The sequence below is a fragment of the Calonectris borealis genome, chromosome 1 (assembly GCF_964195595.1).
Source record: "Calonectris borealis chromosome 1, bCalBor7.hap1.2, whole genome shotgun sequence".
NCBI classification, from domain to species: Eukaryota; Metazoa; Chordata; class Aves; order Procellariiformes; family Procellariidae; genus Calonectris; species Calonectris borealis.
The window spans coordinates 15,814,178-15,886,266 of record NC_134312.1 but is presented as its reverse complement, the minus strand read 5'-3'; the positions used below and the strand labels follow the sequence as shown (position 1 = coordinate 15,886,266).

General features: G+C 41.5%; 1 protein-coding gene across 6 annotated transcripts; it reads right to left on the bottom strand.

The window, feature by feature from the left end:
- Nucleotides 1–20,703: 20,703 nt before the first annotated feature.
- On the bottom strand, nt 20,704–58,164 carry PIK3CG (phosphatidylinositol-4,5-bisphosphate 3-kinase catalytic subunit gamma). 6 transcript variants are annotated; one of them, XM_075145283.1, is made up of 12 exons: nt 57,986–58,164; nt 49,671–51,686; nt 47,236–47,304; nt 45,342–45,407; nt 45,012–45,237; nt 41,018–41,121; nt 38,632–38,778; nt 36,680–36,770; nt 32,522–32,652; nt 29,860–29,971; nt 27,761–27,918; nt 20,704–22,737 (listed from the first exon to the last, which is right to left on the bottom strand). In XM_075145283.1, exons 2-12 carry the CDS (start codon nt 51,672–51,674, stop codon nt 22,456–22,458), a joined length of 3,390 nt encoding a protein of 1,129 aa, XP_075001384.1. In that variant the 5' UTR covers nt 51,675–51,686; nt 57,986–58,164; the 3' UTR covers nt 20,704–22,455. The 6 variants fall into 6 exon arrangements, with proteins under 6 accessions (XP_075001384.1, XP_075001422.1, XP_075001393.1 ...); XM_075145321.1 differs by having other exon boundaries at nt 27,761–27,822; XM_075145292.1 differs by lacking the exon at nt 57,986–58,164 and adding an exon at nt 55,683–57,568.
- Nucleotides 58,165–72,089: the final 13,925 nt, after the last annotated feature.

Here is a 72,089-nt window from a genome sequence, read left to right as displayed (position 1 = left end):
ATTTCATACGGTGTCCTACTCCATTTATAAAAATGGCATTGTACACTGGTAACGCAACCTGTTAAATGGCTAACAGAGACATTTCTCCAAGTAGTTGACAACAGAAAATCATCATCGGATGGAGAAGTTCCCCAGGAATTGACAGTAGGCTGCTTCTATTCAACACCTCCTGCAGTCACTTGGGAGTAAGTATAAATGTTGCTGATATAATTTCCAGATGACACAAAACCCAGTCAGAACGGTGATATCAGTGAGCTCAGGAAAGCGCAGAGCGGTCTGCATAACTTGTCCATTTAAATAAAATCTTTCTTTACACAGCTACATATTAAGTCATGGACTTCAAAAGAAAGAGTGCAAGGAGGACTTCATCTTGGAAAGCAGTGCTTCTAAAAGGGTTTAGGGATCAAAGTGGAGAAACAGCTTGACTTGAATTCCCAGTATAATTCTGTAGAGAAAGGGGCTAATGAGATTCTTGGCTGGTTCAAGAGGGAGACTGAAAACAGGAGTGGGGGATTTTCCCTTTGTAAAGCACTCTTGGAACCAGTAAAAGTGTATGGCCTACAGTTTTGGTGTTCATATGTTCAAAAGAATATGGAAGAATAGGGGATGTGCAGAAAAGAGACACAGGAATTATTCATAAACTGAAGGAAATGCCTTGAGGTGAAAAGACTGGGAGAGTTCACAGCCTTTATCTAAGCAGTTGCTCAGTAGAAGAGGCTTATATTGAATGATCTAAGTGATGAAGGATATCAGCCTAGATGATAGTCTAGTGGTTCCGTCTAGCCCCTTTAAGGCAAAAAATAGTATTGGTCTTGCTTATCAGAAATGGCTAAACATCATCTCTTGGGAAGTCAAGCTCTTTCATGTCTCTAGAGGAACACACAAGTATCCCAAAAGATGCAGTAGTTCTTAGAACTTACAAAATACGAAATAATAGTGAGAAACTCATAGTACAAATATGCTTTTAAAAACCTACAGTCACCACTTGGGTATTTTTTAAATGCAAAAGAGCTATAATGACTGGATAATTTTGCTTCTCATTTTCCTTGAGGGAGCTGGGGAATCTGATGATTTTTGAAAAATGAACTTTCTCTCTGCAAACCCTCTTCTCCTCGTACTAGTCCTGAGCTTAGATCTGAAATCTTCAGATCACCTGCTGTGTGGTAAAAACAGGGAGCAAAGGAGTAGAAATAGCGTTGGATGGAGAACAGCCCTACAATTCCATGCCTTGCATTGCTCATTAACTGCCAATGTTCCTTCAAACAAGTCTATTATGAGAATTATCTTAGGTTTCTTGGGAGGTAATTTCCGAAAGGAGGAGCTCAGAGCTGTGGAGTCTGTGATTCTAAGTGATGTCTTCTCCCAGGGAAGAGACAACTTTTTCAGTGGACATTAACTGTTAGGTTTTTGGTTTGTTGGGGTTTTTTTCCCCTGATAGATTTAACTGTTACTCATTTTCTTGAAGAAATTAATATTTATTCTTTACAGGAGGAATAAAGCATCTGCATAAGTATTGGTTAAAGAGACACATAAGCACCAGCTGAAATATTTTCCTGGGTTTGAACCTTAATGCAGTGGTAATGTTCCTGCAGACTTTCATCCTGGTGAAAACTGAGAATAGCATTAGTTAGTAAAACCACCATTCTGAGCAAAATGAAGGATGTGTGTCTTTCTCAATTTGGGTGTCTCTGCACACCTACACACAGCTTAGGTTCGGTAGGTAGCCATGCTGGGCTGTATGACAGACATTTTTGTGTGTTAAAGGCATCAGACAAGAGAGGTTCAGGTATTGCCCAGTCTGTGAGTGAAGATGTGTGCCTGCAGTTGGAAGAGCTACGTTTGAGAGACGAACCTTAATTCAAACCAGCAGACCTTAAAGGACAAATGCGGATGCTTCAGCGCTGTGCACTGGAGTGCCAAGTCTCCAGTTTGTCTCAGGATGGTTTGTTTATAAGAACTTGTAAATGTGGATTTGATTAAAAAATAATCTAAATGTAATGACCTTTACAAATTCTGGAACAGAAAGACTGTCTTTCTATCTCTTTCATATAAGTATATGTGTGTGCATGTATAAATAAATACACACGTATACATATATGTCTGTATATGACGTTACTGTTTCTATTTTGGCAGAACCTAAAGACCCCATCATATTAATCACTCTACGAATGCAATGTAAGTATCTTAACTTAGTTGACTTGCAGTAAGTTAAGACTGGCTATTTAATGTAGACCTATGGATCATCAGAAAATGTATGTGATTATTTTTTATACTTTTATAAGAAACAGAAATATTTACATTTTTAAAGTAAAATTCATAATTGCACCACCCTTTCAATATTCCAACTTTAGCCCCAAGAGTGGAATATAAACAGTGCCAGACATGCATTCCCATGAGCTTTTTATCGTTGTTTTCGGCACAATCTATTTTTATTCAATTCTATGGGAAATGCACACACTTTGTGCAGTTGCCAGATTGTGATTTCCCAATGCCCCCTATTTATTTCCAAGTGTGCTTTTTTCAGATTGAAGTACTTTTGCAACAGCACTTTTTCACGTTTTATCGTGTAAGTAATCCTTGCTCATACTGAACCCAATTGCTGAGGACAACAGGAGGAGCTGAAAGGGCGGCCATGTAAGTTACCGAAAGTCTCCCACACTGGTGGTAACAGTCAGTTCTTCTTCCTTTTTCAGGGTCTGCTGTTATTCACGCTCACTCCACCTAAAGGCTGCGTGGACATAGCTGTGTCTGGAGCCAACGGTGCAGAATCTTTGCTTTGTTCTGCTGAGTACAGAGTCCAGCGGTTGTTGGGGAGATGGTGATGTTTTGCTGAAAACCCTCTCTCTGGGCCTACATTGCAGGACAATTTGGAAGCTGCCCAAATTCATAGCAGATTAATCCGTAGGAACCATCCATGAGCTGGGGCTAGCCAGAATACATCAGGATTTACAACATCACAGTTGCATAAGGAGCTATGGAGAGGTTCAAGCTGATAATGCGTCTGTTGTACAGGAGAGCAGATTTGGCTGTGGAACCTGCCACAGAAGGACAACTTACCTAAATAAGGACATGGTCCTTAGTCAACATATCTACTCAAATTTGCATGGTACTTTTCAGGTCAACATAATTTTCTGCCCTATGATCACTTTCACTCAGTGGACTTTTTTCTCTTGTTTACCTTAAGGCTTTATTTGTGTGTTAAAATCAATCTGACAATGTCCTTACATCCATACAAACCATCCTTTTATATCATTATCATATGGCCCAGTCAAGGTCTCTTGTGCTCGGACACACAGTTGCAGTCCCAGCACGGTTCTTTACAATGTGCCTTAGACACGTCCAGACTGCATATAAATGGGCCACCACTGGAGAAGACCTCTCCCAAACTCCCGTGCAGTGTGCTGTTGTAAAAGACATTTTAATACTTGTCCCAACCCCAACTCATCTGCAGTACGTGCACCACAGAACCTGCACCATGACATCCTGCATAAATGCCCCACCCTTATCTCACAACATTATTCAGCAAAGCCTTCAAACAAATAGGGAAAGGAAGAAATGTGGTCTTGAGGATGGATATTTAGGTCAGTAGTCCTTCCTACTTCTTCTGCCTGCCTTAATTTATATCTGGTAGCTCAAATGTGAGCTTGTTCCTGGAGTTTTGGCCTATATAAATGTTATACCCTTCCCCCCCATAACACATACAGCAAAGACCTGGGGGCAGGGTACTCCTCTTGCCCTGTGGATTTCTCCATCATCCTTCTGCCATCTAGATGATGGCACAGCTGGGTCCCATAGGGACTTGGACCAAAGGCAGCTGGGTTCGGTAGCAGCTGGCAAGGCACATGGACTACCGAGATGCGGGAAGGCGAGGAGGTTCTCCGTGGGTCTGAGTTAATGACTACATCTCAAAACTGTGGTCCATTGCTGTAGCAGTCAGGAGGCAAGGTTGCAAGTAAAACACGCTTTTTCCGTAGCAAGTCTCCTCAACTGCTGTTGTTGTCTAGGCCTTTTAACTCACACAGGCACCAGGCAAAAAGCAGCCCTCTCAAGGCCTGACAACCTGAGTCTTCCAAAGCCATATAACTCATAAAGGAAAGAGGACAAATAATTTGAAATCTGGCACCTATGGGGAGCTAGATCTCCATGAAGTGGCATTGAAGTGGAGCCTCTCAAACTGGTGCAATGTCAAGATGACCCTCGCAGGCCAGCTCCTTTCACAGAATCCATTGCACCAAAAGTATCTTTCCCCAAAAAGCCAAGAACTCCCACCAAGAGAAGGTACACTGCTGTCCTTCCAGTCAGCCTTCAAAATAACTGTTTTCAAAGATGGTCTACCAAGACAATTGACCAAGAGAAATCTACATTAGACATGTGCTGCAGAATGCTTCCTTCCTCCCAAAAAAAGGAAAGAAAAGAAAAAAAATCAGTATAACCAAGAGCTGCAAGGGCTGTAGGCTTGTCCCTGGTAACACCTCTGGCCTGTCAGATATTTCTAAGTTTTGGGCTCTGAACACCTCCAAGGATGGTGCCTATTAAGAAACCTGGCTCTGAGAATGAGACAAGTCTTTTTTCACCCAGTTTATATAAACTGCCATGAGCAATCGGCTAAAGCATCCTGGGACCTCTGAGCTCAAATGGGTCTGTGCAGACAGCACAGCTTCCAAAGTGCAAATGGATCTGCATGCTTCTCAAAATCATATCCCCTCCTTCTCCTGAGTGCATGTGTTTGAAAGATCCAAATCTCTGCTGGTAGCCCCACTCTAAAGGGTCCTAGGACAGGCCACTGGGGTGGAAACGCTAGCAGAGACTTCAAAACATAGCCTGTCTGCATTTTTCATAAGAAAGAAAGGGGAGTGAAATTGCCCCAGAACAGTCACTTTGAAAGGTAAGAATCACTCCTGGAGCATCTCTCTGTCTTTGGTGGTCTGCAATAATTAGATGCTTGTTTTGATGTTCTTTTTCTGAAGGTGATGAAGAAGGAATGCAGGCACAGAAGTGTGGGGATCTTTGGGTGAGAAAATTCCCCTTGTCCAAACATAGCCCTGGCAGGGCCAATCATTTTTCAAAGTCCTCAGCTTTTTATCCTTCTCAAAAATGTCAAGGTGTGGCTGGAAAGACTGCAACATGGATGCTTCACAGATTCCCTGAACAGGAATAGAAGAGGAAGATGCAGGCAGTGGGTATCCTGTTTTACTAACATTAGGCAGCCAGATTGTCCTGTGGGAGCTGGCAGCAAGGTCCAACTGGTCTTATCCTTATTATAGAATAGGATAATGATTATGGAGAGCACAGAGAGATTCTCAGTGTGTGATCAGTGCCACACTGCTGCCTTGGCCAGCTTCCAACGTGATACTCACCAGGCTGAGATCTTTTCCTTAATCCAGAAAGTGCTCACCTAGTTTTATGGTCCTCCCCATGGAATTAATTTAGCATGGATTAAGATACATGGAGAAGCCCAGCCATGACTGCAGCTGGAGTGGGAGGGAAGGAACGTGGGCTGGGATTGCACTGGTCTCCTCACCTGTCCTGGGAAGGTCCAGATCAGGCACATCTGCAAATCTGGTGTGTGCTCCCAGAAGTGAGACAGCTCTCTGTGAGTCTCTACCATTTCTTGCCCCTCTTTCTTGCCCTTTCAACAACAGATGCAGAGAGAAGGGAGTACCATAACAGACCAGGAGGAAGGGCTGACTCCTTGCAGAACTCCTTTTCTCCACCTGCACTTCTGTGTGTTGTTAGGACAAGAGGAAATGGCCTCAAGTTGCGCCAAGGGAGGTTTAGATTGGACATTAGGAAAAAATTCTTTACTGAAAGAGTGGTCAGACCTTGGAACAGGCTGCCCAGGGAAGTGGTTGAGTCACCATGCCTGGAAGTATTTAGAAGACGTGTAGATGAGGCCCTTAGGGGCATGGTTTAGTGGGTATGGTGGTGTTGGATTGACGGTTGGACTTGATGATCTTAGAGGTCTTTTCCAACCTTAATGATTCTATGATTCTATGATTCTATATGTGGTGCGGGCACCACTGTTCCCTGCTCAACATCGGCCCAGCTGGATGGCAAGACAGGAGGACAGGAATGGGGAGGGAGGGCAGACCAGGGCAGGCAGACAGCAGCATACTGGCTCTCCTGGGACTAAAAGGCATCGTATCCTGGCAGAGGCCATCCTAGAAAACCGCAACTAATCATGCCCTGGGCTCTAATGTGCCCAGTTGCCAAGTAAATTTGGGTTTCTTAGCAACTGAGATTTTCAGTGTTTGACCGCCAAAGTAAGAGCAGTGAACTTTGGGCAGTGGAGATGCTCTCAGTGAAAGCCGACAGGCGAGGGGAGTGCAGCATCGCTGGCTTCTGCCTCCCCCAGAGCCCTCCCTTTGTGAGGGGAAGCTTTGGTACAGAGCTGGGCACACTCCTTTCTGCTGGAAATGGCACAGCACTCCTAAATGATGGAGGGCGGTGCGGACCCAGGATTGACTGTATCGTAGTAAAACTGATTTGCATTCACAGAAAACAGCAGGCTTTGATTATGTCTACATTTTACAAGCAGTGAAAACCTTTCATGTCCTGTCAGTGGTTCAGTGCATCATGTGCAGAACCGATACAGAGCTCACTGAAGCTGCTTGAACGCTGCTGCCTGCTACAGAAGATGTTGGGGTCAGGTTCTACCGGATTCATATTATTTTCTCCTGTGAAATGGTAACTTAATTAGAGGTGAAAAAGAGATAAGAACAATATTGCATAATCTTTAAAGTACAGAGAAAAATCACAGAATCACAGAGCAGCTGAGGCTGGAGGGGACCTCTGGGGATTGTCTAGATTGTGTATTTCAGGTCCTCCTGCTGCCTCTTGACCCGTCACGGGGCACCACTGAACAGTCTGGCACCATCTCCGGGCTGAGCAGTCCCACCTCTCTCAGCCTCTCCTTGTGTGCCAGATGCTACAAGCCCTTAATCAATGGCAGTGGCCCTTGGCTGGACTCACTTTTGTATCTCCAAGTCTCTCTTGTACTGGGGAGCCTTCGTCCTGTCAAGGTCCCACTGAATGGCAGCACAGCCTTCTGGTGTATCAACCACTTCTCCCAGTTTTGTATCTTCTGCAAACTTGCTGAGGGTGCACTCTGTCCCATCATCCAGGCCATTTACACAGATGCACCCTAGTACAGGGTGACCCCTGGGGTACGTCACTAGTGACTGGCCTCCATGTTTTCATTATAAATAAGTACAGATTAACATCTACCCAAGCTGTTTTAAGGAGCAGGTAAGGATTTTGTCCCTGGAAGAGTTTAATTTCTGCTTGTAAATATATGGAAATGTAAGAAGAGTTCTTCTAAATGTTTACAGAACAGCATATTTTATTGGAGGCAGACTAATAAGTGCTAGAATTTATTTTGAAATATCTACTACTAAGATATCTACTATTTTAAAATATCTACTACTTAGTAAAGGATTAAACATTATTTAATTTTAAACAAGTGCAGCATTTAAGATTTTAACTTTTAAAACATGTAGATATTTTAAAATTACTCCATTGTATAAACAAATCCTTGCTCAAAAGTACGATGTCTTGAAAAAATTCAATATAATTTAATTGATGGCTTTTATTTTCTTTTTGTGTCTCAACCATTGGCATTCCTCAGTTTAGATGTCAACATTTCTATGCCTGGAAGCTGGAGAATAAAAATAGTTACACTCTAAAAAGGGGCAGTGCTGAGGGTGAAAGGTCCTGATCTTGCAAGTTCTTGGTCAAATGGAAACTCAATGGGACTGCTTGAGTGAGGAGGAATTACTCACCCAGCAGAAATTACAAAATGAGGCTGAGCTCCTCTACTAAAATGGTAATAACTCAAACATGGAAAATATTATTCACTCTCTGATGAAACAGGACAAGCAGGAGTGTACAAATCTGTGATTTATAAAGAAGTGACCACAGCTGAAACCCACTGGAAATCTGTTTTGAAAACAGATGAGAACCTCCTGCTAAGTGGTTAGACTGCAGTGATGTCTTAACAATTGGGGGCTTTTTTTAGAGTTTTTATATTTAATATAGACGAGCTACAGTGATTGCAGGCCTGTTTGGAAGCCAAGTATGTATTCATGTCAATATTAACAATGCCTTGGGCTAGACAGAAAGTTTGAAAACGATGTATTAACATAAATAAAAATAAGTGCATTTTTGGCATTACTTCATTCTGTGGCCTTAAAAAGAGGTTCCTTGGCACCGTAAGATGACCTTATCCTTGAAAAATAAGTATTATATGGCAGAAATATCTTTATTTCCTGACACACTAAGACAGAAGAGCCACTTTTATTCCAAGCTATCCAGCTTGTACATATGAAACCTAGAGAGAATAAATACATCACGACACCACGATACTGATGGTCTGACTCTTGAGATAAGGATGAGTGCCTAATAGCTGTTTTCCAGACAAAGAGCACACAGCTAAGAACCAGGGTACATGTCAAGGAGGTTTTAAAGGGGAACATTATTCTCAGCTCAAGAGTGATTTAAGAATATTGAAATAGGCTGCAGAACTCTCTCTCTTCTTTCACTACTCCAAATGAAGGGGGAAGAAAATCTCCCAAGCCCGTAAATCTTCTCTTCTCTGGTCCTTTTCTACCTGGAGCACCACCTTCTCTGGTTCTGAGCACCTCTATGCTGATCTTCAACTTCAGTTTGCCAGAAGAGGCAGCACCCCACTTCCAGGATTCAAGGACAGTCCAGACCCTGCAAGAGGACTCTGCCACACCTGGCCAGTTTCAAAGCCATTTGTAGCAAAAGGCATTTACCACAGAGGAAGGTCCATAATTCTAAATCCTTCGAAACGTCACAGCTGATGTGATTGCAACTAGTAGTTCTCAGTCTGCAAAAGAGCATCTAAACTTTTGAATTGCTGGTCCCATTGCCCTTTGCTCTTTTTGTGACATTTCTGATTTTCCCTCTGAAAGATGATGATCCCATGAATAGTTAACTAAGTTCCTCACTTGCTTCTTATCTGTTGTTTGTGGCAGATACTCCCTAGCTGTAGGTTGGAAATGAAAAAATTCTCCAACACAAAGCTCTTTGCTTAGCACATCTTGTGGTTCCCTCATAGAGAAATTAATGGGCAATACAAAAATCCTTTCTATTGTTCCAGTGCACTTGATTCTCCATCTCCTCAACCTTTTCAATTGGAAGAAATGGTTCTTTGAACATATCTACTATAGCTCCTTACATGGGAAACTCTATGGAATCTTCCTCTTATATATGTATAGACCTACTTTTAGTCAATGCTGATTTCCTTCCTTACTTCTCGTTATCTCTGAACATATTTGTTGTATTTGGAGTAACAGAGCAATTACCTTCTCCAGATCTCAGTGGTTTCCTCTGTTGTTCTAGGTCATGATCTTGTAAGTGTGCCTATGGACCTTTGTGCCTGACCAGCTTTCACTGTTGGATGAAAGTCTAACATTTTATTTCTCAGAAGTATTTTTGTAAATAATCCATTTCCAGTGTAAGACTGCAAAAGATTAATTTTCTTGGGGGAAAGATCAGGGGTCCTGAAAAAATGGAAATGTCATGTTTTTGTGTTAGTTTAAAGTCTGTTCTTGGACCTTGTTGATGACTAAGCTACTAAAAACTGAACCAGTCTGTCTGAGTTTACGAGGATATAATCCATCAGAAGAGATTCATAAAGAGGTTGGGGTTTCTTTCCCAGGATTAGCTCATTTTCTGAGCAAAGTAAACCCATATATTACATTAAATAGGTCTTCCACAGTTTATTATTTATTTGCAGGCCTGTTCTTTAAAGGATAAGCCAATTCCCTCTTAAATGCACCTCATTTCTCTGTGACCCACTCTGACAGCTGTGACAATCTGTTTGTCACAGAGCTTAGTACATACCAATTTATATATTAAAAGTAGCTGGAGGTGGAACAGAGCGTTTGTGGGTTTAGGACCTTAAAACACGGTGTGAAAATTCGCCAGATTACTCCATGTTTTTTTAAATGATGACATTACTATTTAACTTTGCACTTCTGTGAGTTCTCTTGCAAGAGTGACTCTTACCTGGAAAAAAAATACTCCCTGAAATGTCCTAATTATCCTCCATGTTATAAGGATGATAACATGGCAGTGTGGGAATACATCAGGCTGAGGCCAGTAGTGGGCTGTTTGCCATTCTGGGGCGAATTGTTTCTGGCTCGGTACCATATGCCTGATGGTGGCATGTGTCTTCTCAGGAAGGACAAATTGCTCTCCTTCATGTTTGGCAAGCTCCTGCTGGCATGCCAAAGAGGCCTATATTTAGTAGTGGTACTGTTTAGCCAACAAACTGGGAAAATTGTCATGATGATGCGACTAGAGATTTACCGAAGCTGTTTTCCAAGAGCTGAAGAAGACGTGGTTGAAGTGGGCTTTGAATCATCTTGTTCCTATTTTCTCTGGGTGCAGTACATCCTGCTCCCAAGCCTGGGTCTGTGGTATTGCAGCTTGAACTAGAGCTCACTTACTGTGATTTGGCATTGGTGGGATTCCTACAAAGCTGGCTATTTTAATATACAGCTCGGTACCGAAAACTTTGCTTTCCTTGTTCTGTTGAACCCTGGCTGCAGCTGCCTCCTTTCCTGCTACCCTGGTGCCATGTGCTCTCCTGGCTAGAGCACATACGCTCCCAGATGTGCTGAGGGCAGAGATCCAGGGAGCAGCAGCAACTGATCTCATCAAAACCCTGTCGTCTGCAAGGGGCACGTGGCCTATGTACAATTCAAAAAGCTTCAGAGATCGAAGGCCTGATGCTCACTGTGGGAATTTCACCTACTCTGTTCTTTTCCCTGATGAAACAGCAACATCAGGAACCTCCCAGAGAAGTGGGGTGATACCATGCGGTTATCTTATTTCTTATTTATCTTATTTTCACCCCAAATTGGCCACAGGGACATCCACTGTTAAGCAAGAGCATCCAAGGTTCCTTCCCCCAGAAGGCCATGCCTATGGGAATGATGGTCTTGGTTATCCACTGTTTGTATTTGAGTTACATTTTCAACTAGAAATTTACTCTATTCTTAAGGTTTGCATATATAGCAGTGTTAGCAAAATGTGAAAGAAATTACCTCTTGAGGGAAAAAAGGCAAATATCCTAATGTAAACATGATCTTATTGCCTTTATTTAGGCTGTGTGAAGGAATGGAGATCCATGTGGGATGAGCTAAACTAAACAGGCTTTTTATTAACAAAACTTTTCAAACACACCGTCTGTTCACAACAACGCAGTTCAAGGCACATGAATAAAAGATTAAGGAGGACTCTAATTTCCTCTTCCTTGTTTAAAAAATCCATATGACTATTTGCTTGTGTCTTGCCACACATTCTCATAAGCAAAGGAATTTTGGAGGTATTCTTAAAAACATTGTCAAAATGTACCATAATCCTTCGCTTGGGCATTTAAATCTTCTCTTCCAACTGAAGCAAGTGTTGCTTTTGGTTCTTGTAGCTTGTCCTGGCTGGGATAGAGTTAATTTTCTTCCTAGTAGCCAGTATAGCACTGTGTTTTGGATGTAGTACAAGAAGAATGTTGATAACACACTGATGTTTTAGTTGTTGTTAAGTACCCCGGTAGTCAAGGACTTTTCAGCTTCCCATGCTCTGCCAGGTGCACAAGAAGCTGGGAGGGAGCATAGCCAGGACAGCTGACCCAACTGGCCAGCGAGGTATTCCATACCATATGATGTCATGCTCAGTATATAAACTAGGAGGTGTGGTCTGGGGAGGAGCGATCACTGCTTGGGGGCTGGTTGGGCATTGGTCAGTGGGTGCTGAGCAATTGCATTGTGCATCACTTATTTTGTATATTTTATCATCATTATTATTGTTATTTTCCCTTCATTTTCTGTTCTATTAAACTGTCTTTATCTCAATCCACAAGTTTTACTTTTTTTTTTTCCGATTGTCTCCCTCATCTCACTGGGGGAGGGGGGGAGTGAGCGAGTGGCTGGGTGGTGTTTGGCTGCCTGCCGGGTTAAACCACAACATGGCTATAGCCAAAACATGAAAAATCAGCTGTGCTTGGGTTGGCTGTATTGGAGTTTTCTCTTCTATATGCTAAGCAGGAGGTTCCCAGTGCTTGATAATATTGCATGCATTTTCTCTTCATTTGCTGTTTCAGTATTGCTGGCAGCATATTGCACAACTAAGAGCAAGGAGTTTCCTTTTTCCCTGTATGTCCCTTCTGTGTGTATAAAAATTAGGTTGTTCTGCTGATTTAATTACTGTGAGGAGAGATCATCTTCTTAGGCTTCTTGTCACAATACTGACATTTCTTGTGGAAGTTTTAAGTGATTTGACACTTTTTAGCGTAGTACAATTTCTAGCTCATCTTCCAGTGAACAAATGTTGATTAATAACTCTTGGCATTAGAAACAACTCACAGCTTTTGCTTATTTTCAGTAGTTCAGTAAACTGAGGGAAGGTCTTGACAACCTTCATTTGCTTTGATTAGTAGCTGATTGACTATTTTTGTATCTTTCTCAGCTTTCTGTCCATTGGGCCAAGACTAATATGGAGAGCGAGTTGTGCATGTCTGAAACATCCATCCTGTACAGATTTGTTAAATCCCTCAGAAGTTTGTTGTTGACTATTACTTGAATAAATTCACTGCAGATCCCTTATCTAGCAAACACTGCCACATGGTGACTCATGGGTGTGAACGTTCTCTGAGTCATAAACCATCTCTAGTCCTCTCATCTGCCAGGAAGTTATATCCTTGCATCATCCAACGGAGCCCTTTTTCCGTGAATAAAGTAGTGTTAAGAAAAGTGCAAGCCACAAACCAGCTGTTGGGGAGTAGGCACTCAGGAGTAAGCTAAGGCACACGCCTGCTTTTACAGAAACAGGAAAAGATGCTTTTATTTGGGCAAAACAGTCAAGAAACTAAGTTACAGCAAGGGATTTTCAGCCCAGCTCTCAGCTTTCAGGGCCTTGTTGTCATTTGGACTGAAAGCAGACTCTAGCAAGAACTTCTCCTATTCATCTCCACTGCCAGCGGTCCCTTCTTTGCAGGCCTTTTTAATCAAGAAAACCATTGAGCACGATGAATTCCTGGACTAGACCTGCTGCAAAATTTTGAGACTAGAGGCAGATAGCACCTTCCTTTTATTTCTTGCACTTACTCATATTCAGTTCAAGAAGTCACTGTGTGTTAATGTTAGGTGTTGGTAAAAGTGCCAGAAAAGCATTTTGCAGGTTGGTTTCTCGTTCCGGGCTTGAGTGATGCCAATGCAGCCCCTGTGCAGGGGCTGGATTCTTCCACTGGGCTTGGTGCTAACATTAGGCTTCCTACACTCACCCGTTCTACACCAGACGGTCACTTTAGCTTGGGATAAGGCTTTGTAAACCACAGATTTTAGGAAAAACTACACAGCAAATTAACAAGAAACATCTTGCTCCCAGCAATTTGAAGAGACTAAATGGGATACATAGACATGAAAATGTGTTGAAGATGGAAGTTTCTTGCATTGCACACCCCTCCCCTCACAGCCCGTAGCTTCGTAGGGCTCTGTCACAGCCTCATTTGCTGTATTGTCGGCTCCCATGTTGTTTGACTGGGTTTGAAAAATTACCATAGTAATCAACTATTAGCAGGTAAGAAAGAGCAGCCGCCAGCTCCTGCTGTGCTCTGTCGGGTGCATCAGGCATTGCCGTCAAGCTCCTTGAGTTCTGGTTCTGGTGTTTTGAACGAAGGAAACAGTCTCTATTTTCGATCTTTCTTGCGGGGGGAGTGCACAGCCCACCTGTGTGTACCATTCTGGGAGGTCTCCTGAGTATCTTTTTCAGAGCCATTGAGGTATTTTAGTTGTGATGACTAGGTGCTCTGTTTCTGCAGTCCATACTCCAGAGTTAACTTTGTTTCTTCCTTCCAAAAGTCTTTGGTAGCCAAGAATACTTTGTCATTCTGCGAGTTAGCCAGGTTTCCTAAATTGTCCTAAAGGACTGATTGTCCTAAAAGATTCATTGTCTCATTGGTCTCATTTTACCTTAATTTCTAGTAGGCACTGAGCAGTTTGGGGGAATTATCTGTTTGTGTTTCTCCAAATGTTGGGTTTTTTTTCAGCCTTCTATCATGGTATTTTTTTCTTATGGACTTCTATATGTTTCCATGCCGTACTTTTATGTCTTTTAAATCATGCCCTGTGTGGATTTGTGAAATTTCTGACATCTACAAATATTTCCTTTCCCTCTTTGAACAGAAACGTCTGCACTCATGGAGCTTCTCCCCGTAACAGTGCTGTTCTCACTGGTGCCAGCAAGTTGTCCACCTCTAGTGGTGTTCAAATTGTGTTTCAAGGGTTGCGGTATCCTTTACATTTTTGGGAGGTCTTGCTGTGAACTATGTGGTATGTGTTGTATGACACAGAACTATGTGCTGTATTTAAACAAATCCTGGCAGGTTGTTACCATCTGTACTGTGGTTTCCACATCTTTTTGACAAAATGGTGCTTTTAATTGCTTTCCTGTGATTTGTTTTCAGGTTATATTCTCTTGATCTTGTAAATAACACTAATAGATATTTTTTGTGCTTTATCTTTGATGCTGTTGTAAATTAGAATATTGCAATTATGATAAAGACTCTTCCATGTATCTTTTTTACTGGCCTATCTCTTGTGAAGATGATACACCAAAGGGCGCTCTCTGCGGTATTGCTTTACGAGGAGTACTGCAAGCAGCTAACTTGCTTCTCAGGGGGTCCAGTTGCTGATGCCACTGGCTAGATTGATCACAGTTTTGGATAGGATGGATACAGGATACCAGCTGGGATAACTAGACTGTGGTGGCCCCACATTATTGCTTTTTTTGAGCCTTGGTCATCCTGGAGAAGGGCTGTATTTCTGTTACTACTGCACTAACTGCATTAAGATTTCTCCACCTTTCCCATCAAATGTGTATTCACTATGAAGTTCCTTTTCCACCTTAAGCCCATTGATAGTAGTAGTCAGGAGGGTGAATACTGAGCATTAAACTTGGGAAAGCTTGGTCCTCCAGTGCTTTGCACCTTGAAGCATATACGCACAGCTTTTCCTGATTTCTTTTGCTGTTAGATTCCTTTTTTAAAGGGATTCACAGTCAGGAGAATTTTTAGCAAGTTTCTCCCAGTGCAGGTGTTGACAGCGTCTCTAGTTACCTGTATTTTTGATGCTTGTTTCTTTTGCTAACATTCAGCTGTGCATTTCCTGGCTGTAAGAAGTGGACAGTCTGTTCTGGTTTTAGATTTTGAAGTTCAAGGAACAGCAACAAGAGAATAGAACTGAGGAACTGGGGCGAAGGTCCTGAGCAGCAGCAGGGAATAGTCATTCACATTATGGCTTTACCTACTGATTAAAAAAAAAAACCCAAACAAGTTTATATTTTATAAACTGTATTTATTCTCATTGAATAGTCCTGGTAACACCAGTACTTAAGGACTGTGAGGGTAAGTTTTGCATTAACTAAAGACCACTCTGCATAGGTTGGGTTTTTCCCAGCGTTTCAGTGGGTGGCTGATGTCATAAAAATATTCCTCCACATACAGATCTCTGCAGCTCATGTAAATCCTTATTGGGAAACATGAGGTAGAAGAAGAACGCTTTATTTTTCTTGGATATTCATTGTTCTTTTTCCAGATGCACTTTGTAGGCCTGGTATAGAAAAGGAGTATAGGGCCCTGTGGGAAAGCAGTCCAACAGAGAATTGAGAGAGAGCAGGGAATGAATGGTGGTTGGCTTCTTGGAGGGGTGATGGAGGGTTAGAGGAGACACCGTGGGAGCAGCCACGGAGAGGCTGTGTTTATGTGCGCGTCCACAGCTGGCTTTTCAGAATAAGACGATTGTGTGTACACATGGGGACAGAGGAAGAGAAAGGAGTTAAAAAAGTCAACACTCTAAAAATATACTCGATGAGTTAAGGTTTTTTTTAATCTCCAATTCAGGGTGAGGGTCTTGTGTTTCAGCCCCCTTGAAGAGAGTTGCTTCCTTTCTCCTGGTGCTAACAACGTTGTGAGAGCAATCCTCTTGCTCTTTTTTAAAATCCTAATGCTATACATCATTGTCTGTGTTTAGACGGCTTGTGGGAATACAGAACTCCAGAGGACAGGGTAAACTAAACAAGCTTTTATATAAGGATAAATAAGAATTTTTAAGCACACGCTAATCTCTGAAGAGCTCATGTTAGCATTTACAAAAGCAAGCAGGGGGAGAATAAGAAAAGGAGAATAGTGGGAATAAGTAAGACTTTAGGAAAAAGTCTTCCAAGAGATGCATACCTCAAATCCTTGAGAGGGACACTTAACTAACATTGAGTTAACGAACTACAGTTGTGCACAGCAGTTGCATGAATCCCGTGAAAGGCTCCTTTCAGTAACGTACCTTATCTGCCGAGGTCTAAACCCTGCTGGTGGTGCTGGCTGTGCACTCAGAGCCCTCGAGGGGGCTGAGCGGTGCCGTTCCCTCCTCAGACGGAGGGTCAGGGCTCTGCCTTTCCTTTTCCAGAAAAGCTGAGTGATGGGGGCAGAATCTGTCATCAAATGGCTTTTGGTCTGGCCTTCAGTGCAACATGCTTACCCTTGCCTCGAAGACCCAGAGCACACAGCTCATCCTGGCACTTAAGCCCCGACTTCCACGCCCGTTTTTGCCAGGGCTGCTGCCACTGGGTCCCCGTTGCCCTGGGAAAGATGCAGCTGCACCCAGTGGCCACCTACTCCTCACGGAGCTGGTGTCAGTCTCCACAGGACCTTCAAGTCTCTGGTCTTGTTAGAAGCCACTCTTCGCCCTCGCTTTGGTGTGCTGTTGCAATGACAGATTCCCGAAGATGGTCCTCTGAAAAACGAACGTTTAGCTAATTAGCATCTCCCTAGAATGCAAGGTCTGCGGTGGCGTGAAGAATAGTTGCCTGTCTTTGCATGAGGCGTCACCTTGAATCGAAAGGTCCCTGCCTAGAGTGTTTTGTTTCAGACTGCTTTAAAGTTACTGGGATCTCTGGGTATTTTTCTCTGCAGGCAGGCAGAATTACTGTTTTATAAGGATTGGAAAATACATCATATTCTGTTGGAAAGAAGCAGGTTTGTAAAACAGAGATGCTGTCATGAACTTCATCAAAATGAAGGATAACTTTGGCTGGAGGGAGAACATTTCCTGAGGAGATCTGTTTATCTCACCGAGATTCTTTTGTGCAGAGACATTTGACAGCTGAGCAGAAGAGCTGCCATCCTGCATCAGAGGCAGAGTCTGCCCAGGCCGGTATCCTGCCCCGAGAGGGGCCAGCTCCTACGGCGTCAGAGAGAAATGCATTTCCGTCATGATGGGAAATAACTTCCCCAGGTGATGAGTTTAATGCCAATCCCAGACACTTGCTGGTTGATTTGGGGGAGAAGCACAAGACTAATTGTTTCTCTGCATTTTTTTTAATCTGGGGTAACTTAATGGTAAATATTCTGAGCAAAATTCAGCTCTGGCCGTATCTTGAATTGTTAATAAACTCTTTATCATGGAACTGCATTGTGGCAGCAGATTTCTTGGGTTATTAAACAGTCATAGCCCTCGTAGCCTTTTGCAGGGTAATTAGTCTCCATAAAGAAAGATATACTCAAAGGCGAAGGAGGATCTGGTACAAAGTCTGAGCTGTAGTTTTAGAACTGTTTTGTACTATGGGCCATTAACATTTCTATTTTCTTTCTCTTTCTCCTTGCAGGGATCTTGCCTGGTTAGTCTTCATTACATTAGATTTGCCCTTTCTTTGTGTATCTATCTACTCAATGTTTATCTTTTCAAGAAATGCTGCTATCTACAGATTATTATTTTCCATTTGTTCCTTCATGCACTTAATAAATGGATCGGTGCTAAACTCTGACCACAGACACTACAGCTTTGAGAGTGTGACCAGCACTTGCAAACCGTGACTCCTAATGCTGAACACCAGAGAGATTGCACCGAAGCGTGGGATGTGCTCATACTTACTAGATATAGCACTTCTGCCATACGCAGGTCTCTTTTGTTAGCTAAAATTAACTGGCATGTGTTTCTGGCACCGTGCTGCTGCTGTTTCCAAAGTGACAGCCTCTTCTTTTGCATCCCCAGGAGATCACCTGAGAAACGGTACATCTTCTTCTAGACACTGCCTGCTTGTCCTCCCCAGCCTGTGGAGGGCTCTTGCTGTGTCAAGCGCTGCCGTGCACCCTCTGAAACGACAACCCCCCATTCCCAGGGGTAGGAAGGAAAGAGTTTTTCCTGTCAAGTGCCCACTTGCTCATTATCCACAGGCAGGACACCAGCCTCTCTCTTGCTGGGCGTGAGACCCACTGATGCTCAAAAAGCCAGGAAAAGCCATGTCCTTCTGACCGCCTCCCTGTATCATACTGGAACTGGTCACCAATGCCTCTTTTCTCCAAGGACATAACGATGTACGAACGTCTGGTTATAACCATGTCATTTGTATCTTTGATTAGTCTTTCTTAGTAATGGTGTAACTGCAGACAAACTGCTTTCTTTTCTCCAGCATGTATCTTATTTTCTGTAAACATGCCACAAAGTTTAAAAATATATTAGTACTTCTTCTGGCCAATTCTGCCTCCAAAACGCAGAGTGGGGTGAGCGTGGCAGGAACCCCTTCCTGCAGACTTCTGTCCAGGAGAATAGGCGACTTCTGGAGAGCTGTTTCCAAGATACATTGCGTAAGTTGCAATTAGAAGATTCATGAAAGCACATCTGCGTTTTTCAGATACTTCAGTGTTACTGGGATACTCAAAGGGCCCACCAGACCCTGCAGATGATTTGGTATCCCAGATTTTAATTTTAATAATTTCTTATTTTCAAGACTACTTCACACAAACTGCGTTAGAAAGTCATCGGCACAGAGTTTGTAATCTATACAATCCTTGGGACTACTCATGCAGATTTGCAGAACGCTGCTAGTAGACAGTAAAAAGGTTTATAATGAAAAATACCCTAAGAGAGTTATAATTTCCATTGATCTTTTTCTCAAGTCAGTTGTTCATATCTGTATTTCTGTATCATTGGTCACATTTTAGAGGAAATTCTGCTAAATATGTGTTAAATAAGGCAAAATATTCTACTAATGATAGATTAAATGCCTCTAACAAGTGCAACCAGTGTATTCAATGAAGATCTAAATATAATCGCGCTGTACCCCTTAGCTCCCTTTCAACTTCCCTTCCTGTCCTGGAATACAATGAGGCTGGAGCCTTGGGGACGCGCTCATCGCTAACCAACATCTCGATGATCTTGCTGGAGCCAAAGTGTATGTCAAGTCACAACCGAGTCTGAGGCACCGACTCTAAGAATAGATTCAAATTTCCACTGTTAAGTGCAGTAGTAATGTGAATTTAGACTACCAAGAAAATATAATACATCTTAAAGAAAAAGTAGCCCTTAAAAATGATTTTCAAAAAACAATCTAAAGGCTAACAGGAGACAAGGACGATATTTGAGACCTACTCAGAAAATTTAGTCATTTTCTCTCTCTGCATGCTGTGTTAGAGCCTGTGAAAAACATGGTTAGTGACTAATTTACATTTCCTGTTTTACAGCCCTTATAAACCAGCTGTTCTGAAGGGCTGGTGTGTTTATGCACTGGAAGACGTTAGGTCTGAACTCAGGGAAGTGTGGTTCAGCTTCCTGCTCCGGCAGTGGCGGCTGTGCTAGAGCTCCAGCTTTCAAGGCTTTGGGTATGTAGCCGCCGCTGCAGAAAGCGACGGCCGAATTCTGTGCTGGGACAAGCGGACGTGTACTCGTGCCCACCTCCTCACCTGAAAAGCAATTCCACTCCACCTTGAAGCTGGACTGCTTCAAACTACATCTCTGCGTTATTTTTCCTCGTGTCAGGGCGTGCCAGAAAACAAAGTCAGTTGTGGATGGAAGCACACGAAAGCCAACAGATAATTAGCCGTATGAATGCACAGCTATTTATAAATAAAGTGCCGGTAAGCTGCCTAATAGCTTGTTCTGTAGGTAAAAAGGAGATTTGGCAGCTACTTTTGATCTCCCAGAAGTCAGGCTGGCAAACACCCAACACCTGACGCAGAGGGGGTGTTCAAAGGAAGGCACAAGGCAGCTTAGCACTGCCCAGGCAGCCCAATTGGAGGCTTCACGGGCAAAGAAAGCAATGAAAAAGTCTGCTAATTAGCTCAGCACGGAGGGGTTTCAGATGTCTGTAACAAACATTGTATACAATTCAATATAGCACATTGTAAACTGCTGATAAAAATCATCAGTCTAAGTTTAGTGCAGGACTAAAGTGCTCTCCTCTGGGTGCAGATCTCTCGTAGACCTTTTTCTGCGAATGGAGGCTGTTTCAGGAGTGCCATTTCCCTTGAAGTTGTGATTAGCATTTATTTCCCCATGCTGGAGTTGTTACATTTAGCAGTAGATTTATTTTCTTTTTAAGACTAGGAACTTACTAAAACCTTCAGATTTTTCTTTATAGAACAAACCAGGAATGAATAAAGTGCCCTTAGAAAGTGGTAATATTCTACTCACATTTTACAATTATAATAATTGCAATTCTAATACTATAGACTATTAAAATTTAAGATATCTGACATCGTATGGAGTTATTAATAAGCAACTAAAACAATTCCTGTGAGCGGGAAATTGAATATGATTTCTTACTGAGATACATAGTCTTCAAGTAACTGGATAAAAAATTTTTACGTGTATTTTGGGCTAAGCTGCTTATTCATGAATGATAATCAAATGAATAGAACGTGTCAATTTATTTCAGATCTATAAAATACAAATCTAAAAATATCATTGTACAGACAATATTCACCATTTAGTTTATATTTCAGTACGGTCTTAAGCCTATCTTGCGCAGAATCATAATGTAACAGAACAACAAAATATTCTACATTTTAACTTTTTAGATTTCCTTAACTAGAGTCTACCCTATACATCAAAAATAGCTGTGCACAATAACCAATTAAACATCTACATTTCAAGAATAGATTGGCTATATCTCATAACTGAGACACCAATTACAGTACATTTATTAAAAATCCTTCAAGAATACACTCAGTAGTAACAGTGGTAGCAGTAGTTAAAATTGTAACAGTTCTGTGAAATGATCAAAGCAAATGATAACAGAATTTAAAAATTCAGTTAATCATTTATATGTAATGTAAAACCCATGTAACGCTACAATGAAAGAAGAAATTACATGGGCACAAGTGCAAAAAAGCAATATTGTAAGCCATCTTCTCTCTTTGGTAAAAATCAATTAGCAGGAAGTATACCATAATAATTCAAGTCAAAGATTAATTCATGCTATGTATTTTTTTCCTTTCCTACCATAGGCAGACTCGATGATTTGCAGGCACCTTACAGTAGAGAAGTTAAAATTCTACTTAACACTGCCCATTTTTTCCTCTTTTAAGTTTAAATATTGAAATTAAAGATAAGGATTTTTTTTTTTTTTCATAAATAGCTTTTCAGTAGTATAGTCTCTTCAGGAATTTAAAAATAAATAGCAAAATATACACAATTTCAAAGATTACATTTAATTCCTTCTAGGTATATCCTGAAAATATATCACCAAAGAATAAATAACTTTGGGTTTCTCAAATATTTGGTAAAATGTCAATTACTCTTACATAAGGAGTTTTCTCTGAAAAATAAGGAAGTACCATTGCTTTTTCTACAAAGCTTTTACTATACAGGTGGAATTTTAGTAACTTCACAGGAAGAATATAATCTGTAATATAATATGGATGTTCCTCAATAAAAAGTACAGTAAAAAACCTTTCAAAATTAAACCTTCGGAATTTCAGGTTCAAACCTGAGGAACTTCCAGGTAACTATGAAGTTCTCCTGGCAGGAGAGAGCTCAGTTGTCTATGTCAGGAGGCTATGATAGTAGTAAGGTAATTTCCTTTAGTGGTAGAGCCAAAGCTGTTTTCTACTGACAACCCTAAAAATCCAAAAAGGACAAAATGTTAAGGAAAGGACAAAAGAGAAGGATGTGTGTGAAGAACACTTGAATGTAAGCCATCCTGAGAAAGAAGTGACTTGCCTACAGGGATTTCAATATAACCATAGATTTTAAATAGATTCTTCTGCTTTTGAAAGGCTTGACCCTCATGAACAGTTAAGGTAATGTCATAGGGAATTTCTATTTGAATTTGCAGGTTATCATCTTACTCAAGCTCCTCCTTCATATTTATCTGAAATTATTACTAAAGAAAACAAGAAAAATGCAGGCCACATCAGCAAAGCAACTAGTTAAAAGAATCCAGCAACTTGAAGTGTCGTTAGACATTTAAAAAAAAAAAATCTTAACTGCAGGAAGATCTTCTGGAGGGGCAGAGCAAAAGTCCTTGCCTTTTCAGAAGATCCATTTAAGCTGCCAGCAAAGTAAAGGCAATTTTGACTGCTCACTTATTCAGAATTCATAAATAACATGTAGATTCACTAACCTCCTATTCACACCCACAGTTAATTTACATAAAATATTAAGCAGAATGCTTTTCTACTCCTTGTTTGATTCCAAGCACAAGATGTAAAAACCAGTTAAATTGCACAGTCCAGCCCTTATCTCTGCAAACCTCTATCTGATCAAGAAAATGCTTTTTGGCATCTTCTTCGCTTTTCCCTACTGTCAGTGCATCCCGGATATATTCAATATCCTCTTTGCTGGTTAATTGGGGCATTCCAGTCATTAGCATCATGGAGAACAGGATGATCAGCAGGTTTGTGTGATGTCGAAGAGCTAAATAAGCCTTCACACATACGTCCTACAAGAGAGAATTTTTTGTTAATTGATGAGGTGAACTGAGGGGGGGGGTGTAGGAATTTCACAGGACTCTCATTAACCAACGCTATTCAATAACTCAAGTACATCAGAGAGAGGAGACCCAACAGAGCCGTGCACCTGAGCGGAAACGTGAAGTGAACTTCTGCATCCGTCACTCGGTATTATTTCATCATCACCACACCTTGGGGAACAAGTACTGTTTTGGTGTACAAACTAAAGGCTCTTTTTAATAATATATATTAATTACTAAAGCATAAAACCTCAGCTCCACCAAAATTTCAAATTAATTTCCCTGTCGTATAATCTCTTTCTGTGGCTGTTAAAAGAGACAGCAAGAATTCATTGTCTTCTTTTCCAATTGGTATATTCCCATTTAAAGACCATGGCTGGCAAGTGATACTGAATAAAGCAGCACCTCCAGGGGACTGTTCTTCATTTTATATATATGTCTGTTAACTTTGCCGAGGTGACAGCTTATTTAATGGAGAAGATTTTTCAGGCTTGGTGTTCTAACAGATTTTTCCAGCTGACAGCTCTAGTTTTCAGGCACACTGCCTTGCTGTAGGACTTCTATGTTTATATACTGTCATATTGGATTCCACAGGGGTTTTTTTAATAGCTTTTTCACTAATTTGTGCTTAACAACATAACCTTTAGAAGAATGAAATTTCTGCAGCTTGGAAAAACATGCAATGCTTTTTAAAAGAGTATTTAATGCTAAGTGACTAATACATAAACTGAAATGATTATTCTTTATATTAAATTTATTACTCATTTACTTTTAGAAATAACATCTTAAGGAAGACAATGCAATGAAGAAATCAATCATATATTAGAAAGTTAAATTGGGCCTGCAATGCAGTAATGTAAAAAGATGAAAAATATTTCCAAGAAGGTTGTTGCTACTAAAACCAAAGCTGAAGCAATGCTAATTTTTACCCAATTAAATATTCAATTTAACCTTTCCACAAATGTTTATGAATTTATTCTTAAGAAAGCCAAATATTTTCAGTTCCACCAAATCTGATCAGCCCTCTAGAACACTGTTTATTTTTGACGAGGTGTATGGTTTTTTCCTTCCTTAGAAACACTAAGAAGTACAGAAATAATCTTAACATCTATCACTGTTCACATCAGCAACACCAGGACAACCAACCAGACAAGTTAGGAAGATACTAAGGAAGGAAGATGATATGTTGAAGATCTGTCTGTAGAGTTACTTCTTCCTGAAGTAAGATCATACTTATGAACTCTAATGTTAGTTTAGCACTAGTGAAGCAGAAGATAAATTGCAATAGTCAAAGCACAATTTACAACAGAAAACACCACCACCTTATCACAGGGATTAGTTTCTCTTCATGACACCAGGGGAAAAAATAAAAAAAAGAAATTCTACTTATGTATTATCAACTTCAAACAGGGAAATCTCGTCACAAGAGTTAGTGTGTGTTTTGCTCCCCTTGAAAGAGATGAAAGCGCTTTATAGTTATATCAAAGAAGGTTTTACATTTGTCTATGGATGAGGCATCTCACTACTGCGGGTGTCTGAGACAGGAAAACAGTCAAGAACCTGGCATCACTGCACCTCAAAGGCAGTCCTTCCAGGAATTCAAAAGATTTAAAAAATCTGTATCTGCCTGTTACAGTTATTTACTCAGACAGGAACTGAATGGAGATTTGAATTAACATCTTCCAAGAAAACTGATTTTTACACTTCTGAGAGAGGCAGAGAGATCCAAAAATAACACATACGTATGTGTCAAGGGATACGTAGCTGTTTACCATGGGATTAAGAAGAAAGCTGCTAACTAATCTAAAGCCATAGGCAAAATGAGAGGAGCTGAGGAAAAACCAAAATCCCATTGTCCAATAGACAATAAAGAATTTTCAGAGCTTGAAACTGTCCTAAGTATTAGTACCCTAAAGGTCAGGCATTTTTATAGTATAAAGTGTCCACGTTCTGTTATATAGGTCATCCCTTCCCTGTACAGTATACGACAAATAAGTATTTTTCAATGATGAATTGTACAGCCTTCTGCTTTCTGTCACCTTTATTTGACAATCAAATACATGAGATTTTGTAGACAAATGGTACAGAAGAATTTGATTAGTACTGAAAATACAGATCTCTGTATTATCAAGTCAGCAGAGTAATGAAAAAAGAATTAAATAAATGAAATATAATGAATAAAAATGCATTCAAAATTTAATGCAAAAACTAGCAAAGGCAATTTTAGGCAAACTAATAATAGGTAGGTGGACAAAGCTCAAAAGACTATGAAGATCTCAGATGAGGCTCTCTCAAGGGTTTTTACAAGTAAGAAGTGAAAAAGTTGTGTGTACGTAGGAGTAAGAGAGTTGCATAGGTTTCAGCCAAAGGCTGGGAAGGAAATGCCACCACACATGACACTTACAGCAAGAGAAATCTGGAAAGTACAAAGGCAGCTGAAAAATTCTTAGATGGAACAGAAAAATACTTGTCTTCTCAGATTAAGTCATGCTTAAATACATTTTTGCGATTAGGACAAAAGACCATCAAATACTGCTTCCTACTAAGCATTTCTGTGATGTCATTAACAACCTCTGGCCTCTAATTTTCATTAAACCATCATAAGGAACACAAACAAAAAGGGAAGCAAAATTTAGATTAAGAGCTAATAGGAATGAGCTTTATTGCTAGTTCCAGAAAACCTGCCAGGCCACTGAGAGCTTTAGAAGTTCACTAATAACGAACTATACTCTGTTGCAGTGAACTTTGATCAAAATTATTTTTCTAATTAACCTCCTCTGACACCTGCAATATGAGCTATGGCTAACACATCTGTATGGACTGTATCCATTAGGTGACAGAGAAATAAAATCTAAAAAAAAGTAGGTAGTTTAAAATATTAAAAACACTAAAGCCTGTAAAAACAAAGGATTCCTCTGAAATACAACCTATTTTAATGTAGTTGAAGTACATATTAATGAGAGATGCTCTTAAAAATTAATGAGGGATAAATGCTGAGACTTTTCCATTAAACATGAATGAGTCAGCAGGCACCCTGAATGAATCCCTCAATATCAGGAAACATGGTGAAACCAGCCAGTTGAAAAGTGAAGCTGTAATTTTGTTTATTTTTGTACTCTGACCACAAAATTAAAACATATATTTTTTACAGCAAAATATGTGATGCAGATCTTGCTCTGTGTTACTGTTTTACTTATATGGAAGTATTTTAACTTTCTTTTTATTGCTCTTTGAGACAGAAAAGCCTTTTAATGTGCTACCGGAATAGCAGTTTGTAAACAGTATCTAATGCAGCAAAACCGTACATGAACTTACATTTTTTTGTCAGTATTATTGTTGCCTGTGCCTAAATCATCCCACTTAAAATGACCAGGTCACATGTCACAGTCACAGTTCATAAAGGTAAAGCACATTAATCACCTTTCATCTGGTTAATGACACTAGCGGAAATGACACTGGCACTATCATGGCATTCCTAAACCGTCTGCATTACTGGGATGGTAGCAGCATTTCAAAATTCGTACTGGAGTAACAAAATGTGTATTCAGTCAAACCCAGGACTGTATGATGAAGGCACGGCTTATTGAAGAGAGGCTAAGACCAAAATCACCTCTTATTGCTTTTGGTATTTGGGCTGCTGAAGTAAAGGTCAGATATTCTCTAAAAAGCTGGATAATCCACATATCCGAACACAACATCACCTCACTGCAGACACTAACAGGTTGCTAGTCTTACAGAGGTCTTCTATGAAATGACATACCCTAGCGTGGTGTTTCAGCCCCACACGTGCACATGGCTTACAGCTGCGACACCAGCATCTTTCCTCTATGCAGCAGAGCTCACAGGCTTCCCTGAAAGCATGGGCTCAGCATTCCCTCCCATAGCAAAACCCACCCTCCTCTTAAGTCTTTTGAGCTACAAACACTTGCACTGTGATAAAGCTAGTCCTTGTGCAAAGACTCAAAAATCGCACCTAGTTCTTCAGTTATTTTCAGAAGTCTGGGCTCAAGGATGACAATTGCCTCATTATTTGCTGTACAATCATGTATATGTTCAAAGGGACTTATTCACTATCCAACAATAAGAACATTAATTAAGTACCAGGTTAGAAAACCAGACAGAGAGATTGGTTCATCTACAGGGAATCCAGAACATCTAAGTTAGGCTTTTGAGTTGACTCACACTCTGGAGGAGATTTTTTCTTTTGATATTACAGGGAACCTGCTTTCTAAATCAGGCACTTATTTGAAGTCCCGAAAGATGAGCACAGGAATAACACCCCAGACATCCATTTACTTCTGCTCAGCCATGCTCTCAGCCATTTCATTAAACATACTAAACAGCATTTTGCTTTGCTCCCTCCTTGCCCAGGTCCTACACAAGCTTGAAAAATCACAACTGTTTTGGAGGGGCTGAATTTCACATAGAAGCTGCCATAGAATAGATTTTTAACACCATTCTTTTCTTTCAGAGCGTTAAGTCCATCCACTTCACAAAACCAGAATCTGACATAGCTTAGGGTCACTGCAGATTTCTATTCAGATGCAGTAGTCCGAGCCCCCGAACACGAGGGCAGAATCAGGAGGGAATAACACTGGCAAAGCCAGCTGAGGAATGCCTTGCACCTGCTGGTACTACACAGAAGGCTCTGCTTAGTGCTATGAATTTCCTCTAATTGCACAAGTACTGAAGCCCTCTACAAAGTATTTTCAATCAAGACAAGAAACAAAGAAAGGACTGCCTATCTGGTCTGCTGCTAACTGAAGCTTTTCAATGTGGCTTTGTGGATGTTTGAATTCTAGTTCCCATAATCCTACATGTAATTTTTGCTCTTAGTTGGGCCTAAAATATCCTGGAATTGTATTATGATTCAGTAAATTTTATTAACATAATACCCAGGAGCCTAGACCTTTGAAAACTAAGGCACTAATGTTCATTTCAGAGGGTAAAAAAGATTGCTTAATTGATTTGCAGCTAGATATTCACTCTTTACCTGAAATTTATGGAAATGGAGACTTGTCTTCTTTCCGGAAGTCCCCATGACAAACAGAAAATCTGGAGTCAGCACAAAAGGAACTCTTTCTTTATTAATCCCAAGGAAGCTTTTATAATTCCCAAGAATATGGCCAAAATCAATATGGAAAAGATTACCTTCATAAAGAGAAGAAGAAGTCACAGTTAGGTTCAAATACAATAAACTGCCAAGAACACTTCCTTGTATTCACAATAATTCTAAAACCTTTTTTTTTGGGTATATATGATCACTCTTTAGTTCAGCAGAAAAGACTATTTTCACTCTTTTTTTTTTTAAATATATAATTCTGTCCTCTTGGCAAAGTTACTTTTTATTTATCTTTGGCAGTTGTTAGAAACCTGGCAGAACTGCTGTATTTTCTAAACATACACTCACAGCTTTTCAAAAATCAACGAAGGAAAGCTTGTGCCTCAGATCCATAACGATCAGCTCCCAGCACATCACTACACAGAAAGGACTTGTGGATTACATTTCAAATACCCATGAGATTCTGGTGCTATCCAGCTCCTTGGCTAACGTCATTTACTAGAACATGCTTCTTCCTCACAGACCTGCATTACCAATTTCTGAACCACCCCGTACTGTGCAGAGCAAGTTTGCATTGTCACCCTTTGGATAACTTTGTGATTGTAGTAGGGTATCAGTTCCCAGGAAAGTGATGAAAACCCCCCCTTTTAAGGATCGCCACACCTACAGGACTGAAGTCTCCTGCTGCTCTTCAGATTACTTTATTATTTTCACAGGCAGACAAGATGTAAGGATAAAAGAGTATGGTAACTCAAAAATAGTGGCACATGTATAAAAAAAGATAAAACAGCAAATGATGTAAGATGATACTTAACAGTGATCCGTAGGTGGAACACCCTTAGATGTTCCAGCATTTCAGCCAGTTCCTGAGTCCTCCCGACCTACCAAACCTGATGCTCTCTGCAGACCTCTCAGACTGACATCTTTCCGGCGTCTGTTGCTCAAGACAGCTCCCATTAAAGACCCTAAGGCAAACCTGCTCCTGACCACGACAGAATAACCTTTCTTTCTCTGTCTCCCTTTCCGCTGACCTGTCCCTCGTTTTCTGTCAATGGGCACTAACATTGCATTATATTATATATAATGTTGAAATTAAAGCATTTCTCTGTCTTCTTTTCCTCAAGGACTTTTGGTGAGCTTTTTTACTGTAGTCTTCAATTAGCTCATTTCTGCCTTCAGGGTACTTCTTCTCTCTAGCCTTCAACTGGTAAAACTTTAACTATAATATGATTAATATTAAATATACAGCCTTCTAACTAAGCCCAAAAGTATTTTCTGTCTCTTAGCATTATGTAAAGACTAATCACAAAGCAAGAGGATCATGAAACTGGAAGTTAATTTCTTAGACCAAATAAAACTCCTCCATATGTACTGCTCATTCTGGGGTCCTTTCTGGGGCTTCTATAAGTAAGTAAAATTAGGGATGAACCTATGTGCAGCTACAGAAATAATTCCCAAAGTTTGTAATACAAAAAAATTGCGGTTCTTTTAAGGGGATTGCAACCATCCCACAGACTTCAGTAGCAAACCCAATACACTCCATGTACACTTATTTTCTAGGATTTTCTACAAAGGTATATAAAGCAATTATGTTCCTCAGAAGTGAAAACAGTCCAGTAACATCTGAATTCTGACACAAATACAGTTCCACTGAACACTGTCAGAATCACATCCACACTTCAGACAGATGAACAGCTGTCTGCTTTTTAAAGTTTTTTGTCTTTTAGATCTTACATCTAGACGCTAAAAAAAATTAGTTTTACATTCCTCATGACTTAGTCTGTAACAAACTTGTCCTTGGAAAAATATGGCATTATTAATGATAAATATCTAGAGCCTATATAAAGGCCAAAAGGGGTTACAATACATTTCAATGTCACAGGAGGACCTGAACTTGAAAGTAATGCTGACAGAACTGGATTGTGTCTCTTCATTCATTGTTAAATGCATTATTTATTAAAATGAAAGATAATCTAGTCAAGTATAGACAGTCCCGACTTCTTCTATGAAATTCTCAAAAAATAACTCACCTGTTTCTGTAATCATAATGTTGTCATTGTGCCTGTCTCCTATTCCAAGTACAAAGGTTGCCACACAGTATCCAGCACAAGAATAAACAAATCTTTCCACAGCTGCCTGAAACTAAAAATAAATTTTAGAGATGTTAAATGCTTCAATGCTAGAAACTAAATTCAGTCATTCTCAAAGTCATATGCCTTTCTGTCAACATGTATCTATCAACGGTTAGATAAACTGTCTTACAAAATACACCATTGCACAGAAAAGATTAAGTTCACAGCCCTGCCTTGCACTCGCTGTACTGTGCGAGCAGACTCTACCCCTTAGCACAAATCAAATAAAGCATATAGTTGTCCATGCTTTCTAAGAAAAAAAGCTGGCAGAAAGCTCTAGTATGTCAGTGGACCTACCTAAGCAAAGGAGTTGTGAGTACGCAAACCTGTATTTAAATCCTCTAAAACCACACTGCCTTTCAGTGTTCTTAGATGTCCTTTCAATCTGCTCCTCATGTATCACTTCTTAATACCACTGACAAAGGAGTCATTTCTAAAGCATCTTGTTTCTCAGGAGCTCGGCTGCCAGCTGGATGCTAAAGGCTCTTTCACAGACACCCGCGGCTGAGTACAGGGAAAATGAATGGATTTTTCAAACTCACGTAAGTAATACAAACACAACCGTATGGGCTCTGTGCTCCTTTCGCCAGAGCGAAAAATTGGGTCAAAGAACTTCAGCGACAAGCAAGTCCTAACGTTGTAATAGCTTTAGCAGGAAACAAAGCTGATCTAGCTACAAAAGAGCTGTGGATTTCCAGGAAGCACAGGCTTATGCAGATGACAACACCTTATTGTTCATGGAGACCTCTGCCAAAACATCTATGAACATAAATGAAATATTCATGGAAATTGCAAAACAATTGCCCAAGAATGAACCACAGAATGCAAAAGGCAACTCTGCCAGAGGAAGAGGAGTAGACATTACTGAACCCACGCAACCACCCAAGAGTCAATGTTGTAGTAACTAAAACATCAATTGCTTTAAACGGTTCTGAATATTCTTGTGCTTCCTAACTGTTAATAACCATGGAATTGGAGTGCTTAACCAAACAGCGAAGAGACTTATGATAATAGTCAAGTTCATGATACAGAGGGTTTTTTTGACCTAAAATTTTAACATGCATGTATCCACCACTGGCTGTAATGTTTCAGCAGTAGAGGAGAGATGGAAGCAGAATAAACTTCCTTCAGTTGAAAGGTTTTAAAAATCACTTACCGTTAGGGGTGTAGAAGAACTACTTTCCATGGACCTAACTGGCCAGTTCCTGTAGCCTCAATACTGATTACTGTTATAATAAATAGAATTGGGACCTTTCATAATTCTCAATTCTTTTCATAATTCTTAATTGTGCTTTAAAACCTTTTTAGAAACAGGGTCTAAAAATTAAACTTATTCACAGTATTGATGCAACCAGTTGTTTCTGCAGGTATCTACTGTTTAGTTATACATTCCCTTGTTTAATAATTTAATTACAAATAATACTTGCATTAATAATTTTAAGAACCCTATGCTTGCAGGAAAATGGAGTTTTACTTGGTACACTGTATGTAAATTACATCGACCCAGTTAGTTATCTAAAGGAATTAGTGATAAATCAAGTTTAACTTCATTTCTAATCTGTTCAGAGGGTACAGACCAGTAAATTCAACTTTACGACTTAGGATTTTTTTTCCTCTACAAACTGTAAGAGCTTTTCAAGTAAAACCACAACAAACTTCGAATTTAAAAAATAAGAAAAGAAAAATGAACAGGCTGGATCAATGGGCTGAGGCCAATTGTATGAGGTCCAACAAGGCTAAGTGCCGGGTCCTGCACTTGGGTCACAACAACCCCAGGCAACGCTACAGGCTTGGGGAAGAGTGGCTGGAAAGCTGCCCCGAGGAAAAGGACCTGGGGGTGCTGGTTGACAGCTGGCTGAACATGAGCCGGCAGTGTGCCCAGGTGGCCAAGAAGGCCAACGGCATCCTGGCCTGTATCAGAAATAGTGTGGCCAGCAGGAGCAGGGAGGTGACCGTGCCCCTGTACTCGGCACTGGTGAGGCCGCACCTCGAATCCTGTGTTCAGTTTTGGGCCCCTCACTACAAGAAGGACATGGAGGTGCTGGAGCGTGTCCAGAGAAGGGCAACAAAGCTGGTGAAGGGCCTGGAGCACAAGTCTTATGAGGAGCGGCTGAGGGAACTGGGGTTGTTTAGCCTGGAGAAGAGGAGGCTGAGGGGAGACCTCATCGCGCTCTACAACTACCTGAAGGGAGGTTGTAGCGAGGTGGGTGTTGGTCTCTTCTCCCAAGTAACAAGCAATAGGACGAGAGGAAATGTCCTCAAGTTGTGCCAGGGGAGGTTTAGATTGGCTATTAGAACAAATTTCTTCACTGAAAGGGTTGTTAAGCATTGGAACAGGCTGCCCAGGGAAGTGGTTGAGTCACCATCCCTGGAGGTATTTAAAAGACGTGTAGATGTGGCGCATAGGGACATGGTTTAGTGGTGGACTTGGCAGTGCTAGGTTAACGGTTGGACTTGATGATCTTAAAGGTCTTTTCCAACCTTAACAATTCTATGATTCTATGATTCTAAATTAGTAGGGTGCATTTGAAAATCCTACTTAAAAATTCAAATAACTCACCTTCTCTTCAATCATGCATCTTTCCTTGAGCCACTGGTTTAGTATTTCATCCTTAAATGCACCAGTGTTGCCAACTGTACTCTGCTGAATTTTGGCAATTGTTGTAGCATCTTTCACAATTTCGATCATTCCTAGAGAAAACAAGGAAGAAGTTATAAATATTAAATTTATATCAAAGCATATTAAAAATATGCAAAACTGAATTTAAAACTGTGCTTTTTAAATCAACTGCAGAACTTCATGGGTTGTGAGCAGAAATTTATTTTACAAGCAACAGTGGTTCTTGTTCATTCCCAGCTGAAACCAGCCAGAGCTCGTAACTAGCCTGGCATCCTAAAATCCTCCATGAGAATGTAAAACCTTTTAAAATGGAAAGAATCACATGATGAGTGGGGACACTCTGCATAAGGCTTTTCCCAAGGAGAGGAACTACCTCCTGCCCTGATCCCCTTCAGAAGCCCAGGTGCCATTCACATTCCCACCAGCTTCTCTCCAACTTCACAAATTTGAGAAGCTGAAGAGAAGCTGCAGCATTGCAGCAGCCTAAGGATGCAAGTGTTGCCAGAGCTGTGGCAGAACAAAGCTGGCCCTCCTGCAGTAAATACAATTTAAGCTTAAGTGTGCCTATGCACAAGGTTCAGAAATACCAGTACACAGTCAGGTATAGCAGTGAGATTGCTGGTGGAAAGCACTGGCTGTTGGGGTCCAGAGGTCAGTCCCTAAACTGAACAGATCCTCGCAAAGGCAAATCAGCACATCACAGCAATATGGTACAAAAACAAGGACTTGTACTGTTCATACTAACGTCGCGTGCAATGAAGGGGAAGCTAGAGAGAAAAGCAGAAACATAGGCTGCAACACAACTCTGCACTGTAGCCAAGACTAGCAAATGCAGTCTGCCCTCGTACTGGGCATGCCTGTATGGGGGAAGGTCAGATTTTAGTTGAATTTATTTGGTAACTGGCAATACTATATATTTTCTTCCTCTGTTTCAAGTTCAACAGTGTCTTCTAGGCAAAAGCCTGGCTTCAGCTCCAGCTCAAAGATAAACAAGCAAACAAAGATATCCCTTTCACCCCAAAGTGATTCAAAGCAGTTTCTGATTCAGTTTCAGCTTGACTCTCTCTCTGAAACGGTCCTACCCTTTTGCAATTACTGAATTTTGTGCAAATTTTTCAGTAACAGAGTAACCATGAAGTAATCTCTTCCTGCCCCTGCCTTCCACACATGGCTGAATTCATGGCTGAATACCCCTGGAGGTATTTCTTCTGTCTTGACAGTGGCCTGGATTTGTTTGTAATAAAAATGTTGTGGAAATATGACCTCCAAAACCCACCACCAATACCACCAAATTAAAAAGCTCTGCATTCTGTGCTTGTCAAGCTGTTGTTTTCCTCCTGGGAGTGAGCTCCAGACCCCATTCCAGCTGTTGAAAAGGCTTCCCCTGCCTGTGCTCTCAAATCTCCCTCTACTGGCCAACAGCTCCTTGATTCCAGGGGAGCAGAGCTATTGCAGGAGGCATCTTCTGCTTCCCGTTGCATTTAGAACTTCTCCCAGCATAGCTATGTTGATTAGCAGTGTGAAAAGTCCCCAATTTTAAAGCAGCTGCTAATGAAAACCCTTTACTGATCATTCTCCACTGCACTGCCAAAAGAGTGGTATAAAACCTACACAGAATGTTTATTCTGCCCAAGTAAATACTTTAAAGGTATCATGGTAAAAAATGTTATCTGCTGGAATAGTATAGCTTTACTGGCAAATCCTTCTAAATACACACATGCCTCTTGTAGGTATGGTTAGTCCTAGAGAAGGCTTCAGTAACTGGGATAGAGCATCTCAGCTGGGCTGTATTCAACTGGGAGGAAGCGCAGCATGCTGTGTGTTTCTGGGGATCTGCAGTAATAGAGCAGGTGACTCTTACATTAAGTGCCAGCTTGAACTTCTTAAATTTGGCAGAGATGCAGCATAGTAAGTAGTGATAATTGCCTCGCAGAGCCAGGAACATATGGCCATGTCAAAGGGAGAGAGAATAGGGTATGATCTTTTACCAGTGATACACAGAAGAGAAGGTTCCTCTCACAGAGGTCTATGTGGCAGCTGCAGTGGAGAGGATGGATGTTTCCAAAATTGCAAACTGCATTGAATGCAGATGTCTTCAACAAACTGAGAAAGCTCTACACAGGAGGGGATGCCAGCCCCAGATGTAAGACACCTGGCTGTTTCCCTGCGCTCGGTGTAGAAGGGGGTACTGTCCTTGTGTCGATACACAGAAACTGCCCCAAGTTCCATGGAAATATTAAGAGGGAGGGAAGAAGATGTTTGGAAGAAGACCACATATAAATATTGTGAAAAAACATTCGCATGCCATTACTCTTTGGTTTTGTTCCAAACAAGCATAAACTCTACATCAAAGCGTCCCACATTGGGTATTACTAATTTAGGCTGCAGGTATTCTCAGCAAACTGAACAGGAATCTCTATGTGATTAACCACGCCCCTACCGTGGTGCTGAAAGGATGCTAAATTCTTACATCTCCCCCATGCGTATAGGAAAATGAACAATTATTTCCTTCAGATAAAAGAATGGGGAGTCAATTAAGAATTCAGGAAAGAATATTGAAGTCTGTAACTTGAATATAAGAATGCTAGGATCACTGGCAGAATTCCTCCACCTTCCTCCATTATTTCAATACATGACATTGTCTTAAGATGTTTTTAAACAAAATTAAATTAAATCCTAAAAATCTCTCTAAAAAATTAGGTTTGTTATAATATACCTGAAGGAGAGGAGAAAACCCAGCCCTCCTTATATTTACAGTTAGTTAGTATTTTGATATATAATGTTCCATTTCCTTTATTATTAGAATTCTATCAATACAATTTATTTAATTTTAAAACACTTATTTTAGGAGAAAGGAAACTCTTTTGTGTCACACTACCAAGTATTTTATCAGTGAGTTTGGGTTTTCTGCATTGCTGAGATATCTTGAAGTCAAAAGAAAGGATGATAAAAATTTTATGTGCCAATGGATTTTAGAGAGGAAGTACATTACAGATATATATTAAAAAGAGTTCTTAATTTTACTGGGACTCAGTTCATTATCCTTCGATCCATAAAGCAAAATATATTACTGAAAAAGAAAAGAACTAAAAAGCTGGAGACCATGGGAGACACATAGCAATATTTATATTATCATTATTTTATCAATCCATGCAGTTACTATCATACTGCCAGCTACACTGATGACAGGAATTAACAAACTTGCTAATTTTACACATGTTCAAGCTTTAAGTAAATGGCAGAGCTGTACTTGCTAATCTGTCTCACTGACGCACTGTTTATACCAGCCAAAGTATTTTTTTCAGCACAATAGTTTCATTTGGGTACGGCCAATTTTTCTACACTAAGGAGGCTTTCCTCCAGCCAATCGTTCGAGAACTGCTCAGCAAAACTGACTCTACAGTCAATTCTGTATTATCTGGATACTAGGAAACTGTGCAATGTGGATGTGCTAGGGTACATAATATATGCAAATCCAACCACAAAGAGTCAGTTTGGAGCCATCAGGATGTATAAATTATAAATCAGTTTGGCATTTCTGGATGTAATTGGGACTCTTCCAGAGCCGATCAGCTTGCTCTACACACCATCACACAGTTCTCCAGAAGCTTTGTAAGCAACTGCTTGATTTCTCCCACCATGAATTCTAGAAAATAGATCATCTGTGCTGCAGGAACTAATGCCCACTGAGAATGCTGAGTAATGCTGTTGCTTCTACGTAATATAGGGTATGAAGCTTCAGGTCAGGAAAAAAAAACATAAGTGTTTTGCTATTTTAACTCTTTTTTCTATTTTAAAGTCACTCACTTTCACTGCTTTTTCATACCAAATATTGTTATTAAAGAGAAACTTGCAGGAGGACCCAAACAGCAGGACTTGTGCAGGAATCACACTCAGTTAAGCTAGCGCAGCAGTTGAAGAATACCCATCAGAAGGGCAGAAACCATTGCTAAGACGCAACTGAAGGCTGCTCACAGGAAGTGTAATAAACTGCTATTTATCTCAGGACCACAGTGCATACTAGAATACTTCTCCTATATGCAACTTCTGTAACTATGGTATTTTGAATTTCTAATCACAGTAAGTGGGATCACATACCTATTTTGTTCCCCGTAGAAATACAACCATACGGTAACAAACAGAGGTCCAAGGATTCTGCTTCCCAAATGGATTCCATAATTCGAAGAATCTAGTAAAAACAAATGTATACACTAAGTTATTTCAAATTATTTGGACATTACTTATTACTCACACAAATAAGACTACTCAGACTTCTGAGATGGGGCTAAACTTACTTGTCTATTTGTGCGGCTTTTGGCTGGGATAGAGTTAATTTTCTTCACAGTAGCTAGTATGGGGCTATGTTTTGGATTTGTGCTGAAACCAGTGTTGATAACACAGGGATGTTTTCGTCACTGCGGAGCAGTGCTTGCACAGAGTCAAGGCCTCTTCTCCCTCTCACCCCACCCCACCAGCGAGCAGGCTGGGGGTGCACAAGAAGCTGGGAGGGGACGCAGCTGGGACAGCTGACCCCAACTGACCAAAGGGATATCCCACACCATATGACGTCATGCTCAGCATATAAAGCTGGGGGAAGAAGAAGGAAGGGGGGGACATTCGGGGCGATGGCGTTTGTCTTCCCAAGTAACCGCTACGCATGATGGAGCCCTGCTGTCCTGGCGATGGCTGAACACCTGCCTGCCGATGGGAAATGGTGAATGAATTCCTTGTTTTGCTTCGCTCGCGTGCGCAGCTTTTGCTTTCCCTATTAAACTGTCTTTATCGCAACCCACGAGTTTTCTCACTTTTACACTTCTGATTCTCTCCCCCATCCCACCGGGGGGGAGTGAGCGAGCGGCGGTGTGGGCCTTAGTTGCTGGCTGGGGTTCAACCACAACACTATTTTAAGATTAAGAGATAAATACAGAAAGTGTGCAGCCATTCAAGATTATCAGTTACAGAACCAGGGTTTATATTTCCTCACCTGTCCTGTGCCCAGGCAATCTCTACTGTTTTATAAAGTATTAATACATATATTGTATGATTTCTACATGAGCTGAGATTGAATACATTTGCAAGTATGTCCATTTTTTCACATAAATATCCCCAAAAGTGCTAAAAAACCAGCTTTTCAGAACAATCACTGAAATATTACTAGAGCAATGCTACCTACTGATTTTTTTTTCATTTGTAACTTCGCCCATTGCATAAATAAATGATAAAAATGCTTCATCAGAAAAACAGGCCATCTTGCACTAAGCAAGATTCCTTCTCTAGAACACCAAAATGTGAAGTATGTATGGCACATGGCAGGAGAAAACAGGGTAACAGTATGTACTGGGTCTGGCTGGGATGAAGTTAATTTTCTTCAGAGCAGCTCGTATGGTGCTGTGGTTTAGGCTGGTGACCAAAGCAATGCTGGTAACACACTGATGTTCCAGCTACTGCTGAACAGTGTTGGCAGAGCATCAAGGCTGCCTCTGTTTCTCACTCTGCCCCACTGTGAATAGATCACTGGTGCACAAGAGGTTGGGAGGGGACACAACCAGGCAGATGACCCAAACCAACCAAAGAAATATTCCATGCTGAATAATGTCATGCTCAGCAATAAAAAACAAAAGAGGAAGGGGTTAGGTAGGTTAACCATCTTTTGCGCAGGAACTGGCTGGGCATTGGTCTGCCTATGGGATGTGGTGAGTGACTGCCTTTGCATCACTTGTTTTGTTTTCTTTCTCTCTTCTTCCACTTCTCCTTTGCTTATTAAACAATTTTTATCTCAACCCATAAGTTTTCTTGCTTTTACTCTTCCTTTCCTCTTTCCCCATGCCACCGGGGTTAACCCACAACACAGTAACATAAAAAACTGTAGTACAAGAAAGAAGACCCAGTTTTGATGTCAGCCTTGCCATACACAGTTTAAAAAACAAAAGACAACCTCGTATTTCATATGGACAGTAAAGATAAGGTATACACACTTCTGAAAAGTAAAACAATTTTAAAATATTTTAAAATATTCATGTTATTCATTTTATACATTTTAGCTATCATACCTGTAAAATAAGCATGTCCTGACGGAGGTCATCTCCATGTTTGAAGATTATGCCTATGGTTTCGTTTGATAGAGCTGTCGGATCTGCACATTTAAACTCAAGCCAGAGGGGCTTCTTCTTAGATGCCATTACTTTACATTTTTCTATCTGTGAAAGACACATTTATTGCTAGCCATTGTACTCCAACACCAACGCAACCAACCTTTTCACACACCAGCTACAGAGTAGTTTACCAACTTCCAATCAATTATACCACAAGAACCACATTGAAAGCACACGTAAGGAATGGTATTCAATTGCCACATAAGGCCTCACTGAACCTGCACAACTTTTAACACTGTCCATGATAAAGGAAAAAGCATGCCTTGACTCTCTGAAACTGGATTTAGCTTGTAAATCTGCTTCAGACAGAAACCAGGAAAAAGAGTTTCTGACAAAACTGGCAAATAATGGACCCTCACGACAGCACTCTGACAGGTGCTTTGCAAAACCAGAACCTAATCATTGTCCAAAGCAATTTACCACATCATCCACCCTTGTGACTTTTAGCAGCTTCAGTTATTCCAAATTCTTGATTCAACTCCCTTAGCAAATCATTCAAATTCATGGGGAAAATGGCATTTGTGAAACTAATTTAACATAATCATTCATAAAATAAGAAAATAAATTCCCTCTTTAGTTTTATTACATTTTTAATCTTGAGAAATTCAGCAGTGAAACTACTGAAATTGCATTATTTCAAATGTTTTCTCAACTAATTATGTCTAATACAACCGCAGTATGTAATACTTTCTATTCCGGAATTCCTGGTTCATTGTTGAACATTACTATGTACAATAAAGCCATCTAAAATAATAAAAGCAATTGTACATTAGTGTTTGAGAGCTGACAGAATCGATGACATCAGAGAAGAGTATTTTGGAATATTCATGTTTCATAGATTGAGGTTCTGAGCTTGTAGTTTAAAACAAAAGAGTTTTTACCACCCTTACTTTTAAAAAGGGCTAGTCAAATTTCAGGGTTTGAAGATTATGGACAAGTAGCACTTGCTAGAATGAAGATGAAATGAAAGCTTACCAATACAGGTTGTTATATCAAATATTTTTGTTCATACAGTTTGGGGGGGAAAAAAAAGGCTCTAACCCATCTATTTTTGGACATAACTACCTTCCCTTGTGAAGTTACTGCTTCCTTCATCTAGGAAGGTCCTGGTAGGGCTGCGTATTTCCTAAGTGGAGGAAAACTAGAAAATCCAGAAAGATCTTTTATTTTATTTTGAAATCCACTTTTTGTCATACAGTTGGTGATTTTTGTACACAAAAGACTAAAGAGAGAGAAATACAATCAAGAAAATAATATTTAAGAAGCCACAAATTCTGTATTTTTGAGTAAACAATGTTTGAATTTACTTCTGTAGTGACAGTACCTCAGTTATGCCCAACTGGGAGGTGTTTAACCCTCTCAGCTTGACAATAGACTAGCTTATAGCCTGTCTATCGAGGCACAGGTTTATTTAACAGAAACATGGCCAGATCTGGACAACTAATATCAGTTACCCAAATGAGTATCCTACTATTTGGCAATTCCTTAGGTTGGATGGTTTGTCTGTCCTTAGCTAAGAGAAAAAACATGGGATTCTTTTCTTGTAGGCTCCTTGCTGCACATCCAGTGAATCCAAGGATCTTCATTGCGCTTCTTTACCCAAACCTCACATTGCATAGCAGATGCATGAGCCAATTCCCTTTCACTACACATCTGCTGATTTACTAATCTTGTTTTTAACTCTGAGTCGACATAAGCCACTGCAATCTCACCACAAAACTGGAGGCAGCAACACAGAAAACCTAAGTGTTTCTTAATGTATTTCTATCAAAATCTTAATGTATTTTTTAATAAAAGCAACAAAAGCAACATAGAGATATTGAAAAATCAGAAATAGGTAAGGTAGACATTTTTGTTGCTAAGATAAAGGTCTGGACCTAAACTTTAATGGCAGATGTGAATCAGGGTAAGACAGAGAAAGTAACTGGAGGAACAGAAACTGAATATCCCAAAGCCCCTGAAGTCAGATAGGAGAGTTTTATACAGGTATCTAATGTAAAAAAAAGTCAGTTACCTAGTTAAATCCTGGATTAAACTAATGGAAAAATCATAATTGTCATTTAATGATTAGGATTTTATGGGTTGTTGCATTTTTTTAGTGCATGGTGGCATGTCATTACATTTAGAAAAATGCTAATAGCTTTGGAGTCCATGAAATGTCATCATATTCACAGTGAAATAAGACCTTCAGACATATTAGCAAAAATCTTTACCAAACGACACATACTTGCAAATAGGAGATTTTTTTCAAAAAAGCATTTATAGAAACTCAGAATATACTTACCACTAGGGCTCCTGCTCTTAGCCCAGGATCATATGGAACTCTAAAACTTTCTGGAAGTTTGCTGCTCTGTAGTTTTTCAAGCTTTTGTCTCAGCTGTGCAATAACTGCAATTGCAAGTAAGAAAACACAATGAAATCAAAAGTTGGAAGGCAAAAAAGTTACGGGTAATCAAACTTGTTAAGCATCATGATTTAGCTAAAAACCTTCTCCATTTAGCTACTTTTAAAATTGCTTTCCTCAAGGATCTCCTGATTTGAGGAATGGAGAAAGACTCTTTTAACTTGCACTACTAATGGTCAGGGCTGTTTCAGATATGTAAAGATAAAGCCTTCAAGCACCTCACAAGTCATATGCCCTCTACACAGTGTTAAAAGCACTGCACAGTGCTTGGTGTTCTTCTGAAGACTCAGGAGATTACATTAAAATGTCTCCTCTCATTTAAAAAACAAAACAAAACAAAACACAGCACAACACACGAAAAAATATTTTGCCCTTATAACTGCCAAGAAAATGTTGAACTATCTACCCCAAAGGCTCAGAAGGAGGAGGCATTTAAAAGTACCTCGCATTTCCAGTATTATTTTGACCTACCTCATTGCTCTTGCAGACAGACGCATGGCTTTTGAATTCTTGGAGTCAATTATACTGTAATCATAAGGACTCCAACTATAGAGATACTGACTTTCCTACCCTCCTAAAACTGGTTTCAGAGTGCAGCCTTGTTAATCTCACATTCCAGTAAGAAGAAAATTTGCTGTATATTTATACGAACAAGAATTTTAATGTTCATATATAAACTGAATCTTTTCATTCATAAAACCTCAAGCTTCTGAACCTTCAGCTTAGAACAGTATGCATTATACTACATATGACGCACTGTGTTCATCTCAGCTAGCAGGTGTTAGCAGCGTAAGCAATACACTGGGTATTACCCTTCATTAGGACACAGACCTGAACACTGTTATAAAAGAAACTGCAGCTACACAGCACAAAATGAGAAAGCTAGATATGGACCTGAACACTTAATATACAAAATCATCAAATCATACAATTGTAGAATGGTTTGGGTTGGAAGGGACCTTTAAAGGTCATCTAGTCCAACCCCCTGCCGTGGACAGGGACATCTTCAGCTAGATCAGGTTGCTCAGAGCCCCGTCCAACCTGACCTTGAATGTTTCCAGGGATGGGGCATCTACCATCTCTCTGGGCAACCTGTTCCAGTGTTTCATCACCCTCATCGTAAAAAAATTCTTCCTTATATATAGTCGGAATCTACCCTTCTTTAGGTTAAAACCATTACCCCTTGCCCTATCGCAACAGGCCCTGCTAAAAAGTCTGTCCCCACCTTTTTTATAAGCTCCCTTTCAGTACTGAAAGGCTGCAATAAGGTCTCCCCGAAGCCTTCTCTTCTCCAGGCTGAACAACCCCAACTCTCTCAGCCTTTCCTCATAGGAGAGGCGTTCCACCCCCCTGATCATTTTTGTGGCCCTCCTCTGGAGCCGCTCCAACAGGTCCATGTCTTTCTGGTGCTGGGGGCTCCAGAGCTGGACGCAGGACTGCAGGTGGGGTCTCACCAGAGCAGAGTAGAGGGGCAGGATCACCTCCCTCGACCTGCTGGCCACGCTTCTTTTGATGCAGCCCAGGATATTGTTGGCTTTCTGGGCTGCGAGCGCACATTGCCGGCTCATGTCCAGAAAATGAAGACATTTCAAAAGTTGCTATCAAATTAAGAAAGTCAAGCCAAAAGAATTACCTGAGAACTTACAGAACACAAATGTTGCACTTATTCTAAAGGCTTTTAGAAAAGAACTACCTAGCAGTGCCAGGTGACCAATGTGTATCTCCTCTGGTAAAAAAAAAATAAATCTGACAGCAAGATACAGAAGCTAGTAAGTGGACTTTATAATTAGACACCTTTCAAAAAAACCACACCAAACCAAAACAAACCCCAAAACCCCCTAGGCTGTAGTAACTTGGGTCATGAAACAGCTTTCTAAAATGTAACTATTGATTTCCTAGACATATCTAGCTTGATTTCAGTAAGTCTCCTCATTGTAATGTAATGTAATTTGAAAATTGCATGCCAACCAATTGAAGCTAGTAAAGATTAGGAATTAGCTGATTTTAAAACTAAGTGAAGGTGCTTGCTAAAACAATTTCAAGTTGATCTGGCTTAAGAACAAAGTGCTATGCATTTTAAGAGAAGAAACAGCTGCATAGACACATTCTTGGGAGACAAATCATCTAATAGAGCGGTGATGAAAGCAGATAATTCTGTGCAAGCTGTAATATTATGATCTTAAGAATGTATTTATTTATTATTACTCGCTATGTTCAAATATAAGCAAAGAGATTACATGAAAAGTTAAAGAAACAGTTTGACAGCATGATTGCTACTGGACTAGTACGGTCCTAACAGGAAGGAATTTATTCTTTAAAAAAATCCACAAATACTGGAGGAAGAAAAATATATACAAGAATTAGATGAGGCTGCATGACAGAATGAAATGAAACAGTCCAAAACATTCAGACTGAAAGTATAAACAACTATGAACATTAGAAATGATGGGGCAAAAAAGAAGCAATAAACTAAAGAAGAAATTTTAGGATATAAATCTTTAAAAATGTAAGTAGAGGGTGCCTGTAGGAAAAATCATATCCTCAATAATCCAAGAATAAATTAAATTAGATATAGCATTAGTAGGACATTCCACAGTTGCAGGAAGCCTTAATCAGTGAAAATGTCAATTACATAAGTCATTTTTCACCGTTCTGCTGTACATTACAAAGATTCTTTAACTTCAAAACCTGGTGGGTGTTAATGTGATTGCTTTCTCTTGAAACTTTTCTTCTTTGCCCACATATCCTTCAAAGATATTATGGCAGACACGTATATCTGCAGGCTGTAAAGTTTCTTTCCAAAACATGGGATTCTGACCAAATATATTTAGATTATAGAGCATTTTAAGATAAATTTTAGAAAGTTGTTTAGAAAGAATATTTTATACGGGGGTTCAGTAAGTCCCCTAAATCACACTATGTGGTAAGATAACTGATGTTACATTATATATTGAAGAATAAATGCATATTTCCTTCAAATTTCTTTTGAAACACAGCCACTTCTGCATAACCAGAGTGGAATGGCTTTCCGAACCAAGAGCTTCCTGGCCTGGAAGATACCAGGCTGAACACGCAGGAAGAGCTGGTCTCTCTACAGCTTTTAGAATTTAGATATTGTCATATATCTTCTTGCACTTACTCCCAACACCAAGCAACTAACAGGAATGATGACAAACAAGCTTTTAAGGAAGTTGGGGGGAAAAAAAAAGGGCACGCAAAACCCAGAGGTAAACAGGCATTGCATAAACCTACTGTGGCTTCCAAAGCAGTGCTTACAGAGACTAGAAATAAGAAGACCGCATCTGTGTCTCACAGGACCCCTATTCAGCACATCACAAAGCCCCAAAGATGTGCTCTGTATATTCACTGCTGATCCACCAGCTACTTTCATCGCCTAGCAGAGGCTGTACTGGACTCCTCCCTGGCCTTCCTGCCAGGAGTCTTTTAGTGACTGCTTAGGGTAAGGCTGTGTTTCTTGGCAAGTGTCACTTTTTCCTCTTTATTTCCAGTTAATATTTGTGTTCTGGGTTGTTTCTTTCTTCAGTGCTGGCATTCAGCTAAGGGTTATGTACAAGAACTTAGCTGCTTCCCAGTTGCATGGCGTGAGGTTCAAGAAGATAAGCCAAAGCACGGGAATGTACTGAGTGTCTATAAAATTTATATTCTTCCTCTTTTGGGGTGGAACAAGCAAACAAATGTATTATTGGTTCAATCACTATCAACCTACACTGGCATTTTAAAAGAAGTAATAATGATGCCTTTTGACAGTAATTTATCCATGAATTTTCAAAATAAACAGTACAATTTGCTGCCTAGATTTTCACACTCAAAGAGAAAAAACAGTATTATTACAAACGAAGAAATTAGCAAATACCTTGAGAAGTGACATCATACTTTTCTGCAGAAACTGATTTTATCTCCATTGTGACTTTATGCAGCAATTCAATTACTTGAACCTGCTTCATGAAATCGTGTAGCATTGCTTTTCCACAGCCCCTAAGATAGGCTTCTAGGATGACCGCAAACCTCTGTTGGTAATGCATGGACTGGGCAATCTCGCTTCTTAAGAACCAAAATAAGAAGTGACCAATTCTTTTGTTCTAGAGGTGAAAAAAAATACTACAATCAGCATGCATTTATTGACAAAGGGTTTTAATAATGCCAGTAACTTTAGCATAAGTTGGCTGTATTTTGAAATACTTACTCTCAAACCCCGTTTTAGCAGAAATCTGGCTAATGCACTGTCATGATATGGCTCAAATTTCACAGCCTGAGGAATACAAACATAGAAGACATGTTATTAACATACTTAGGATCCCGTTGCACTTTACCAATCACATCTAGAGAGCGCATTGCTGCAAGAGGAGAAAATATATAACAAAACAGGTCATTTGAGGAAACAAAGTTGAAAAAAAACAAAGCAAGGCTTCTCTGTGTTTGATTCAAGAAGCACTTCTTATTTGCAACAGGTTCTTTTCAGGTGTGTTATAAATGCAACAAAGAAAGCAACGCAGGGAGTAGCTAACCAGCGAGACCGATCTGAGCTCATGAAGGCATGTGAACAACGCAACATCATTCTCAGGCCGTAGCAAAAACCAGCAAGATCAGAAAACAGCCTGCAGTCTGACTGACACAGAGGTGGCTTGAAAAGATTATTGCTAAATGAAATGATCCATTCGAAATCATTCTTTAATGGAAACTTTCAATAATAAAGCACTGTTTTTTGACAACATCCACCACTTTGGGACTGGGGCACCAGTGTTCTCTGCTGGGTTCCCCAGCAAGCACGGGATACAGGGGCAGCTTTTCGGAGCACCTAATTTCAAGCATTCTGGCCTTTAGCCCCTAAATGAACCACAAAATAGAATAAAGGCTCTGATGCACATCCTATGTTAATGAAGACTTCACCAGAGCTTTTTTTTTTAATGACTCTGTGAGCACAGACGTATTTTTTCTCTTCCAACAGCCGCTCCCCTCCACCCAAGCCCACAGATATTTCCAAGCTACTGCCAAAAAAGGGTGGAAACAAAAAGTCAGCAACTTTTTTGAAGTGTCAGGATTGGAATTTTTCTGCTGTTATTCTCCCCCCCACCCCAATAACCAAGTGAATTAGTCTACCAGAAAACTATCACACTTCCTGGTACTGGGCTGTGCACTTCACGTGTTTTTTCCAGCAGGTTCTTTCCCATTGCTTGAGGGACTCAATTTTATAGGAGGTTTGTATTAAGATTAATGGGGCAAAAAAGATATGCATGTATATCCCATGGCAAGAAAAAAGAAATAAGAAGCATACAATCTCTGGAATAGAGTCACAAAATCCCTGTTGTGGACTGAGGGGGTTGGTGAATGGCTTCAGGTTCTGGAAACACAGCGCCAGGAAGCGGCACGTAGGGAGATTAAGGGAAAACAAAGGGATGTGCAGAGAGCCGGGTGCATGTAGTACGCTCAGCTTTCAGAAGCAACAAAGTATGCAAACCTCTAGCAATAGTTATTCAACAGAATATAAAGGCTCTTTCAAGATCACTGCAGTCTGCAGCTTGCAAAGAAGCAACCAAGCCATCAGCAGAGGTCTACTAATTCATCAAACAAATCACAGGGTTTGATAAACTCTTAAAAGTACTGCAGCACACAGTTTTATTTTTTATTATTAAAATATCAACACTATTTCTGAAATGTAAATTGACCTGTGGGTTTATTGAACAGAAAAAAAAAAGAAAAAAAAAAAATCGAGCTTTTTCACTCAACCTTTCAGAATGAACGAACTTATAAAAATGCTACGAAGACTTGTTCTTTCCAGCTGCTGGCTAAGAGACAGATAAGAAAGCCAAGCACCAGACTTGCCCTTCTACAGTATCATAATTCTGCAAGAACTGCCTTGACCGTCTCTGCAATACTGTTCTATTTCCCCAAGCAACACCATCTTATTTAGGAAAGATAATGAGAACTCACAAACATAAACTGATTTTAAAATATATAGATCCTTTTACTTTGTGTATGGGATTATGAGGTATGAGGGGTTTTTAATAAAAATTAATTTTCACTGCAATAAGGCACCTAAAAGCAATAATTATTACATAAATTCAAATGGATTTGCTTACAGTTCCAAGAAAGCCCATTAAAAACCTCATTCTGGTATATACTTTGCTGAATGTTCTCAGTGCATGTCCCTGAAAAACAATTTAAGAATGAAATACAGCCAAACAACCGGCAATTGCTTCAACACAAAACCTCCTTATATGAAGATTGCAAATACATTTTAACATAAAAGAATATTAGAAAAATGTATTACGAGCATCCTTATTATGCTTATGTTTTAGAAACAATTATTTTTAAAAGTCAATACCATTTTTCTTTTTTCTTCACAGAGTCAAATGTCAACATTTGAATAGCAACAATAAAAGCTAGCCATTAAAAAACGTCTGGCACTTCATCAGGTCCCTGCACGTACCTTTGCCTTGTCAATTCTGCAGAAGAAGAGCTTTACTCACTGCCATATACAAGCAGTACAGTCGTTGGTGTTTGTTTTACAATGGATTTTGTTGTATTTCAACTATCCTATCCATGTTTTATCAACTGCGCAGAGAACAACAGACCTTTATAGGAAGCTCAATAGGTTTATTTATGGCATCACTGCTCTATTTGGGATAAACCTGGGGGGAAACAAAATGTTTGTTTGATTTCTAACACTACTGGGAGGTAAAATGGGAATATCCTGTGCAGAATGAAATAAGCCATAAAGCTTTCATGAAGGCATGCATGTGAAAAGTGATGACCATTTGCTGAAGAGACATCTCGGATGTGTCTCTTAGAGCAGAGGAATGGCTGACATCCATTCTCTGAAAAATGTAGATTTTCAAATACACTGTGGTACCAATACTTTGCTGCAGGATGCTGACGGCCGATGCTCTGTTGTTAGCCAAGGAAGGAAAGACAAGGAAGCAGCAGAGAGGTAAAAGTTGGGATCTAGTATTTTTTTCCTTTTTAGGGATGGCAATCTTTTAATTTCTTACTACATCTCTTACTAAAAACAACACAGTAAAGTCAAGCTACTATGATTTTATGCTACAGTAATTTAATTTACTGTTAGAGAGATTTATTCTTTTTAAAACTCTCCAGATTTTTACTTCCTGAAAACAAATAATTACAAAAACAAATGGAAAAAACCCAGTATTTTCCCCATTCTCTCAGGCACTTTGATCTCAACCATTCACCATCCCAAACCCCTAATTTGGATACAAAAGCGAGTAAAATTGCTGAGCCACAAGTAGACAGCAAAAGCCAAGCATATATATAGCAGCAGCTACGTGGGAGGCCCAATGAGGTAACCGTAGCGACTCCTTTGGTTAATGCAGAAGTGCATAAATTCTGCCTGGGGAGCCTAATCTTCAGACAAGCAAAGACAAGGCTAAAAAAGCCTTGTTTAAAGCACTAGTGATGCGCAGAAAAATCTGAAATACTAACTTAATTTCTCTGGGAACCTGGGCTCTCTCTGAACCCACAGAAATTAAAAGCCCCATCCCACAGCTTCCCTGGCTGCAGCAGTTCCTTTTTTCTTTTTTTTTTTTTTTTTTGAATGCCAATTTCGTCCTCTGATTCTGTGAAAAAAGAACCTGCCGCTCTGCGGGGCGACAGCCTTTCCACACCAACCAGAGCCCTGTCGGGTGTGGGAAGCCTGCAGAGACGCCTTGCTTCAGGGGATGCGTTTACCAGGAAGAACCACAGGGTTACACCTTTCATCAGCCATCAGACGTGACTTTGCCGCTGACAGGCTGCCCAGCTCCGGCACAGTGTTGCAAAAAACCAAACCAATTTTCTTGTATAACTGATATAAAACTTCCTGGCAGATCCACACACAAAGCACTTCAAGTCGATAGCGTGGTGATTCATTGCCATTAAAAACACAATTTTTCACCCAACTTCCCAGAATGAATTAATCTTATTACGGAGTCCTAGCAACCCTTTATTTACTTTTTAAAATTTTTTGGAAGCTTCTAGATAAATTTGGTCCTCTTAACAGTACCAGATTGAAGTCATTGCAACGTACTATGTAATTACACTGTTATTCTTGACCTAAAACCCAATCCAGATTTTTCTTCAGGTCTTGCCTGTGTCAACATCTGCCTTTACTTTCTTTCTGTCTACACTCTTTCTAAACTATTGGTAAAGCCGGTCAACAATTCTTCAATGCTGTGTGATTCAGACCTGATACGAACAGGATTAGAGACAGCACAGTTAGGATTTGCTCCCATCATAGCTGTGCTAGTGTTGACAATTTCCAGAAAAACATACTACTGTAAACGCAAGATGCAAATTGTAAGACACAAGGCAATAGTAACACAAAAATAACAACATAGGCAAAAGGCAAAATGTAGAAAGTGTTTTTTGGCTTAATTTGGTTACTACCACTGCTTTGACTAAACACTGAAGACTTCAAAACCAGGGATTACTAACTAGACCTACTGAGATGGGAATGATGATGTGGTAATGCAAATATTCCCAGAAGGCAGAGTGCAAGAATGCAAATACACCTTACCTGCACAAGCTGTAAAAGATAATGAAGAACATCATCATCTTCTAAACTTTCCAGTTTTTGAACTGCCATTGCTCGGACATTTTCATCCGAAAAGTTACAGTCCAGAAGTTGCATTGTGAGTCCAACATCTAAAGTGCTTTGATCCCAAACCTCCTTTTTAGCTAGCAACTGGTATGTTTTGGCCACTATTTCTTGTTGTCCCCATTTCACAGAGCTAAGCAGCTTAGGATACGCCTTGGGGTGCTTTATGCTTTCATATCTGAAGTGCCACAATAGTTCTTTGTCCTCAGGAGAAAGTGGATTAAGTGGGTCAGTTGCTATGATCTCTTCAAGTTGCTTGCGAAGCTGATTGGGCATTTCAGCTCGTGTCCTATCCCCTTGGGGGTCTGATGTTATCCTGTGCTTGGGCAAGGCAATTGGGTGACAATATTTGTCCAGCACAATAGAGATCGCCATTGAGTTTTCTTTATCCGGGTTAGTTGCTGATGTGAGTTTGTCTGCATTGATACTTCCTTGTTCTTCCCCCTTGCCTGGAATTTTCCACATGTGGAGCACATACTCCCCACTTCGTAGCAAGAAACGGTGATCTATCAACAAAAGATTTACATAATAGAGAAGCTGAGTTTTGCATTTTGAATCAGAGTTGGGGGATTCATGTGACTGAAGGTTCGTCTTTGTGGACAGTCCCTGTGCTTTGCCGCAGTATATCTGAAGATTCAAGAGTGCTCCTTTAGGCAAATCTTTGATTTTGATATCAAACTCCAACCAAATATTCCACAGAACTTCTTCAGTAAAAGGCTTCGATGAAGTCCTCCTCTGTGAAAGGAGCTGCTGCCCGTGTTGAATGTTAGCCTCCACAAACACAGTAAGATCAGTATTTCTTGGTAAAACTGGGATATCAATGCCAATTATTTTCACCCTAAATTTCCTATTACAATCCCACAAAGAGATAGTGAAGACTCTCTCATGATCTTTTCCATCTATTGTCAATTGTTCATGATACCCTGTAACTCCTGTACAGTCATCCACCAAGGGCCACTCTTCCTTCTGAACCTCATCCTCATTCGGGTCAGGGGGATTGTCTAAGACAAGGTGGATTTCTTCCCCATTCTTAAGGCACTGTCTTATCCAGTGAAAATCTTTGATTGGTGTCTCTCCAGTAATGTACTCATCTCTGCCACAAATCCTGAGAACAAAATCCAGTTCACTATGATCTTCAGGAATGTCCATCAAAGACTTTTTCTTTGCCATTTTTGTGAAAAAGCTGTGGAGAATCATATCTGGAGTGTCATCTATTGACACTTTAATTTTTTGGCTAGTTGTTCCTCTATGTATGATTATGAAAATGTTATTATTAGTGATCTTTTTAAATAAATATTCTGGGAGGGGCTTAGATGTAGTCCAGGGGTGCATTGCATACAATTTAGGATCTCTACAGGCTACCTCTATCATTCGTGGAGTGACTAATCTGCGACGGGTAAATTCTAGTTCATCATCATGCACGTTGCTTACATCAGTGACATCATAACCAATTAAATCGTTAAGTTGCTGCTGAAATTCCTGAACTTCTTCTGATGGTTTTTGTTTCTGGACAACATAGATCTTGCCTACCTTTTTCTGTAACACTTTCCAGTACAGTATGCAGTCCAATGTCTGTAATACTTGATGTTTATCATAAATTTCATACCATTGCCCTTTCTTCTGATACTGCAGAATAAATTGATCTGGGGTGAATGCATGGTAGAAGTCTGTGGTTTGACTCATCTCTATTGCACGCATCCAAATCTGTGCTTTCATTTGCTCAACCGTACAGTTGCCAGCTATTTCGAGTAACATCATTTCCGGTACTTTAGTATGTTTATTGCTTGTAGGTAAAATGAACTCAATGGATATCAGTTCCATTGACGACAAATTACTCGATGTACAATGAGGTTTCATTCTTCTTCTCCTTCGTTTGTTTTCCTCTCTCATAATAACGGGCTGTTCATAATCCCCCAACTCCATGCCAGAAGAAATCTAGCAAAACATACAAATACTTGATTACTTTCTCATTTACATTTTTCTTTACTCTTATTTTTTAACTCTTCTTAATTAAAATCACAGGCCAGTCAGAATCCTGCTATGTATATGCTTTTTACATTTCCCCTTGCTCTTAATTTCTGGTGATAAATACTTGATTTACATAAACCACCTCAGACGTAATCTATTCAATTCAATACCAAATATAAAAAAAAAACCCAACTCTCCAATGATTAAATAATTAAAACAGAGCTTTTAAACAGCATTCCCAGATTTCACTGAGGATAAGTGGTCTGACTATATATTTCCTCCATATTGATTTGTTCTTGCTTCTGTTTGATCAAGCACTGATTCTTCTGCTGCCTCATCTGTTTTGATACTGCTGATATTAAGTGATTTTCATAGAAATCAAAAGACACGCTACTGTGTATGAGCAGAACGTGATCCACCAAGCTCCAGGAATGACAGAAAGTAACAAAACAAGCAATTTATTTGTGGACTGGAGAGAGGTAAGCCTATTCCCATTTTCCTCTGCCTCTCTTTTTAGTGATGAGGAATAAAAAAAGCCCTTAGGATTCAAAAGTCAGGGACTACTTCTGAAGACAGATATTTAACATGCATCTAAATTCACGCCTAGTATCCTCAGATGTGCTTCTTTTAAATAAATCAATTCACCAGACTGATAACATCCATCCATTTTAAAAGTAAACACTTCCAGTATAAATTATTAGTTTGTTACAGAAGAAAAAACGCCCAAGTTGATGCTGATTTATTACCCTATACATCAAATCACACCTAAAACACCTGTAAAACAACTTCAAACATGAGTAGCCTACCTTATCAGCTTTCAGGAAACAAAAAATATTGTTGCTCACAGTTAACCTCCATTGAACAATATTAGTGAAAATTATTCACCGAGAGCTTGCAAGAGGAAGGCAACGCTGTTATACAAGTGCACTCGCACAAGCTAAGTTACAGCAACATACTGAACTTCTTTTCCAGACAACACTTCTTACACACAAAATCTTTCTCTAACTGCTGGAAAACCTAAAACCAATGTAACGATGTCTTAGCAGATAACAAAGCAAGAAGATAAAATTATAAAAGGTTAAACTGAAACACCACAGCATGCTAAAATTCTTTTTTCAAGTTCCGGAAAGCATCAACTGTGGACACACCAGCTCTATAATTGACAAAGCACAAGGAAATATTACCTGCTTATAAAATAAAGGCTGAATTGCTGAAGACGATTCATTTGTTTAATTTCTGAAGTTCCTATTTTTTTAAAGGAAGATCATTCACACAAAAAATTTCTTTGTTTAAGCTGTTCTGCTTTTCTTACTCGCCCTCGTATCCAGATGCAAAGGAAGTGCTGCACTTACCAGGAAGGAAGTTTTAACCAAGTTGATTATACATATGATTGCTCATTTAAAAAAAAGTCAGAATGCTTTTCCTGTTACAACAGTAAAAATACACTAACAGTACACCAATTTAATTTTAACACACATGCATAGAAGACATGCTTAAAGCCTTTTCAAAAAAGCTAAGAATAATCCAGGCAATAAATCTAATGAATCCAAATAAAACATTTTAAAAACAATATATTTTGGAGAGTCTAACTACTTTGTAAGAGAGTTAAATAAAAATACTAGATAAAAGACAACTACATCTGCAATGTTTCCACATTTTTATTTTCATGGTGATAGCCCTTTGAGGACTCCCAGCTTAAACTCATTAGTTTTTTAAGCCAGTCTCCATACAGTATCACATGGAGATGGTATCTGCCAAGGATCTTGCTTGGTAACCTCAGCCATAGAACTGCTGGGCAATCTTCCTCCTAGTAGTTCTAACTCATCCATTTATGATTACAGACACACAGTGAAATCCACTAGAAATGATGACTTAAGATTCAGGAAGAATTTAAACCATGGACTTTCAACCCTAATTCTTGTAGTTAACTACAACCTGAAGAGCTGTTCCTTTACTAGAAAAAATCCCCACAGGAAAAGATTTGGGAAAACGTGAACCAATCAGAAAGAAAAGACAGAAAAACCTCTAATCGTATCCTTTTTCCTTATGACTTTTCCAGTGAAATACTGACCGTTTTGAAGAGCAATAGGCAGTACACATCCTACAGCAGTACATATCCTACAAAAATGATGACTCCTGAGAAGGAGAAAAAAATATTAAACAACTGAAAGGTCTTTTAGCAACAGTGAAGTGGTGGTGTGGTTTTTTTTTTTTAACATATGACACTTCCTATCTCATAAGACACCTTTCTTATTGAAAAGGAAAAAAAAAAAAAGCTCCCTCTGTATTGGCAAAAAAATCTGATAGTCTCTTACCTGCCTCCAATGTGCCACTCACAACCTCTGAAATTAACACTTTGCCAAGGTTAAAGAAAGAAAATACCCTCCACTGTAGACATAGCTCTCCTTTCTCAGAGCATCATTTTGCTTGGCAGCTAAGATTGATTTCTTTTTAGAGGTTATTTTTCTCAGAAGTGAGTTTGGGGAAAACACACTCTGTCCTAGCTCCCTCTACCTTTTAGAGCCAGTACTTGAAACTTCTCAAGGAAGTGGTGAAGTTGCCCTGAACATTTTGCGCGGCCATGAAATCTACCCATCTTGGCCACGACACCTCCAACACTCATCCTCTGCGCACGTGCAGCCTGCCAGCATTCATCAGCCACAGTCTCTGTGGCATCTCAGCACTACACATCGCTTTCCTCTCTGGTCCTCTTCTCGTCTGAAAAAAGCACTCTGTTGCTGGAAAACTTGAGCACCTGTAACCTCAACAGCAGTGTCCAGGATGACGGAGGAGAAGGAAGTGGCCGGTTTCACATAAAAAGGAAAAGGAGCTGGAGGTGTAGGAAAAGAAAAGGAGCAATGCTGAGGGGGAAAATGTGTTTTGCAAAACCTATGTTTTGAAATTCTCTGACTTTGGAGAGCTTGACTTTGCAACACTTTTGCAGAGTCTGTCTTTTGAAGTATAATTTCTAAAACATGTAATATAGTTGCGTATTTTTCTTCATTTAAACATAAGCAACTAGCAGTAAGGGTTTTTTCATGCGAACAGGCTACAAAGATTTTTTGCAAATATCCCTTGTTCTAAAAGTCGTTGTGCTGACCCTATTAAGTAAACCTGGACTCATTTCGGTTTCATTGGGTTTTGCCAGACCTAAGAAAGCATGCTGTTTTAAAATGCCCTCATTTTGCCACCATGTGCTATGCACTTAAAAGATTAATTTTTCAAACACATATACACACAAATATTCCACCTCCTGCCAAGCTATTCTAGCACTACTCCATTGATCAAGACCATCAAGACAATCAAAGGCAGCATCTCTACCTCACGCAGCAGAGAACTACCCTGTACACTGCTCAACGAATGTAAATGTTTGACACTCTCATCCACTTAAAAAGACAGGTAGAGCAGTATTGTGAAAGATTCAGATACTCCCCCACAAACTGCAGATACAATGCAAAATGCATGACGCTTGTGTAACTGCCCATACAAGACTGTCTCTTCTCCCACATTCATTTGGGCTGTGACCTGTCATGCCTAGTCCAGTCCAGTCCAGTCCAATCTCCATCTCCAGTTCAGCTCTGACCCCTTTTCATCAGCTTCAGAAGCCAGTTCTTGGAGCAATGTCTGTCTCTAATCTGTCTCTGCAATGACACACGCAAAGGTGTCCCCATTCTTAGGGTGACACCAAATTGTATCTATTTTCTACTAATCCATGTGTAGGCATGGCAAAACCATATTTCCTCATGCACATGCATCAGACAACTTTGACATTTATAATGGAAAATAATTTAAAATAACTTCCTAAAAACTTTGTCATGCCTAAGCATTACTTACAGTATTGACACTTCTATATGCCTACTGCAACACCACCACAAAAAAAAAAAAAAAATCACTGTTTTTTATTTTTAATTCTACTGACTCTCATCAACCCCACATTTCCCTGTATTAGAAGAACTGTCCTACCACTGGTCCACGAATCCTGATGGGGTGCAATGGAGCAGGAGGAGGTGGTCCTATAAAAGGTAACTAAGACAAGCAAACAGGATCGCATTTGTCTCCAGTCATGTTCCTATCTCATCACTCAGGTCAGCAAACTCATCATAACAAGAACAACAAAAAAATTTGGTTAATTTTCAGCTGGATCAGTTCCTTGATCTGACTCATCACTTGCAGGAGTGGTAGGGCAGGGGAGGGAAGAGAAGGGAAGGGAATGGAGCCAGCGCAGTTTAGGGTAACCGAGACTGAAACATAATTCACAGCAGGATTAGGAGATAAATTCATGAGTAAACTTGTTGAATGATTTGAAAACACTGGCTGAAAGGTGCCTTAAAAAGACAATATGATATTATCATGAATTCCTTCATATATTCTACTACAAAAAATTCAGGATATCTGTCAAACTTCACTGCTTTGTTAGGACTGTGTTACAGTTTTACCAGTTACTTATTCTTCACCAGTTATTTTCATGCTTATTCTACGTTAGTTCCTGCTTCTGGTTTAATCCACCATGTGAAAGTCTTATTTTAAAATTATTCTTTTAACTTTAGTGTGAACTCCTTCCCAGACAACATAACCTGCACGAAAACAGGCACTCTCTAACAAAGTAAGAATTACCTTGTGCACACTTTATGCAAATATAATAATAATCAGTTTACATTCACAGTTTCAGATAAAGTTAACTTTAAAAATAAACTAAAAAAAAAAAACACAAACAAAACTACCATGACATGACCCAATGTTTTCCAACCAGCACACTACATCTACTTGCCAGCATTGTCCTGTAGCAGGAGACGGCTTTGCATTTGCTGGATAGGAGTACAATGTATCTTCCCTACACCTACAATGATCCAGTGCTGAACTATGCAGGCAAGATACTGCACTAACATGTTAAGCATGAACACAACAACAAAAACCACTTTGCTCAGTTCTTTTGTCAAATCCTTTAGCAACTACTAGCTCTCACGGGAATTAAATCAATGCAGGTTCCCATTAGCAGTACACTTCACAGATAATATAGTCACCTTCTTCATCAAAAAGTATACTAATCAGCAGATACAGCTCAACACCTCGGTCAGGAGGTTGTTGAGTCAATCAGACTGCTATGATGGCTGTAATATTTCCAGCACCCCCCTGCCTTCACTACAGACCTTTGCATATTTTGATTTCTACACGAGGTATCTACTTGGGGGTGCTTGCGGAACAAACAGCAACTTCTAGATGGTTCTGAAAATTTAGATAAGAATTTTGGCAAAGTTCTAGTTAACCGGAGTTATACAAGTGACAGGTGATCTACCTCCAGACCAACACTTCACGAGTCCGAAAACACAGAGATCGCAGCTATGGCTCCTGCAGGGACACACTCACTATTTGGATACTGCCTGCCCTTTCAGCTTGTGCCCGGTTTTCAAATACTGATTGTTAACAGCGCGATCTAATCTACACCGACAACCAACTCCCGAATGCCTGCAGCTATTATTCCATACGATTCCTGGTGGGGAGTTTATGGTCTACATGTACCAGACAGACACAAGAGGTTATTATTTGTTGGATGAGGAAATACAGCTATTTGTTGTTTAAAAGCTGTGTTGTAGCAGAGCTGACTCATAGATCTTAAGACCAGAGGGAACTGCTACCACTGTCTAGTGGGACACTTCACTATGCATTGTTTTATTCAAGATACTAATCGTTTCCTCAGCAGGTTTAGCATCAAACTTGTAACTCTTGTTTGGGCCAGGATGTGAGCCGGGACCAAGGACGCGAGGAGCCGGGACCGGGCAGCCTTCGGGGGGCTCAGCCCTTGCCTTGGAGACTGCAGTGCTGACTCCGGTCAGTCACACATGTCCTGCTGGAAGGGGGCTCTGGGCGAAGCGCTTCGCCTGCGCCAGGCCCGGGAGGCGCGACGCGGCGGGGAACGAGCCGGGGCTGCCTCCCTCAGCCGGCCCACCGGCCGGGCCCGGAGGCCGCGCCCGCCCTGCCCGCCCGCGGCCCCGAGATGGCGGCCGGGGCCGCGCCGCCCCGCAGCGCCCGCGGGAGCAGCAGCGGAGTCGTCGCCGCATGAGGGCAAACCTCGTCGCGCCCAGCCCGGCGGCGGGCGCGCCCGCCGGGCGGGTCTGCCCACCGCCACCGCGGGGAGCCGGGCCGCGCCGCCCCGGCCCTGCGCCCCCGCCGCCACCTGCGAGCCCGGGCCTTGGGCAGGGCCGGGCAGGGCCAGCCTGGGGCAGGGTCCGCCGGCGACCCCCGCCGGCCCCCGGGACGCAGCTACTCACCGCAGCGCCGCGGCCGCGGCCCCGGCCCCGGCTCCGGACAGGTGTTTTCCTCAGCAGGAAGCGGAGCGGGCCGAGGGCCGGAGGGGAGGCTCCATGGCCGGCGGTAGGCAGCTCCGGAGCTGCCGCCAATCACACGCCGGGCAAAGAGGGAACCGGCTGTGGGGCCTCCCCGCCCCGCTCGGCCGCCGCCGCCCGGCCCCGCCGCGGCCCCGGGGCGCCCGGCCCCGGCCCCGCCGCTGCGCCTGGCCCCCGCCGCGGGCCGCCGAGCCGGGCACCGGGGCCGGGCCCCTTACCCCGAGCGAAGCGGGGGCCCGGAGAAGGGGCCGGCGCTGGGTCGGGGCGCTCTGCGGGTCTGCGGAGCGCGGTGCCCGGCCTTGCCGCCTGGAGGCAGCGGGCAGCCTTGCCGCGGTCCGGGACCCGCTGGCCCGGTACGGCCATATCAGCCGGCGTGGGGATATATGCACTGTGAGGGTAAACCACCGCAGCCTTAGCGTGGTTTAGTCGCCAGCACAAGGCATGCAGTCCTGTCCTGGTGTCCGTACAGGCAGCAAAACCTCTCTGGAAGCCGCTTCAAGAGGCGTTCATCGCCCAGGGGCCCGAACGCCGGCCTGCCCCTCGGCAGGCTGCTGCTGAGCAGCCACCACCGCGGCGGGGCCAGCGGCCAGCGCTGGGGTTGCCCAGCCAGGCCCGTGCCGGGCGCTGCTGAGGGCCCGTCCAGCCGCACGCGCTGAGGCGAGGACAAAGTTAGTTTGTCTAAGCTGTCCTCAAAAGCCCCGGGTGATGCCAATCTGCTGTACTGCGCAGTGGCCTTCTCCTTCAAAAGGATTCCCATGCTGTCTTATTAAATGTCTACTCCTACAGGTTTAGCCTCTTACTTGCCTTATTCCTTTTTTTTTCAGCTACTTTTTGTTCAAAGGTGCTGTATTCTTGTTTTCCTACTATTTTCCCATCTCCACACTGGGCAGTCCTGGCTCGCTCCTTTTAGGTCATGTTCCTTAGACCTCCTGCGATTCCTGTAGCTCGCCTCCGGGCTCTTGCCAAATGGGCCACGTTGTTTTTGGACAGCACTGCTCGAAACTGGACGTAGTACTACTCCAGCTAAGGCCTTGCCAAGGCTGCCCACAGCAGGAGGATTAATGCATCAGCCTTTCGGTGCCAGGACTCCAAATGCAGCTCAGGCATAACCATTCACATCCAATCCAAACAAACAAACAGCTCCCCCTCACCACTCTTTCCCCACCCTGGCTGCTGGCTGTTTGGCTCTGAACGGAGCTGAGTGTTTGTATCTCCGCAGCTCGTTTTTGGAATGAACAGCAAAACTCTTTCCATGATTATGCTGAGGCCTTTTTGACTCTGATCTTGCCATGAGATTCACAGGTGAACCCTGTACGGCACAGAGCCCGCACCACTCACCCTGAAAGCCAGGCTGACATAAGGTTACATCTTCAGGGAGCGCTTTACAAGACCATAGGTTGCCACAAAGACTATCAAAATGAATTTGATTTTTCTAGGTACACATTATTAACTTGCAGGGAAAGAAAATATCAGAAGGAAATAACTAGAATGTTACGCATACAGATGCTATTATAAAAAGTTGGATAATTGTCATTATAGCAGTAGGGTTCTTTTGACTTAAAAAATCGTTTGCATGACAACACTAAGAATCATAATACCAGCCTGAAGCAGAATGTAATTGAGAAACCATTGTATAAACATAGAGTTTCAAAATGAATATATGTTACACTGACCTGTGGCTATAAAAAATCATAACTCTGTACTGGCCTCAAGTTCCCTTTTTTACAAAGATGAAAGCAGTAAAAACCTTTAACAGCCTTCACGTGATGTATGTGCACATAGGGGAAACACGGTGACGACTCACTTCGTGCTTGGTTTTGCCTGATACAATGGGTAATACCAGTCAAAGAAGTTCAGCTTTGCATAGCACGTGTATTACTGAATGCTTTAAAAGAGATTAAAAAACCTTATCAAAATAGCAAGCCTTTTTTCTGTTGTTGTTGGCTGGATCCCCAGATGGATCACTCCAGGAACACAAGTGTAGCCAGTTTGGCGACTAATCCTGTTCAAATCCGTGGACTTTATTTGGGGATGCACAAACACACGGAGATTTGAGCAGCTGAATAAAAAAGACTGTCATTTGTCAAAAGACAGTTATAGAGGGAATAATTTACAGCTGGAGCAAATGACACATTTCATGTTGACTTCAGCCAGAATTGTATAAAATATTTTTTAAATAGCTACAAGTCAGCATAATGTTATTTGCAATGAAAGAATAAATTATTTTATGTATTATATTTGAGAAAAGGAGGCAAACTGAAAATCTTTGTCTTTTCAGGATCTAGTAAGTTAATAAAATATTAAATTTTTGCAGTTAATCTTCAGCTCCCCTATATACACCACAATTTTCTTTATTGCCTTTTGTGGCAAATCAAGTAATATAAACTTTCCTATTGCCAAGGATGCTCTCCTTATTTCCATTGGAAATACACATTTTAACATTATTTTATTCCTGTTCATTTCCAAATGTGACTTAAGCCTTTCCCCATAAATTATCTGTTGGTCTTTTCTTTTTTTTTTCAGTCAAGAACAGCCTGTACAATAAATTGAAATGCACATCCTACCATAAAAAAATGGAACTTTAAAACAGTCAGGAATACCATAGCTTAATGAAGGAAGGTGCAGAACACAATTTGGTATTTAAATGAAGCTGATTTAATCAAAATTAGTCATGCAAAGAAGCAATCATTTTGCTAATATAATCTTGTGGGGTGCAGTCAAAATGCAATTATTGCCTTTATCTTTCAGCTGTAATAAAAATATGGCAAGGAATTGCTGTCATGATCTTAAATGGGAGTTTTGGAGGTTAGAAAAATGTAAGATGGTATCTTTTGTGTCCTCTGCACAGTCAAACATCAGTTTTTATGTTGTTTCATGGAGAACTGCGATAAAGAATAACAGACACATTAAATGCTCAGCAACAACTCTATATACTGACATATGTTGGAACTGGATGTAAATGTTCTGTTGTCATTGACAGACTGGGTTCATTGCAATTTAGGAAATAGTATCTAATAGTTTGGGTTGATTTTTATTTTCTATATTGCCAGCAGAGAAAAAAATTAAATGCAGAAGCTTTGTGGGTCTTGTACCAACAAAGCCAGAGCCTGCTTGCCTAATCCCAGCAATAGCTGCCTTCAGTTTTGTAATTGCTTCCTTATGTAAAGAAAATTGAAAAAAACCATTGTGGGATACATTGTGCTTCCTGATGAAATGGTAGGTAGCTTTCACCTTTCTAGCAGAATTTATATGTTGGAATTTTCTAATTGGGTTGTAAGCACTTTATGATGCATTCAGTGCAGGATTCAAAATAAATTGACAGAATCCCTTTATTTTACAGCTCAGCTCTGAAAACTGATCATGTAAATATGCCATCAGTTGTGTTAACATCATTGCAGTTGCTTTGTCCATATGCATGATCATATGGTAACTTTGGTATCAAAAATAAGTTGTTCTTCTTGCTATAACTTGCCAACAAGCAGAGGAGGAGTGAGCTGGATTTTAGTTTGGCTTTTGCATCATCTTCTAGGTATGGTGGCTGCTTGTGTAATGGATATAACTGATAGCAAGCGTTGCCTGCAGATCTGTCCTCCATTCACAGCTTTATTTCATGGGAAAGGCAGCCCATCTCTTTTTATGCCGGTTCTGGGTCATTGCTGGGCTCTTGCTGCATCCCTCTGAAAGGATGCCAGTGGGCAGTTAAATCCTCTGCAGGATGTCTCCCACGTGAGCTTGGGTTCCAACGGAGAGGCGTCCAGGGGAATCTTTTAAGATCTGCTGGGCATGAAAGTAGCCTTGCGGCCTGATCCCAAATGATATCTGTGAACTTCTGTAGGCAGAGCAGAGTCAGGAAAGCTCAAACAAGGAAAAGAGAAGTCTTGCCTATCTCTAGTCCATTCTCCTCCAAGAAATACCCACTCTTTCCTTTTCTCCTGCTAGGTTAGTGCTCCTGGTGATCAAGATTCTGCACAAAATCCCTCACTTCAAACTTCTAAAGCTTTCAAAACAGGAAACAGCAGGTGTTCAGAAGCCTTCTGAGATACATCTGCTGAAGGCTTTGTCTCCCATTTTACTGATTTAGGCTCTTATACTTCAGAATAGGTATTTAAAGCACAGGGTGGGAGTGCAAGCTGTTTCCTCCATACCGCATACGTACACACATCAGCTGAGATGTAAAACTCACGTAATAGCTCTTACTGGCTTGAATACCTATTTTCGTCTGTTCATATGTGTATGAGTTTGTCAGAGAGATATGTACTCCTCGTGGTAGCAGTGTGTGTAAGCAGATTTTTAAGACCACTGGTTATTCATAAGGGGTGGAGAAACTCAAGAGTTTTTGTGGCTGCTGTCAGAGGTCTCAGTATTAGGTGGTGATGCAATATTGCATCATCTTGTGGTGTTGGGATTTGACAGAGGAAACAAAAGAGGTCAGAAATAGAAATGTAAAGAAAAAGAAGTTCACACTTCCTACAAGGCCTCTAGTCTAATAGCATTATATTAAGTACTCCTATATATGAGATATGGATAGGATTTCCTCAGTGTCTGAAAGTTTCTGACACCGAAAATAATTAATCTAATTTGCTGCCCAGAAACTACATTACATAGACAAGCTCTCTGGACTGTGTTGCTGTGTTATCTTCCTGCCCTGATATTTATTACTCTTAATCTTTGAAAATTTGCTCAGCTGTATGCTTATTTGTTGGTGCATCCTCCTGCCTGTGAGGAGGGAAATATACTCACATTGCATAGGAGTTATGTAAGGGTAGGCTTTTATCAGAGGATTTCTGTATTTTTGTTGTTGTAAATGAGTAATGTAAAATGCTTTCACTTTATACCACCTCATTGCCTCTGTCTGTATATTGAAGTAACATATCCTTTACACACAAAAGTGTTTCTTACCAGAGCTCCAGGCACCCTATGGTCTAATTGGTCTGCTGTCATAATACTTGTAGTACTAAAAAGACATTCAAGTAGGAATATATTTGCTCCACAGAGTTTAGTTGAATACAAAATCACTTACAAAGAAAGCTCTTTCCCAGCCTGATCTTTTCTGGAAGCATACCCTCAACCTTCTCCAACAGCTTTAACAGGTGCCTTAGCAGAGTGCTCAGAAGATCACCACATTTGGGTTTTTTTGGACTGAATAAGAGGATTTCGTTCCAAAGTGCTGAATTCCTTGTACGGAGAGCCTGCGGGCAGGTCTCTTTCTTTCAGGAGGAGGCTGGGGATCCCGTCTGGGTGCTGGGCATCCCGTTGGGGAGCGGGGGTCGCATCTGTGACAGCACTTTATTTGCAGGAGACAGTACCTTATCATAGTGGTAGCTTTGCTAAATAAACACCTATCCGCACAGCTTCTGCCTTTACAGTCAAATCAAAGCCCTGACAGCCAGCACAACCATAATGAGTAAAAAGCCAGATTCAGACCTGAAACTTTGTATACGTGCTTTCAAGAAATGAAAAGGTAAGAAAAGCTGGGAACCGGTAGGATGGGAAGTGTCAACCTTTACACGCAAAATGAGGGCAGCATTATGCTGTGGATATTAGTGCTTCATCACGTGGCAGTCTGGTCTGCATAGGTGGTCCTCCATTGTCTATGTCTGCTAGGGATGGTTAAAGACAAACATGGGAGCATCACCAAATAAAACAGCGGGTATTGCCAGACATCCCGTGTATATTAGGATTCCTTGAGTTACCATCACAAACATTACATTACCAATAAAATGCATGTCCCCATGCTTTCCTGCCTGCAGTGGAAAGCCAGGGCTCTCCAGCAAACTTGTGTGAAGCCTCTTTAGTCTTTTCCATTTTGCAGCACAAAGCCTGAGCTGTTCAGCAGGGAGGACATGGTACCTGAGCCCAGTTTGGGTGGGACTATCTTGGTCCCTCATGGAAGGCAGTAACTGCTGCAAAGTGCTGGTCAGAGCCTGCTCTTCACACGCTCCCTGTGCTCACGACAATAAGCTGTGCCTTATTCTCTCTTGATGTGCAGTTCTGCACCCCAAAGCCCAAAGGGAACTTGGCAATGTCTGTCTCTGCACCATGACTTGGCCCGAGTCACGCCACCTCAGGTATCAGCTAGATAGGTGTGATAGAAACTTTTTATGTATGTCTCTTACTTTTGCAGTTAAAATGTGACAGATGGCCAGATCATGCTTTCCAGAGCATGTAGGACACAGTGATCCCAAGTACGTTGGTCAGACTGATGTACCTGCAGGCTTTGTTAGGCCAGCTTGCCTGCATGCAGCTATGCGGCTGAAAACAGGCAGGGCATGGAGTTGGATCTCTTTATAGTTGTTTGTCTGGTTGTCTATCAGCTACTGAACAGACATAGCCCACAATATTCATCTCTTGAAAAACATCCAGAGTCTCTTTGATGCATTTCAGAAGCTACGGGAAGTCTTCCTAAATTCACATAATGAGGCAGACATGCAGGAGCCTTGTGTTTCATCCCAGCAGGGAGCAATTGTTCTTCCCTGGGAAGCTGATGTTCTTTCCCAGTATTTTTCCCAGGGGCCTCCAATAACAAAATGCTTTGGCTGAGATGGTGTCATTTTCCTCCTTGAAGAGGGTGACCTAGTACTGGATAGACCAGATGCTGCAGTCTTTCCAAAGTACAACAATACCCCAAAGTGTCTGGTAGGTTGACAAGAATAATGATATAGAGACGCGGAACACATGGGGGGATACTAGAAGGGTATTCCTTCTCTGGTCTCAGATGATCTAAAATACTCCAGATTCTCCTTGGACTCTTCCTGGATTCCATTAAAGAGAAGAAAATAGATGTGTGGAAGGTGAATCCCTGCTATTCCAGAGGAAGAGGACAGGAGGACACTTTCTTCTAGGGAAGGCCATTTCATCAGGAATGCCCTCCCTCCATGGAGGAATGATTATATTAGGGATGTGTAACAAACCCAAATGAATGAGTGACTTTGGAGGCAGTTTTTAGAAACTCTCAAGATGAGGCGATTCCCCTGATGCATCACAGAAGGCTTCATAGCAGAGCTTGCTTTAGGCGCACAGGTTGCTGCTACTGGGAGAGCAGGCACTGCAGGGCTTCCCCAGAGGAGTGGCTACAGATCTGGTGGGAAGTGAGTCCTTAAGAATGAGGATGGTGAGTACTGGGATCAGTGCCGCAGAGCTGGCCCTCAGGAAGGGCGACCTGCCGGCACAAGGCTGCATGGTCCCTTGGGCGTCAGCACCTGCACAGAGGATGGGGCTTCTCAGACTTTCATCCCACCAAAAAGTGAACCTCAGAAGAGTGTAATGACTCCTGTATCTTGACAGGCTGAGCACTGGAGGTGGCAACCACACTTTGGTTCATCTTTTTCCTTATTTTTGCCTCTGTTTCAAGTAATTGGCATCACAATAGTTGTAGATGAAAGGGACCTTTGGAAAGGTGTTGCTGGGAGTTTAGGAGTTGAGGGTTTGCATCCAGCAGGGTGCTAAGAAGGGGAAGCAACCCAGAAAAAGGTGGCTTGACTGTAACATGCTCAATCCATGAGTTGCCTCTGTTAATAGCTCAGGAAAGAACGGTGTTGACTGAGTTAACTCTCTATACTGGTTTTGGCTGGGATAGAGTTAATTTTCTTCACAGTAGCTAGTATGGGGCTATGTTTTGGATTTGTGCTGAAACCAGTGTTCATAACACAGGGATGTTTTCATTACTGCTGAGCAGTGCTTGCACAGAGTCAAGGCCTCTTCTGCCTCTCACCCCACCCCACCAGCGAGTAGGCTGGGGGTACACAAGAAGTTGGGAGGGGACGCAGCTGGGACAGCTGACCCCAACTGACCAAAGGGATATCCCATACCATATGGTGTCATGCTCAGCATATAAAGCTGGGGGAAGAAGAAGGAAGGGGGGGACATTCGGAGTGATGGCGTTTGTCTTCCCAAGTCACCGTTACGCGTGATGGAGCCCTGCTGTCCTGGAGATGGCTGAACACCTGCCTGCCCATGGGAAGCAGTGAATGAATTCCTTGTTTTGCTTTGCTTGCGTGCACGGCTTTTGCTTTCCCTATTAAACTGTCTTTATCGCAACACATGTGTTTTCTCACTTTTACTCTTCCGATTCTCTCCCCCATCCCACCGGGGGGGGAGTGAGCGAGCGGCTGTGTGGGCCTTAATTGCTGGCTGGGGTTAAACCACGACACTCTCTCAGTGTCACTTAGATAAACAGCAAGATACTCAGGGCAGTGTTCATCTGCTAAGAGTGAAGGCTTGTCAAAAGCTGATTGATCTAAAATCCCAGATTTAGCTTGCAAGACGCTCCAGTACCAGTGAGGTGAGTACCATGAACTAACCTCACTGAAACTTATGGCGGATAAAATATACAGAGGCCAATGGACTATACAAGCCATCCTTAATTAACAAAAACATTATTTAGGTAATGCATGGTCAATGCACAGGAAAAAAAAATAGTATTTTAGGGTTCCATGTAGTTAAGGGATGAAAAGTGCGGAGCCAAGAACACTGGAGGTCCAAAAAGGATCTGGTTTTCTGCACACAGGGTGCATGTGCAATGGTGGCAGTGTTTGTGTTAGCAGTCACTTCAAAGGCACTTGGCATTACCCTGTTATCCAGCCTTAATTCCGTGAAAGGAGCAGTACAAAAAGCAAGGATTCTCTTTGCTAGTGACTGGGGAAAAAAACAGCTGTTTGAGTTAGTCTGATAATCCCATTTAAACAAATTATGTATGTTGAAACACTGTGGATTTCTGAGATAAGCAAATCTGTCACAGGTCCTGCAGTCAGGGAGAAGGGAAGGTCTCGTGTTTGATGTGCTTGAGGAGATACATGTGCAATTTCTGGCACTGTAACTTGCCGGGACATTGAACACAAGTCTGGATTCAGCCCATGGAGGAGGATTTAAATCAGCCTTTGGAGGTGTATATCTATCTGTGATGACTACATTAGCTGGCATGAACCTAGGTCTTTCAGCTGCACTGTTGACCATAAACACTCTCTGTGACTTCACTGTGCATAAGCTTTGGTACCTAACCTCTCTGACCTGCCATTCCATCCAAAGACATGCCCCTCGCCCCCAGTTTTCTGCCTAGGCAATTTAGCAGGTAACCTTTCCTGGGCACGCACCTGGTGTTCATGCACTGCAGCGGGGCCCTGACCCTTCCCCAGGCATCAGTGCCCTGCTACGATGCCATAAATAACGGCAACAGTGGCCTGGCCAAAGGTCGACAAACGAAGTCGCTCCTACAAACTTCTGCTCTCCAGAGGCGCCCTTTGCATTTGCCCGCTCGCTATGGCTGCCGCCGCCCGCCTGCGTCACCGGCCGCGGGTGTGACGTCACCGCCCGGCCGGCCCGCGCCGGCATTGCGTCATGCCGCCGGGACAGAGGCGGCCCTGGTGCTGTGGTGACACCTGCTGGGCCGGCAGGAGCATCACCGCGGCTCCGGCGGCGGCAGCTCCGCGCGGCGCCGTGGCGGGGAGCGGGCGGCGCGTCCCCGCCGCCCCGCGGGCTCCCTGGTCCGGGACCGGGGCACACGGGGTTGTATCCCTGTCCCGCTAGACGGACCTGTGCGGTGCGGGGCAGGGCCACCAGGAGGGGGGTGACAGCGCAACCCTGCTGCGACAAGGAAGGCCCCCGCCTCAAGGAGCCTGAGCTGCTGTGGTGATGGGGGGAAGGAAAACAGCTCAGGGGCAAGCTATACCTTCTATCCAGCCGTTCCAGAGTGTGTCCTCTTCCTTCTTGTTTTTCATGTCCCTTAGAAATAAAACAGGAAGACAAAGAATTGTTATGAGGAACTTTGGAGCAGACAGATCTGGGTCTTCTTTACACTTCCAGTGTGATTGTGAGGAAGTTCTGTGGCTTTCTGTCTCCGCCTGTCTCTTGTTCATCCATGGCATTTGCAGAGCAATGTTGCTCACCAGTTACCCACAGGGCTCTTGTGTGTTTTCATTCTTTAGTGTCTGAAATAATTTTAAGATCCTTAGGGTATGGAAATGCAAAGTATTTGTGTGTTTATGGTTGACAATTGGCAACATGGTTTTAGCATGTCTGCGCTGCAATTACATGTATCATCCAAAATAAGCATTGGCAGAGCTTTCACATCACACCAAGTCACCGCTTCAACTGTGTCATGTTGACCTAAATCCAGTTCTGGACATGACTTGACAGAGAGGAGCAGAACAGGAAAGAGAGTGACTGCTCTTGCTAGGACAGGCTCCGTGCGAGAGCTCGGTCTGTCAGAGGTGCCTGTGCCAGAGCTGCCTATCAGCTGCCCGCCGCGTTTTGAGCCACGGCTTCGCCAGAGTTGAACAGACAGCTCGAGTTAAGGAGCTCAGACATGGACCTGGGGTCTCCAAAAACTTTCCAACTTGCCTCTGTCAGGGGTTACAGCTGGGGCTGACTGGCAAAACTCACTTATCCAGGGGCGCCGCACAGACCAGTGAGAACTGCTGACATCTTAAGGCCACTACCGTATAGGTCTCTCTCACATACGAGGTTGGTCTGAAATGGGCACTGAGGAACATGCGTTGCTTGACAGGGTGGCTGCTGATGCTTGGGGCTAGTTCAGGCCTTCTGGCCGCTGTAATCTCCCGGCAAGGTAAATCTTCCTGACTCCATATTAATTTCCACTTTTTTCGTTTTCCTGACTCCACATTAATTTCCACTTTTTTCATCTTCCTGACTCCACATTAATTTCCACTTTTTTCATCTTCCTGACTCCATTTTCTGCAAAATGTTTCCCTACCTTATAGGTGTGCCCAACACACAAGCACTGCCTGTGCTTTTGTCGAACCTTTCCATCAGTCCTGCACTTTGACTTCTCTCAGCTGTACATTGGCTAGATTTGAGGAACTTACATACTTTATTTCTCCTGCTACCTGAATCAGATAACCGCCCCAAGCATGAAGGGCTGCGTGAGTGATACCAGAAATACTGAGCCTGCCATGTGTGATGCTGGACATCAACTTGAAGGTGTTAAAATCCTCCCCCACCCTCAGCCTAGCCTTTTTCCTCAAACCCTCTGCTTTTGTGCAGCCACCTTTTCTCCGCAGCTTCTCAGGTAAAAATCTTTGAAAATTCTTAAATGAAAGCTACTGTCACTCCAATTATGAGACACAATGGGATATCTGTGACACAATATTATCTGCCAGAATATCACCATGGAGGATGGTAAAACTCTGCACCCTCACAGCACCAGCGGATCTGATGGGGAGCCGATGAGCCGGCTTCTATTCAAGCTCATAAGATAATAGTTATCCCTAACACAGGAAAGCAGAGTACAGGACAAAGTTATTATTAAATTCAGTTGTAAAGCTCCTAGTCAAGATATTAGCAAAAGGGATACAGCAAATATTATCAAGTTCAGTAAAAGGAGCCAAATGGTTATGAAACATAAATACTTTTCCAGTAACATGAGATGGGGATCAAGTTATATTGAATTCAAAAAATGAGAAAGAAAAGCATACCAGTAGAACTGCATGCTGACTTATGGGAAATGATATTTAAATAAGGAGAAGACACAGTGTCTGGAGAACAATATGAAGTTGAACGGTATGTAGTCAGCAGAATTAATTAGCTTCAACACTCGGCTTTTCTGGGGCAAATTGAATGTTTTAAGAAACCTCTAGCTTTAAGTTGAAAGATGGCAAATTTAAGAAGTTAGACCTCCATTAATAAGTTTTAGATACAGTTAGAACACTACCAAAAACTCAAAAAAGCCTCCTTGGATTAAAAAGTTTTCCAGAAAATCTGTATGGTTGGGTAGAAGCATGAACTGACCCTTTGAGGCTGCCCTCCCTGCCTCCCTGCCCTCAGCCACTGGCCATGGGCGAGGGACCGTATTTGCTAAGTTGCAGGTGGTCTTGGCCCTTCGCTGGTTGGGAAGAAACCCCAAATGCCAGCTCTAGTGAGGGCACAACTTATTTCCAACAGGGAGAGCTGGAATTCACTGGGAGCCTCAGTGCAAGGGACTGCTGGGAGATGTGGCTCTTGGGCACTCACTTGGCGGGCTTAAGCTGAAGAAAAGCCCGCTGTAAAGTTTGTGTTCTCCCAGAGAAAAGAAAGAGAGAGAGGAAAGCAGACAAGCTGTTGTTCCCTTCTAGAAAGAGAAAATATTTGCCATTGGGCTTGGTTTGGCTGGAGCGGGTGTAGCTTGCTGACATGTTCAGCCAAGGACTTTCCAGATGGGCATGCTTCCGCCTTCAGTCCGTTCCCGCCAGACACAGGCAGCGCAGGCAGATGAGCTGTCCCGCGTGGGGGAACAGGTCTTACCGTGCTCAGCCACTCTGCAGTGATGGGAGAGCGTACGGCTGCGCCAAAGGCAGGATGGTTCTGCCTACAAAACTAGTGAAGCCAATGTCATCTGTATGGCTGCCGCGTGCAGTGACCTCCAAAGGACCTGTCAGGTGAAGGAAGAAATTTATGCACAGAGGTGAGGTTAAGGCATCAGTGATGTACAACAGGCAGCCAGGAGGTAAATGACTCATACGGGCTGGGCAGGGATGGTAACACAAACAGGGAATGTCTTGTGCTCACAGCCTTGCAGTGACGAGTGGTAGGAATTCAGATGAGGGCGTTTTAGACTGCAGTGGAGGAATACAGTGCTGTGCAACGAAGAAGAGCATATTCCCATTCCCTTTCAGTCAGTTGTCGTATTACTGTTTGTCTGATGTTTGTTTTATGATACTTTAAGATAGGTTGCTATTTCATGGTTTGCATTCAATGCCTTGCATTTTTTGCAAGTGCTCATACAGCCACGTGTCACATAATCCATTCGTTAAGAAATTCAGTGTTAATAAAATAACCTTGATATTATTGGAATCTTTGCAGGCAGACAGCTAGCCAGCTGCAAACAGCTAGCTACATATGTGTACGGTGAACTCAAAACTGGACTGCAGCTGTTTGGCATTAACTGAAGTACAGCATCCTAAGGGTGGCCTTCGTTTCAGAGCAACGCTCAGTGTAGGGAGGTTTACTGTGCACGGGTGGATGGCCCAGTACACATCTGCCTGTCCTGGCGCACAGGATGCCCAATGCCAGGATTTTCCAGTGTTTCCCACAGGAACCAGAGCGAATATCTGTACAGCACCTGCTCCTGGCTGGCCCCCATTCTGTTAAAAAAACTTTAGGGAAGTGACAGGCATCTCTTCAGGGTGGTATCTCTCTTGTTCGCCCTCTGCTTTGTGCTGATCCTGATGTCCATTTATCTTGGGTGAAGTGTAATGACTGTCTCATTAGTGGCCTTTAATATTTTTCCTGCTTGTAGTGGATCCAGAAGAATTCCCTTTTGTCCCCTTAGTACAGCTAATGCTTAGAAAATGGAAGAGTACACTGTACACCAATGCCTGGAAAAATACAAGAATGCCATCCTGGGGCACGCGCACTACCTACCTTAGCCTATTTTAAACACAAATTCAGAGCATCTGAAACTAGGCGGCTACATTTTTTTCTTTAGTTGAAGAGTTGTGCATTTTCCATCGTCAGTTCAGTATCTAACTTAGATGCCTAAAATAAGTATGTGATTACATCCTTCACTTGCTGCATTAGGACAAGACAAGTTGGATATTTTTATCGGGCTTCTAGGTTTCTATTTCCTCTTGTTAAACTACTTTGTTCAGCAGGTACCACCTTATATTAACATATTCCCAGTTAAAACTGGTTATGGTAAGAATCTGCTTTTATTCTTCTTTCCCCCTTCAAATTATAGTCTTTGAGGCCTGCTTATGGGTTACAGCAATCATGACAGATGCCTTTTATCAATATTTATTCCTTTTTAAATTAATAAGTGCAAAGTTTGTAAACAAAAATCACAAGTTTCCTTATAGGGTTTAGTTTTCACATGCTAGAGGGGAACCCTGGGCCCCTGTCTCTGCCATGCTTCCCACCCTCAAATTAGGTCCACCCTGTTGCAGTATCCTTCAGAACTATAATTTTATCTAGCCTTGTAATGCTAATTATTATTTTCATCATCATCAGTACAGCAACTGCCACTTATGTACCTGGAGGAGGATCATCATCTCCAGGCTGTCCTCTGGGCTTAATCCTGGGGAGACAACCAGGCTTCTCA

Excerpts from the sequence above, each read along its gene's own strand:
- PIK3CG (XM_075145283.1), bottom strand. The coding sequence starts at position 51,674 with ATGGAGTTGGGGGATTATGAACAGCCCGTTATTATGAGAGAGGAAAAC. Across the intron at positions 29,972-32,521 it reads GATGCATGATTGAAGAGAAG|TTTCAGGCAGCTGTGGAAAG; the intron begins GTGAGTTATTTG and ends ATTTATTTTTAG. Across the intron at positions 27,919-29,859 it reads CATTATGATTACAGAAACAG|GTAATCTTTTCCATATTGAT; the intron begins GTGAGTTATTTT and ends CTCTTTATGAAG.